The sequence below is a fragment of the Coptis chinensis genome, chromosome 7 (assembly GCF_015680905.1).
Source record: "Coptis chinensis isolate HL-2020 chromosome 7, ASM1568090v1, whole genome shotgun sequence".
Lineage (NCBI taxonomy): Eukaryota > Viridiplantae > Streptophyta > Magnoliopsida > Ranunculales > Ranunculaceae > Coptis > Coptis chinensis.
Window position 1 is genome coordinate 13,369,843 of NC_141462.1, and position 72,089 is coordinate 13,441,931.

General features: G+C 39.6%; 1 protein-coding gene and 1 pseudogene across 1 annotated transcript; both read left to right on the forward strand.

The window, feature by feature from the left end:
- Nucleotides 1–20,711: 20,711 nt before the first annotated feature.
- On the forward strand, nt 20,712–21,589 carry LOC147486125 (pyridoxal 5'-phosphate synthase-like subunit PDX1.2; annotated as a pseudogene).
- Nucleotides 21,590–67,549: 45,960 nt separating this feature from the next.
- On the forward strand, nt 67,550–68,104 carry LOC147486126 (uncharacterized). Its single transcript, XM_086573653.1, has one exon. It carries the CDS (start codon nt 67,550–67,552, stop codon nt 68,102–68,104), a length of 555 nt encoding a protein of 184 aa, XP_086429779.1.
- The last annotated feature ends 3,985 nt before the right edge of the window (nt 68,105–72,089 follow it).

A 72,089-nucleotide genomic window follows, 5' to 3' on the forward strand; every position in this document is an offset into this window, starting at 1 on the left:
AATTTAAATTAGTGAAAGGCGGTTTGAGAAGATGAAGTCGCGATTATGTTTTGGAGGATGGGCGCGGGCGCGCTGTAGGTGCGCGCGAGTTGGGCCCAAGCCCAATTCGATTTTTCGACTTTCGTCGATTTTTAGCGCAACTTCAAACTAAATTTCCCGCTTCGTTATCGGTCCGATTTTTGCGAATGAGATATGGAAATGATCAGGAGAGAATTTCCAATCCAATGATCTATAAACTACTCTATTCCGACCGTGGGTGACATATAAGATAGTGGACAACGCCTCGAAGTGCGTGCATGACGTAAGTTATGCGAACGAATGAACACTAAATTAGATGACGTCAACCCCAATGAACTATACTAATGGACCTAAGCAACACAAATAGAAAGTTCGAGCAATCCGGATGGAAAGACTGATTTCCCACCCCCAAACAAATTTTTAAACACAAAATTTGTTTTAACATGGGTCGTTTAGAGTCAGATTCCCAAGACTTGTTGGATTGCTAGTTTTATGGGTTTAGATATATATCTATATCTAAAAATGAAAACAACTATTTTTTTTTTTTTTTTTTTTTTGGAAAAACAATAAGCAAATAAAGACATAATTCACACCATAGAGAAACATGACTAAAAAATCCGAGAAAACATGCAAGAGTGGAAAACGTGAAATATGTGAACCGTTACCTTAATAGGATCCGGTACTTACAGCCACACACTCCATAGGGAGGGCCCGGTTACCTTAATGGTGCACTTACCATTAAATGGAAGTGAAAGGAAGTACACCAATGACAAGGGTCATTCCTCATATATAGGGTCTGTAAAAGGACTTCCTATATATCGGGGGACGTAAATTAAATGAAAATGTTTTAATCGTTGACCGTTAACTTGAAAGGTACTGTTGTCCTTGGGATTTACCAAGGTAATTGCCCCGTAAGGGGTGACTTGAACTTAAAAAGGACCGGACCAACGGGTTTTAGTTTCCACGGGAAAATATGTAGGCGGGGAGTTGTAAAGCAAAACCTTTTGTCCGACCACAAACTCTTTGCGCAAGATATGCTTATCATGAACAAGTTTCATGTTAGCTTTATAATCCTTCGCGAGATCGTAAGAATCGTTACGGATTTCTTCAAGCTCATTTAATTGTAACTTGTGTTTGACACCCGCTTACTCAATATTGAAGTTAAGGCTTTTATAGCCCACGAGCACGGTGCTCTAATTCAACGGGCAAATGACATGGTTTCCCAAATACAAGTCTAAAGGGAGACATACCTATAGGAGTTTTGAAAGCAGTTCTATATGCCCATAAGGCATCCGATAGACGCTTCGACCAGTTTTTCCTATCGGGGTTTCTTTATTGTTTCTAAAATCTTTTGATTTCTCTATTAGAAACTTCTACTTGGCCGCTAGTTTTGTGGATGATAAAAGAGTTGCTACTTTGTGTGTAACTCCATACTTTTTCACTAGGGATGCAACAACTCTGTTGCAAAATGTGTTCCACCATCACTAATGATGGCTTTAGGAATGCCAAACCGACAGAAAATATATTCTTTAATAAAAAATACAACGGTCTTATGGTCATTGCTTGCGGCAAGCTAGGGCCTCTATCCATTTTGACCGCGTAGTCCACGGCAACTAGAATATAAATATAACCGTGGGAAACAGGGAAAAAGGCCCATGAAATCAATACCCCAAACATCAAAAATTTATACTATCAAGATTGGATTTAATGGCATCATATTACGCCGTGATTCGCCCAAGTTGTTGGCAACGAATACACGCCTTGCAATGCACTTGGGCATCCTTAAAAGGGTAGGCCAATAAAATCCACATTGAAGAACTTTAGCGGCTGTTTTCATTCCACTAAAGTGGCCACCACACTCTTTGTCATGGCGGAATGATATAACTTTATTATATTCCCACCGGGGAATGCAACGAATAATAATCGATCCGCACAATACTTAAAAAGGTAGGGCTCATCCCAAGAGTATAACTTGACTCGCCAAGAACTTCTTACGTTCATTTCTTGACCAATTATAAGGCATAACATCAGCCGCTAAATAATTTCACGATGTCCGCGATACCATGGTGATGAAAAAATAGCATACGAGATGCTCATCGTGAAAAAAGAGTCCCAGATGGACTCGGAATCACTACTATCGTCATTTGTAAGTCTAGATAAGTGGTCGGCAACTACGTTTTCGACCCTCTTTTGTCCTTTATTTCTAATGTGAACTCTTGCGGAGAAGAATCCATCGGATTAATCTCGCTTAGCATCCTTCTTTGCAAGAAGGTACCTAAGGTCGCGATGGTCCGTGTAAACTAAAGTTTTAGAACCAACCAAATAAGGATCTAAACTTATCTAAAGCATAAATGACAGCTAAGAATTCTTTTCAAAAGTAGTTGTATAATTCCGTTGAGCGTCGTTTAATGTTTTACTAGCATAATAAATAACATGTGGACTTATTATCTAGTTTCGTCCCAAGACAAAGACCAACCGCATAGTCACTAGCATCACACATGAGTTCGAAGGTTTAGACCAATCAGAGGCTGTATAATAGGTGCAGGTTAGAGGGGCGGCTTTTAAGGTTTCAAAAGCCCGTTTACAGTTAAAATTAAAATCAAAGATTGCATCCTTCAAAAGCAAGGTTAGTTAAAGGCCTAGCTATTTTCGAAAAAATCTTTAATGAAACGCCTATAAAACCCTCGCGATGGCCTAGAAAGGCTCTAATCTCACGAACAGTCCGTGGGTTTAGGTAGGTTAAGCTATCTTATCTAGTTTGGCTTTATCTACTTCGATGCCATCACTAGATACAATATGACCTAGTACTATGCCCTTTTTGACCATGAAATGACACTTTTCCCAATTTAAAAGCGAGGCTCTTTTCTTCACACCGTGTCAAGACCTTAGACGGGTTAGACAAGCATTCTCAGAAAGGAGTCTCCATAGATAGAAAAATCATCCATGAACACTTCCATAAAGCTCTACCATGTCACTAAATATATGAAGCATACATCATTTGGAAAGGTACCAGGGGCATTACAAAGGCCAAAAGGCATTCGTTTATAGGCATATGTTCCGAAGGGGACATGTGAAGGTTGTCTTTTCTTGGTCATCAATATCAATAATAATCTGAAAATAGCCGGAGTAGCCATCCGTAAAAACAATAAAAGGCATGACCAGCCTACGCGTTCTAGCATCCGATCTATAAATGGTAAGGGAAAGTGATCCTTTTCGTGTCATAGCATTTAAACGCGTCAGAAATCAATACAGATTCTCCATTTCATAGGACCTTGAGTGACAACATAGTCACCCTTCCCGTTACGTACCATGGTAACTCCCGATTTCTTAGGAACTACATGAATGGGACTTACCCATTCGCTATCGGAGATTGGGTATATAATACCCGCATCGAGTAATCGCAAGACTTCTTCCCTAACCACCTCTTTCATGGCAGGGTTCAAGCGACGCTGAGGTTCGCGAGAAGTCTTCGCGTTATCCTCCAAATGGATACGATGAGTGCAAACATTAGGGTCAATTCCCTTAATGTCGGCTAGGGACCAACCAATCGCAGACCGATGTTCCCTAATCACCCTTATTAAACATGTCTCTTCATCCTTAGTTAACAGAGAAGATATAATTATCGGGTGACTACCATCCGGATCAAGTTGAATATATTTTAACTCCGGGGGAAGAGGTTTAAGTACTGGTGTGGACGGAATGTCCGTTGATGTTTCATAAGTGTCCTTATCTTGCGTAATGAAGACTTGCTTAGGTAGCAAGTCTTCGTTATCGATATGGAGCAACCGACGGGTCTACAATTGGTGTGGACTCGGGATGGTGTTGACTTCCTCTAAGTAGGAGTCATTTACAAAATCTGAAGTTCCAAAAGAAAGAAATTTGTACATATTGTTTTCGTGAAACGTGTTGTTAAAATAATCTTGAGCTAAACTCTCGATCATGCTAACCTCCCCATCTACGCATCGAATCGTAATCTGTTTCATCATTTTAAAACATTTACCTCGACAGAAAGATGGCCAAAAGATAAGGACATCTTTCCATCGCGACAATTTATAAAGCGCATTGGCGGTTGCCAAGAAGGGCCCTAAGATGATCGGTACAGAGTCATTAGCGACTTCAGTATCGAGGATAACAAAATCGGCCAGGATAGTAGAAATCCCGAACCTTAACAAGCACGTTTTCCACTACACCTTTAGGATACTTAATTGACTTTGTCCGCTAATTGCAACGCGTTATTTTTGTAGGTTGCATTTCTGTGAGACCTATTTGTTTATACAAGTAATACGGGGAGTAAGTTAACACTAAGCCCCCGTGTCTAATAAAGGCGTCGTCGTGTGGGAATCTCCTAAGGTGCATTTTACAAAGGGGCGACCCGGTCCTTGTACTTAACAATTCCATTATTTTCGGATAAAGTTGGGAACTGCTTCGGTTAAAAAGCGCCTTTAGGTATGTTGGTCTTACGCTTAGTAGTGCACAACTCTTTAAGAAACTTAAGCGTGGTTAGGTAGCTTTTAATAGCTTCGAGAAAAGGAAGGTTTATCGTTAGATTCTTGAAAACGCTCTTAATTTCCTCAAAGTTTGTATCCCCGGTTAGCATGGCTAATTTTTTGAGGAACGGTGGTTTAAGCTCTATATTTTGCATATGGCTTTACTTGCGTGTAACCTTGGCTTTCGGTTTCTTTGGTTGTGATTTAACCGGTACCTTCTACCGGGTAGGCTCCTCGGTTTCTATTGGCGGTATCTAGTTCGATATCCGGTGTAGTGTAGTGAGTACTGATGGGGTAACTATAGGCGTAGTTACTTTGTTATCAACCACTCTTCCAGAACGGAGAGTGGTGATGGCATTTAGGTCACCTACAATTGTAGTTTCCGTACTAGAATTACCGTTTACCTCAAAGGCTGTGTTTGCTGTTTTAGGGTTTGGTATCGCTTGTCCGAAACACTCCTTTTGGTTGGGCTTTCGCTTGGGCTAACTGTTGTATGCCCTGATTTATGGATTGTAAAATCTGTTGGTTTGATTGAGTCATTGTCTGGAAAAGTTGTTGGGTAACTTGTATAAAGGCGTCGATACGATCCGGTTGTGTAGGTGTAGTAGTCACGGTGGTGCGACCGAACTATCTCGTTGATTATTTATGGGTGGGTTGTGATAGTTATTATTATTAACCTAACGATACCTCTATTGGTATTATAATTATTATAATTATTCGACCTTGTGCTTGACCTTGTCGTGGTTTAAGCTTTTCGGTGTTATAATTATTATAATTCCCTTGACCTTGTCCTTGTCCTTGTCCTTGCCTAGGTGGAGCTTGGTTATAATTGTTTGCTTGCCTAACGTTTTGATTATTATACCACGGAGGTGTTACTTGTTGATTATTTCTCCAACCGGAAGTTGGGATGTTGTCTCAAAGGGCGTTAGGAATAGGATAGTTATTAATAGAGTAAACATTATCTTGTTCTCGGTGGTTGTTGTTCATAAGCTAGAGGACAATAATCGTCGGTGCTCTGGACTCAAACAGAAATTACATGGGTTGGAGTTTACATTCATGACGGGGGATAGGCTTTTGTTGGCGAGAAATAGCCTCTACTTTTTAGTTAGAGATTCGAGTAAATTTTTAAGTTCGGATCGGTTTTCTTCTCAAACATACCGGCGCCCTTGACCGAAGAAGAACTAATAGGCTGGGGGGGGATCATCACTACCCCCAATTATTATTCCGTTTAGTTTGGTCTTCTAAAATTTGTAAGCCTCCGGGGCTCCTTTACTTAGGAAACTACCCCATTCATTATGTCAAGGACTTCTTTATGGTGGTGTAGAAGACCTTTGAAAAGGCACGAACTAACGTGTCTTTAGCTAAGTTATGATGTGGACACTCTATAAGGAGATCGGTGAAACGATTCCATGCCTCGAGAAAATGATTCATGAGGATTCGTGCTTTTAAAAAATGAATCTTGGAAAGCATCTCATCCGTCTTTTAGGGGGGGTAAAAATGTTCCATAAACAAATTTGAACAAGTTTAGCCCACGAGTCCACGAAATTAGGCTTGGGCGTTAACCAAGGCGCCGCCTTTATCGGCTAATGTGAAAGGGAATACCCTCGGTTTAATTTGTTCCGCACCTACCGTAGGATGATGGAATGTTGTAAGGACTTGTTCAATCCCACGATAATGTGATAAGGTTTTTCATGGTCTAACCCATGAAAAGCGGGTAACAAATTAAATATGTTTGGGGATTCAAAATCCCCACCGGTCCGCTAGAACGATGCAAGATTTAGGGCTATCGCCAAGGCTTTGTAAAAGTCGGAGAGAGGAGTCTCTCTTTCTTCCTTACCATTATGTCAGGTATGGTGTGTGTGATAGTAGCTAGAGGTGTCATGGGTGGTGTACTAGATAGACTTGTTTGTTGCCGTGTAATTACGTTTGTTGTTTTTGTTCGACCAGACCTTAATCTCATGCAAGACTAAGTTGAGCTTAACTAAACATGCAACACTCCAAACAATTCTGATATACTAGTAGAAAACCTCTAACTGGAAATGCGAGGTATGGAAGAAAGGAATACCTGATAGCGTCCTTGCTTCGCTTATGAATAGCGTCTTGTGTACGCGTGTTCAGTGTATATAAGAGATTAGAACACTGAAAAACTTGACAACTCGAAGTTCGAATCAAACCTGTGGAAATCCGGAAATTTCAGCTAAAGGCTGAGCTGGCGCCCGTCAAGCCTCGGTCGCTCGATTAAAGTCGAAGTTCCAGTGTTTGGCGCTGGTCGCTTTTGTATGGCGTGGCGCCGCTAATCGGTAGATGAAATTCCAAGAACTTAGCGGGTCGCGCTCTCTCTCTGGCGGCGCCCGTTATATTTTCTCGAATTTGTCAAAGCTGAAATGAAAGCAACCACGGTATGAAACAAACAAGGGTGGGTGGGTTTAATGGGACTTAAAAATGACTACTTCTACAAAGAAAACAATGCTAAAGTGCAACTAAGATGGCAGCGGCGCCATTTGATAAATGTAAAATGAATAGTTTACCTACGAAATGAACGATGAATTCAATCCGTAAAGTAAACTAAAACTTATCTTTTAATCTTTATTATCAAAGCTTCTACTCGATGCGAATTGCACTAAGTGGAGTAGGAAGTTAAGTTCCACTCCTAGTTCCCTAGCATGGATTGTTTTCTAAGTCTAAGAAATCAGTCTTAAGTCTAATGAGAGCTTTACTTAAATGTTATGCTAACCGGACGCGTTAATTTAAATAACAAGATATAATAAATAACAAGATAAAATATAAACTAAAGTTAATCTACACGAAGCTACGGAAATACGATTGTTTGAATCTAGATAAAGAAATTAGAGGGGAATTGAATCCACCTCGAATCCAACTTAACAACCTAGCGTAGAATGTTGTATCTCAATTCTCACGTTCTTACGGCGAGAATTTCGAGTTCTAATCCCTAGTGTTCATGGCATTCCTACCGGATACTAACTAGCATGTGAGGTCGTCCACCCATTCTCATGGCGAAACACGACCTTCTAGAGTGGAATAGATTCTACAACGATTCTATACTAAACAACTAAGTTTTCATCAAGGCTTCATCAACCCTCTAATGGAGGTTTTAGCCTTGAGTCATCAAAACATCATTTCCCATATTATTATAACTAAACATAATATCAAGATTCGAAATTTACTTAATCTAACAATAATGAATCTAATTTAATGGCTGGAATGAAATAAGAACAAGAATTGAAATTAGATCTAGAATGGAAATAACCAAATTCGAAATTGACAAACTAACTATTTTATTTATCTAATCAATCAGGAACAATGATTCAAAGATTTAATCTAAAAACGAGAATTGAAATGGAACTAAAACTTAATTAATTAATAAAACTAGATCTAGAATTCTATATATTAATTTAGGTCTAACTAGCTACCATTAACAAGGAGTGAAGCTTTGGTTTTTATACATCCAGATCCAAAAATCGTGCATGGGCTTGGAGCCATATTTTGGGCCAGAGAATCAGGCCCAAAACCCAATTCTTTCAGTCCAAAAAGGCCTCTTCAGCTGCAGTTCGCTTCAACAGACTTTTCGTCCACTTCTGCTCCTCTGATTGGATCAAGGCTTGTACCATTGGAAAGCTCTTTCCGAGCCGGTCGTTTTGACATAAGATAGGCCCAATTCAGTGTCTGAGTCTAAAGATATGGTCTTCGGAAGTTCTGTTGACTTTGTGCAATTTGTTTCTGCGTGGACTTTGACTTTTAATCTTTTGAACAGGCTTTACAAAGGCTTTGTCTTCTTGAATCTTGGCCTTTAATCACCGAACTCCTTAGTAACCAACCATTGCTCCTTTATCTCATCAAAGTGACACATTCCTGCACATAATTGACTTTGAAGCCTGAAATATATAAAAACACGTAATCAGTATTAACTCTTACTTATTACTCACATAATTGGTCTAAAAGTATGACTGCCAAGGGGTTAAAACTACAGTTTTGGGTTCTTATCATATATGAACTAGGTTCCTGAGTTTGTTCAAGCGGTTCATTTTCAACATTTATGAAATGCATACGTATTTGCCTTATTTCTTTTCCTTATGTCTTGAATGCAATTGCCTGATGTTGTGATATCTGCATTTGATTTGAACTTAGAAGTGTATGTTTTGCAAATCAATAAGATTGTGGCTCTAGAGAGCTCTGGGCTCGAGTGATCAAGTTGTTGCGTAATTCTTAGAGCTGGAGTGGGTGTTTTACCCCAGTGAGCATTTTAGCCAATGTAAGCCTGTTGCTTTTAGTGAACATTCTACACGGAGTTGACCCTAGAAGTGTATGTTTCCAACAAGTGAGAAGTGTTTGGGCTATGTAGCTTGTGAGCTCGAGTGAGCGTTTTAGCTTGATTAAACATGTTGGTTGCTCTAAAGAGCGTTCTGCACTAAGTTGATTTTAAAATTGTAGGTCCTAAACTAGTGAGAAGTGTTGGAGCTAAGAATCCCTTGAGCTCGAATAAGCATTTTAACCTTGGGTAAGCGTGTTGCTCTTAGAGAGCATTCTGCACTGAGTTAATCCTAGAAGTGTAGGTCTCCAACTAATGAGAAATATTAAGGCTATGTAGCTATGTGTATAGTGTTAAGAGTAAGAACTCCTGCAAATGGAATCTTTTATTTATAAAATTTCTTTAACAAAAAAGTATTCTAAGGACGTTGTAGGGGATTTTCTGAGTATCCCCTGATTTTCTTCTGTGCCTTATGATTAGGAATCTCTTTCTTGACAGAGAAGGGATGAGATGATTTCAAGTTCAGGGTTGAACCGCCTGGCAGCTGCCTACGTACCTCCTTGTTTATTTAGAAGAATCAAATCCTATTTTGCGTAGTTCCTAAGAGCGAATTCCTATGGTTTATATAGGAAGAGCTTTGAGAGTCCTAGGGTTAGGGTTAATCTCACCGCTTGCGAGTTCCCTTTCATCTTGGACTCTGCCTTCCTATTAGGAATCCTCTCCTTATGGAAGTCTGAATCTAGACCATATCTTATTAGAGGTAGGTTTTCTTGTTGATTATAATATCCCATCGTATATGGGAAGATTATATCTAAAAGGTAACTCTTAAGATATGTCATTACGATTCCTTCCTTATCATCAAAGATCGCCTTCTTCAGTTTCTTTATGTTCAAGAATTGTCCATATCAGTTCCTAACGACTTGGAAAATTGTTATGCTTAGTGGTGGTTAGTCACGTGCCTGACACATGTTTACTAAATACTCATGATAAACACGAGATCACTTATTCATAGAACTGATCCGATGGCTCTCGTCTCATTCTGGACATCTATAATCTTGGTTCATTTCCTTCCCATGTGTCATTTAGTTAGTGACGGGAAATCCCCCTACAGATGCCCGGCCCCTCTCGTGCCATCTAGCATGTGGGCACTTGAAGCGACTCTACTTTTGGCGTGAGAATCTTTTTCTTAAACAGTTGTCGAAACTGCTTATGGGCTCAATTAATTACGGCTTCTAAAAAGACGGCTCGAACAGACACGCCGTTTCCCGAAAAAGGTAATGATGGCAATTCTATCCCAAAAAGACGCAATGCTTGGGCTAATCATAACCGTCCATCTTATCTATATATAAAGGATCTAGTGAGAGAGCCATCATTATCTCTTCCGCTATCTTTTCCCTGTATACTGAACCCCTTGATATCCTGTTAGGGTTTAACCAAAACTCCAAACTTTCTATCATTTCTGATCATGAATCCCAACTGGTCGCTTATAAACTTTGGGGATCTCTCTTCCCTGGAACTGATCTGAGAGAAATTTCACATCCCTGTTGATATTGGTCTTGAGTGGGAGAGATTGTCTGATGAGTTGGCCTACAAAGAAGTAGTGCTCATCCACTTAAGGCTGGACTCACTCTTTCCCTCCACCCATTGTTAAGAGAATGTCTGATCCACTTCAATCTTGCTCTTGGTCAAGTAGCACCCTTGTTTTACAGAACTGTCATGTACTCTGCCATACTGGCAAAGAAACATGGATTTGTTATGAATCATTGGGTGTTTGGGTATTTTTATAAGGTCCGCCGTATTCGGGACCAATCTTACTACTACCTCATGACCAGAGACAAGAATTCTCCTATCGTCTTTTTCAAGGGGAAGCAGAGTGACGAAGGTTGGGCTGATCACCACTTTCGAGTGTTGGGTGATGCGTGGGACGTTCGTCTTCCAGATGCTGATGGTGAGCCAGTAGGGATTCCTGTTCCCATAAAACACACTCATGCTCCAACCAGTAAGGTTATTTTCTCATGAATTTTACACTCATCATAAGAGTTTTTCGACTAAGTTCCTTTGCTATTATTCCTTAGATGACTCTTCCCCTGGAACCAATTTACTGCAACTGATGCTGCTACGGTGGACTTCATCAAGAAGATCCCCAAGGATCAGAGGATGCCTTGGGTGATAGTTCTTGACCCCACCCGTCTCTTTGAATATTTCAACATGTCTGCTGAAGAACTGCTAGCACTTGCCCCTGGCTATTGCCCCTTTTGGGATAAATACTGTGAATTTTGGGCACACAATACTTCCTCCTTCTGTGGATCAGGATGTTGGTCTTCTTCCTCCTCCAGTTCAGGATGAATCCTCTTTGAGTACTAGAAGGAGAGGAAGCCACAAAGAGAAGAGTTATGTGGCAACTTCTAGTGATGCTGCGACATCGGGTTCAGTTCAGGAGCCTGATGTCAGTGATGATTGTGTGATCACTAGCGGGAGGGGCCCTGAACTACTTCATGAACTTCTGGCTGCTAACAATTTTAAGAGAGAAGTACGTGCGTCCAATCATTCAAAGTTAAAAAGAGTTGATCCTGCTCTTGCTTCTGATGTTGCCCCACCAGGTAAGAGAACTAAATTTCGCCCTCTATCTGTGGATGAAGAAACACTTTTCAAGGTTCCTGTGACTATTTCCCATTTTGGTAAGTCTTTTGAGAAAGTAGTTGTACCCCTACCAGTTCCAGAACCTCCCATAGGTTTTAAATAGGCTGGTGACTATGTACTTTTGACTATTGATCCTTCCCTCCCTAATGACCGAAAGGAGAAGGGCGTCGCTGAGACAACTATTGAAACTGTTGCTCTCCCCCTTCCTCGATTTGGAGATAGGATGAGGGTGAGTAACGACATTCCCTTCTCTCCATAATCTCCAGATTCTCCTGAAAGGGAGATGATCGTGGAGATGAGGCGTTGGGGCCGAACTGATGAGCTTCCCATTACCAACAAACACTCAGTTAATGATGTTGATATATATCGCCAATAAAGTTCTAGAAGCTGCGTGACTTCCTTTTGATAAAGCTGAAGCCAATATGGCTAGTAGTCTGGATCTGTCATTTCACAGATCTGCCGTTTATCTTGCCAAGGTAAGATTTCCTTCTCTGTACAATGTTCTGTTTCTCTCATTGTGTTACTTACACATCCTGTATTCTTTTTCAGTTAGTGAATAACTTCCTGGCTATGAAAGAACCAATCTTTGTGACATCAGCCAGTACAGCTACCGATGACATGGCCACTGGTGAGCTGAATTGGGCAAAAGAGGCTACTGAGAAAAGTCCTGAGGAACTGCAAACCCAGGTAGACCAACTTTTGGCTAGAGAGAAAAAGTCAGACGTTGGTTTCTGGAACATGAGAGAGACGATTGCCAACCTCCGAAACTCTCTAGACAAAGCCCATAGGGGAGCTGCCGAGGCTGCTTCTTGGAAAGTGAAATTCTTGGAACTGTGTTCCCAATTCACCACTCTGCATGCAAAGCATGACCAAGTCTAGGGGGAGCTTCACCGTAGGAATACTGAGATGAGAACCCTTGGATAAGCCATTACTCATGCAAATGAAGTCATGACAGACTATGAGAAGGCTCTCAAGGAGAAGCGTCTAAGTTCTGAAAAGAAGGCTAGTGATCTCTTGGCAGAGACCTCTAAGTTCTATTCCAAGGTGGTCCAGGAGGTGAAGAAGAGGTCAGCTGAGAATGTTATTCGTTTTGCTCTGAGAGTACTTGATGTTTCTGAAAACTCCTTCCATGCAACCAGGCAAGTTAAGTTTGAGGAGGCAATTGAGGCTACTGAGTATGTTTCTCAAGTGGATGATCAGGGGCGGGTGACTAACCCTTTCATCTTATTTCCTGACTTGAATACCAGTATCTCAGCGATTCAGAATGAACTTATGCCTGATGCCTCCTTATCTTCTGAAGAAGACACCGATGATGACATGCCTCCCGTTTAGCTTCCTTTTTTGCCTGTGCTCATTTCAGGTGAATGTTCTATTTAGCTTTCAACTGTCCCAGCTAGTCTAACCACACAGTCAGTTCCTAAAAGTGGTCCAGGAGTTCTTGATGCTAGTGTAGCAGCAAGTACTGATGCTGAACCGAAGTTCGATTCTACCCCTGCTCAACAGGCTAAGTAAAGACTTAGCTATTCAGTTCATGATTTAGAAAATATTTATTTTGAAACAATTTTTCTATGGGTCTATAATATTGAGCTATGTTGCTCACATACTAATTACTTACTGAGCTCTACAACTCTTCTAGTTTATGCATGCATTTAAAACATTTTATGTTATATAGCATATAATGACATGAACTACTATGCATATTCTACTCCTGATGCCCCTAAAGTTTATTTGGAACAATAATAGGTGACCCTAATAGGCTAAACATGTTAAAATGAGGCATAACCAGAATCTGATTAGGATATCATGGGAGCTGTCCAAGTTTAACCGTAATTGAAAGTTCGATCATTATAGAGAAACAATGTCATAGAGGAGCCATGTGTCTATGCGAAGGTAACTGGGTGCCTTGGGCACAACACTGTGTTTAATAATGATAGTATAGGTCCTGTTTATTTAAACAACAGTGGGGGAGTCTTCCTCAGCGCAATCATGCTGATATAATTCCAGGCCAATGATTGCCTGCTAGGGTCTGGATCCAACCCAGAACTTCCCAGCAATTCCCATTTGTGATGTTATGAGAGCGCAAGGAACTGGCATACAGTTCGGGCTCTCAAGAACACTATCTCTGGTTCCAAGTCAAACTGGCATACATTTTACAAAACAGTTAGTGTGGTTAGATTCCCTAAAGGCTTAACCCATTGAGGATAATCTCAGTCTGAAAGAACTGGCGTACAGTTCCCACGAATCTCAGAGAAGGGTTAGGCACTAGCATAATTCTTGGGAGATTTCCCAATGACCTACACTGGGTACGACTCAACAATCCCCAGTTCAGATGATAGCATCTTACCTGAATCCCCAAATACCCATCCAGACCCTTGGAAGCTGCGTTTCGGATGGCGATTGTTTGTGAATGGATCTTCAAATTACAGAGGCGCAGGAGTTGGAGTTGTGTTAGTTACTCCTGACAATATGCAACTGGAAAAATCCATCTGGTTAGGTTGGAATGCCTCTAACAATGAAGCAGAGTATCATGCGACACTTGCTGGCCTCACAATGGCTCTCGACCTGGGCTTAACACACCTCACAGTTTTTAGTGACTCACAGCTAGTTGTGTTTCAAGTTGATAGAGGTTACAAGGCCAGGGATGAACAAATGGCTAAATACCTAGAACTGGTAAGGGGTCTTCAGAGCAAGTTCGAGAATATTTAGTTTTATCAGCTACCGCGATCAGAAAATTAACACACAGATGCTTTGGCATATGTTGCCTCAATGTTGGGCAACAACGAGTCTCGCTCCATCCCTATAGAGTTCCAGGACAAACCTAACATCCAAGCACCCACTATTACAACAGTTTGTGTTATTCCAGCCACCACACCAAACTTGATAGATCTATACCAGTCTTACATCAAGGACGGGACACTCCAGGAGGATAAGAACACAGCAAGGCGTCTGCTTGTAAAGGTACCAAGATTCACCCTCATTGGAGATGATTTTTACAAGAAGTCCTTCCTGGGACCTCATCTCCAATGTCTCTCCCCAAACCTCGTTGAACAGGTCATGCGAGAGGTTCACGAAGGAATTTGTGGCAACCATGCTGGGGGCAGAACACTCGTTCTCAAGATCTTAAGGTAAGGGTACTTTTGGCCTTACATGAAAAATGATGCACAAGTTTTTACCCACAAATGTGAAAAGTGTCAGCAACATGCTCCACTTATCCATGCTCCAGCGACAGAGCTGCACCCATTGGCTAGCCCATGGCCATTTGCATAGTGGGGAACTGACATTGTGGGACCTTTGCCAACTGCTCCCGTCAATGTCAGATTCTTACTAGTCGTGATGGACTACTTCACCAAGTGGATAGAAGCAGTTCCCCTAATCTTCATTCGAGAACAATATGTCAGAAAGTTTATTTGGAACAACACTGTCTGAAGGTTCGGCATACCCAAAGTCATCATCTCAGATAATGGGCAATAGTTCGCTGGCGGTCACTGAACTCTGTGAGAAGCTAAAAATCACCCATCTTTTCTCAACTCCAAGGTATCCACAAGGTAATGGCCAGGCTAAGGCCTCCAATAAGGTTATTTTGGATAACATGAAGTGCAAACTAGATGACGCAAAGGGTTTATGGGTTGAGGAACTTCCTAAGGTCCTATGGCATACCAAATTACACCCAGACGATCGACTGGTGAGTCCCCATTTTCACTTACCTACGGAATTGAAGCTGTCATACCTCCCGAATTGATAGCTCCCACTTAGAAGTCGGACATTGTGCACACCCTGGACAATGAGGAATTGTTATGCAGAGAAATGGATCTCTTGGATAAAAAGCGAGAAGGCGTCACATTGCGCTTGGCTGCCAACCAGTAGATTCAGAAAAGATCATACGACAAGAGGGTCTGAATTTGAGCTTTCAAATCTAGCAATCTGGTTCTGCGTGAGATCACAGAGCATAACGACAAGCTTGGGCCCAACTGGGAAAGACCATACATCATTAACAAGGTTGGCCAAACTGATTTTTACTATTTACGTACTATTGAAGGGGACGTTCTTATCAAACCATGGAACGCAGAGGACCTTCGCAAGTACTATCAGTAAATTGTTATTTCATGCTTCTTTATGCATTGTTTATTCTCTCCAGTTATCAATATAGTTCTTCACCTTGCAATTGAATTTATTATCCATAATAGACTAAGCCTTTAGGGAATTATTTTCTCACTATTTGTTCAAGAATATTGTATGCCAATTTGCTTTAGAACCAATGATACTAAATTTGGGGAAGCTGAATTGTATGCCAGTTCCTTTCTCATGACAGTTGCACGAACCATTTAGCTAACCTTTCTGAGCTGTTCGGCCTTTCCAGACCTGATCGTAACTGGTATTCTGTGATTACTTTGATAGTGTGGGACTGGAAATATAGTCGTAACTTTTCTGCAGCAAAAACAAGGGCTAAAGTGACTCTTTCGAGTTTAGGGTACCTTCTTTTTGCTGGTAGGAGCGTTCGAATCAAGAAATAGACAGGTTTTTCAACCTTCTTTTCATCCACATGTATCAGTACAGAACTGATACCGTAGTCAGATGAAAAGAGATAAAGACCCTAAACTTTTCCCTCAACTGGTTGGGAAAAGATTGGTGGTGCCCCCAGGTACGTTTTGAGTTGATCAAATGCTTTTTGGCATTCTCCCGTCCATGCAAATGAGGTATTTTTTGAAGTAATTGAAATAGAGGTTTGCACTTATCTGAACTCTTGGAGATGAACATGTTCAGAGCTGCTAACTTGCCTATAACTTTTTGAACCTCTTTCATGTTTTTAGGTGAAGGCATTTCTATGAGTGCCCGACTCTGATTTGGGTTTGCCTTGATTCCTCGCTTAGTAACCAGATGCTCTAAAAACTTCCTTGATGAGACAGCGAAAGCACATTTCGCCGGGTTGAGCTTCATGCGATACTCTCAGAGAATATTAAATGCACATTTCAGGTGGGAGAGATGATCTCCATGTCTTAGGCTTTTGATCAGGAGATCGTCTACATACACCTCTACAATGTCGCCTATCAATCCCTCAAATATCTTGTTTACCAAACGTTGGTACATGGCTCCTACATTTTTCAGTCCGAATGGCATGGCCTGATAATAGTACATGTCATCCTCAGTTGTGAAACTAGCATGCTTGTGGTATTCCTCATGCAATGAGATCTGGTTGTAGCCAGACGACCCATCTGTGAAAGATAACAATTCATGTCCAGCCGTCACATCCACCAATTTGTCAATCCGTGGGAAAGAGTAACTATCTTTTGGACATGCGCGGTTCAAATCTGTGAAGTCAATACAGATTCTCCATGACCCATTCTTATTACGTACTGGGACAATATTTGAAATCCAGGTGAGGAAATTAATCTCCCTGACAAAATTAGCTACCTTTAGCTTTTCAACTTCAGCTTTTACTGCTTTGGATCTGTCAGCACCTATTTTTCTCATTTTTTGTTTGACTACTATTACATCACTGTAGACATTGAGCCGGTGGCATGCCACATAGGGGTCGATTCCTGGCATTTCTTCAAATGACCAAGCAAACATGTCTTTGTGTTATCATGGGAAGTGTATTAGAGCCTGACGCTCTTCAGAACTCAATAAGGTGCCGATGAAAGTGGTTTTGGGTGAGCTCCCTCCCACAATTTCCACTTTCTCTAACAGTTTCAGTGATGGGGGGGTCCTTCTTTTCTCTTGGGACTAGGTCCGGAAGAGGGGGATCCAACTATAATTACTGTTTGGCGGGTTGCCCCACCTCCATTAGATCAAAATGGAGTGGGGACTGCTTTGTCGCCATAATGTAGCATGTTTTGGCAGCCACCTGATCTCCTCTGATTGTCTAAATTTTCCCATTATGTGGGAATTTTAGACATTGGTGATAAGTGCTGCTGGGAATAGCGCGAAGTCTGTGCACCTAGGTCCTACCTAAATTAATAAGATAGGGTGTGTTAGCTTTTACTACAACAAAATTTATGATGAGGGTTACCAGACTAGTAGCTACAGGTAACTGGACCTCCCCAACTGTTAGAGCTTTGTCTCCGTTGAATCCATACATGTTGGAGTTGGTGGCGACTATCTCAGAGTCAAGAATCTGTAGTTTTTTGAATGCGTCATAGTATAACACATCTGCTGAACTTCCTGGATCAACCAATATACGGTACAAATCCTAATCTCCAAAAGGAAGTGTAAGAATCAGTACTTCCTCATGTGGACTCTAGATACTGTGATAGTCGGCCTCAGTGAAAAGGATGAGTGGATCTTTGTGAGGTAATGTGTCGACTTGAGCACAATCCGTAGTCAATTCGCTGTTCATGATTCTCATTTGCTTTTTAATATGCATTTGGTATTGAGCACCCTTTTCTATGGTCTGCCCACTTCGCTTGCTTGCTTTTCCTGAAATCATGTTTATCTGGACCTAGCCATTGAGTGGCCCAGTACCTGGGGGATCCTAAACTGACGTGTTGATCTCCTCAGGTTGTACTGCATTCGCCTGCTCGTGTGCTACGAACTGCTTCAAATACCCTCTTTCAATCAGGTCCTGTAGTTCATTCTTCAGGGTCCTACAAGCTCTAGTACTGTGACCCTTACTCTTGTGGGACTTGCAGTAGGTCCTTTGGTCTCTGGTACCCAGGGAGCCTGGCTTGAGTGGAGCTGGCCATTTAAGATAGCTCTGGTTCTTGATCGAGTCCAGGACCTTGTATGACATTTTGTTCAGAGGGGTGAAGTTTCTGCCCAATCGAGGGAAGAGCTTCTTCAGCTCCTTCCATCCGTTGCTTCTTTTGTGGTTTTAATTTCCATCTCCATTGCTGGCTACATTTTGGTACTGCCCTTTGGGCATTTGTCCCTTTGATGGGGATTCAGCCCTTTGGCGACCACGATGACAGTCTTTCTTTCGCTTTTAATGTTAAGACTTCCTATTCCCCTCTTGTGGGACCACAGGGGTGTCCAATTAGTCTTCTTTGCTTCCTGACGTCCTCCTCCCACCCTGCATGAGTTTCAACCCTGTCTAGGAGTTCCTCCAAATCTTAGGGTGGTTTCTTGGAGAGGGACCCAAATAAGGCATTGTTTTCATCCAACCCTTGTTTGAAAGCTATTACAGCAGTCTGTTCGCCACAGGACTCTATCTGGATTGAAATTTCGATAAACCGTTGCATGTAGGACCTTAATGCCTCTTCGTCCTTTTTCTTGATGTTGAACAGTACATCGATCTGTTTTGGTTGGTGCTTGTTGCACAAGTACCTGTCTATGAAGGTCTTAAACAGTTCCTTTGAGGACCAAATCTGCCGCTTAGGTAACTTGTGATACTACTGGAGCGTGGACCCAGACAGGAAAGCTTTGAACTCTTGACACATGACATGGTCATACCTTTCATATTGTCCCATGGTGGCACGATATCTGAATATGTGATCCATCGGATCTGACTTGCCACTGAGGATACTGAACTTCGGTTGTCTGTAATTGCGGGGATAGGGCTTTCTCATTACTCGCAATGCGAAATGAGATCTGCCTGCCACCATTATAGCAGATTGAACAAGGGAGTCTTGTATTTTTCTTCTTTTACCTGTCATCCTATGCATCTGACGGATCAGGTCGTTTTTCTCAGTCTCCCATGCGCTTTCTTTGGTAGTAAGTCTCTTATTCTGGATTCTTTTTCAATGTCGGGGATTGACATCACGATCTTAATCAGTTGACTCTGATTCTGATGCCGTATCTGAGTTCTTATCCTAATTATTGTACTCTAATTCTGATGCTTCGCGCTAAACTGGATCCCCACGCCTTGCTCGACCATCTTATGGAAGGTCGTCTCTATCGAGATCGATGAGCGACTCCTTCCTTGTGTCAGATTGAAACAAATGCCTTAGCAGCTGTACCTATCCCTCAAGGTTACGTCTTTGCTATTCCAGAGCCTGTACCGCTTGGCTTGCGTGAACAAACTCTGGGTTAGTAAGTAAAACATTCTCATCATTTTGGCGCTCTCCTTGAGCGTCATTTCCAAGGCCTACACCGGGAGCAACTGACCCATCGGTGCTAGTGGTTGTCCTTGAAGGGGATTACTCACATCATGGTGATTGACATTCTCCCTACTTTCAGGCATCTCGTGCTCTTCTTCTCTGACAGTGATCTTGCGGGTGGTAGCGTCACCCTTTGTTTTCTTTGCTCCTACCATCACAACAGTAAGAGTTTTTAAACTAAATTAGTCATTTGAAATGAATGTTTATCTGCTATCGTCCCCACAGATGGCGCCAAAAGATATAGGGGATTTTCTGAGTATCTCCTGATCTTCCTCTGTGCCTTATGATTATGAACCTTTTTCTTGACAGAGAAGGGATAAGATGATTAAGGTCAAGGTTGAACTGCCTGGCGGTTGCCTACGTATCTCCTTGTTTATTTAGAAGAATCAAACCCTATTTTGCGTAGTTTCTAAGAGCGAATTCCTATGGTTTATATAGGAAGAACTTTGAGAGTCCTAGGGTTAGGGTTAATCTCACTGCTTGTGAGTTCCTTTCCATCTTTGGACTCTACCTTCCTATTAGGAATCCTCTCCTTATGGAAGTATAAATCTATACCATATCTTATTAGAGGTAGGTTTCCTTGTTAATCATAATATCCCATCGTATATGGGAATATTATATCTAAAAGGTAACTCTTAAGATATGTCATTATGATTCCTTCCTTATCATCAAATATCGCCCTCTTCAGTTTCCTTATGTTTAGGAACTGTCCATATCAGTTCCTAATAACTTGGAGAACTGTTATGCTTAGAGGCGGTTAGTCACGTGCCTGACACATGTTTACTAAACACTCGTGATAAACACGAGATCATTTATTCATAGAACTGATCCGATGGCTCTCGTCTTATTCTGGACATCTATAGTCCTGAGTCATTTCCCTCCCATGTGTCATTTAGTTAGTGACGGGCACTACACCATAATAGGATATTTACAACATGCACCTATTTTGCTTTGCAATGGTTATTTACCGTTAGCAAATTGTCAACGCTATATAAGCATTAGCAATGTTGTAAAGCGTTACTTTATTTCGGTGAATTTTAGGAATTAATTGCTAACGCTTAAAAATCATTTGAGAAGCGTTACAAATTGAAATATAAAACATAACTTTATCTCTCCCCTCTCTTACCGCCGCTACACTATCCAGTCTCCTCCCTCTCGCTCTCCCTCTCTTTAGACTCTATTTATTATTTTATCGCAAGAGCAGCAGCCGAAAAAGCCGATTGATTGAGAAAAAAACCCTCAATTAATCAATCAAAATAAAAAACCATGGATGAAGAGTACGATGTGATTGTTTTGGGGACAGATCTCAAAGAATGCATCCTCAGCGGTCTTCTCTCTGTTGACGGCCTCAAGGTGAATATTATTTATTACATCTCTGTTCTCGTTACCGATCTATAACTTTCAATCATTTATCTTTCGTCGAATCCCGGATCGGAAGTTTTATTTCTTCCGACTCTTATTAAGGAAATAAAGAGGGTAGTTTTAGTTCCTGTAATGGCGAAAGCCCAAGTTGGGCATTTCGTTGAAGCTCAGATTCTTGAAGTAATTGGTGTTGAGTATATTGATGAGAGTGAAGTTCTTCCATGTTAAGATGAAGAGAATTATATTAACAAGCATATGTTTAGAGTACCCTTTGTTAGTGGGTGTCGCGAGCTTGGAGAAACGTTAAGTAGAGTAAGAGAAGGGGTTGTTTTGATTAGAATTCAAGGGGAGGTTTCTAGGATGGGCAACATTGTCGAGATGGTTCGGAATGTGAGGTCAGTGATGGGGGACATAAATCTTAATTACATGGATGATGATGAACTTTTCGCATTTGCTAAGAGGATTTCTGCACCTTATGATCTAGTTGTGCAGACTAAGCAAATGGGGAGACACCTATTGTGCTATTTGCAGCTGGGGGGATAGCTACCCCTGCCGATGCGGCATTGATGATGCAATTGGGTTGTGATGGAGTGTTCTTAGGTTCTGAAGTATTTGAGTGGTTTGATCCTTGTAAGCGTGTTCGAGCTATAGTTCGTGCTGTGATGCATTACAATGATGCACATGTTTTGGCTGAGACTAGTTGTGGGCTGGTTGATTCAATGGAGAGGTTGAACTTGAATGAAGACAGAGGTGAACAATCTGGAAGTGAAGGTGTTGACTGATCAGAGCAATTGAGTGTGCTTGAATTTGTTGATTAAGAGAAGAGGTATTATGTCTACTTCATTGTTATGTCATTTGTGATAGTAAACTTGTTTTGTCATCTTCATTATGATTATTATATCAAATACAACTGTGCCTAGTATTCATATTTGTACCTAGCTGCTTTTCACAAATCCTATTAGTCTGATCCATCAAAAAATTCCTTTCTTTCTTTCTTTATGTAAATAAAACACTTTCATATTTACTTCCCTATACTTCTTCTTCTTATGTTGTAAAATATATTTCCATCTCTGTAATGCCTAATCTCTTGTATTTCATAATAAATCAAGTCCTGTACATGGATAGAAATGACTATTACGGCGGAGAGTCAACTTCGCTTAATCTCATTCAGGTTCCCATTTCTTTTTACTCACAATTCTGCCCTTATTACTTTCTTTCTCACTATGTTTTAATTCACAACTGTGGAAAAGATTTAGAGGAGATGACAAGCCTCCATCACATTTAGGCTGTTTTATAGCTTGCCCTGATATATATTTTATTTAATGCTAGATTGGAGATGAGACATTTATAATTGCGGCACTGATGGCAATGCGCCATCCCAAGTCAATCGTACTATATGGTGCCCTTTCCACATTAGTTGTGATGATGGTAAGATTTTTGTGGTCTAGGATTCCTTCCACTGATTTGAGAGAATTTCACGTTTAAACTTTTTGTTCTTGTGAAAAAGGTACTATCCACTGGACTTGGTAGAATTGTGCCAAATTTGATATCAAGGAAACACACAAATAGTGCTGCTACAGGTAACAATTTATCTTTATACTAAAAATAAATTTTCTCTATAGGCTTACTCTGATTAAAATTCCATGTCATTTTAAGCTTCTTGTTGTTGGAGTTTCTTTTACTCATTGGTTCACAAATTTCTCATTCAGTAGACGTGTTTTAGTACTTGTACTGGGTAATGCTTCTACTGTATATTATGTAAACTAATTTAGATTATCATCTTGTAAACTTATGTTAGTCGATTAATGCTGTAAATCAACCAAGATATGTGTTTACTCTGTACCATGCATACATCGTTCTCTTACTACATAATTGTGTATGGGATGTAAATGTATGCAATATGTTTCTATAAAACACCACGTGAAACTCCAGTCTAGTATGTAATGACACTTTGGACAAGTTTAGTTCAAATTACGGTGCGTGGTGTGTAATACCCATCAGTTTTAAGGAAATGGTATGCCTGATCATCCACACCCCACTCTTGTTTTACGGGAAACCTTCCCAAGTTGAGTACTTTAGATTTACATGTTTCTAATAGTGCAAGTACATCAATGTAACTATAATGCTCAAATAATTGCCTTAGTCTTTCTTGACACAGGATAGGTAGCCTATGGCTGTTGGCATGTGTACCCATCTTCACTGAATATATTATCTGTTATTTACTTATTTATCTTACCTTGGTTTACACTACAGTTCTTTATGCATTTTTTGGGTTGAGGCTGCTTTATATTGCATGGAGATCAGATTCAAAGGCATCACAGAAAAAGGAAATGGAAGAAGTAAGTTCTCTTCTATTTTTCTTTCTTTTGCACTGTCATGTATTCGGATTTACTTGTACTTCTGCTTCTGACAAGCTTAAACAAGTATCTCTCTCTTCTTGTCTGCGTTTTTTACTCGTTACTTTAATAGTAAGATGGTAGGAACTTCTTAATATTTAGCTGAGGAAGTTAAGATTCTTGATAGTCTTATCCCCTAAGGTTGCAACTGGTAACTGTTAAGGTTTTGAAGGACAAAATTCACCTCTTAGCCCTTGGATGTCAAATTATACTGGATAGTCTGCTACTCTAATCAAGTAACATATTATACTGATACGCTAGGTTATAATACCTTTTATCTACCTATATTACTCAATAATTATATTAGCTACATTAATTGAAGCTACATAATACTTAAGGTTCACTAGAGATGATCTAGTGCTTATGAACTGCCTTATTATTTATTGCAAGTGGAAGAGAAACTAGAGACACAGCAAGGGAAAACAACATCTCGTCCTATATAGGTTAAATATGACAACCACCTTTCTCTTGAGCCACCATTATTATACTAGAACAATTAGATATATTACCAGATAAATTGCTTTATTAAAATGCAAAAGGCTGTTGCTGGTAATTGTACTTGTGAAACATTTCATAGGGATCAGCATGTGTTTATTACTATATCTATATGGAGATTCAGTTGGATGATGTGAACCCTTTTGCAATAAAACTAGTGGAATGAGGATTAGTGGCCCTCAGCCTTTTTGGTTTCTTTTGATTCAGGTCCCATAGTTTTTTTATACTCGTATTTAAGGAAGTTGAATTCTTTGTTTTGGTTTTGTTCATAATAACTTACAACTTCTATTAAAAAAGCCAACTAAATGACTATGCTTGTTGTTTATTAAAAAGCTCATAAACTTGATATGTATGGTTTTGTTCTTGCTTATACGTGCTATTCTTACTTGCTCGCTCATCTGATTAATTGATCATGTGATTATGAAGGCCTTACCTATCACTTTCGGGGATCGTCCAGTTTACATAGAGGAAAAGAGAACTTCAACTAGAGGTAAGTGGAATTCTTATACATATAAAGGCATGGGTGCCTTTTCTTTAATCCTATAATCTGATATAGTTCATCTATTTGTTGCAACACCAAGTCCATGAGAGATGAATGACTGTATGAAGTTATCAAGAAAATTTTGGAAATCCTAGGTTTGTAAAAGTGGTGTTTTTGTTTCTAAAGTATTTTAAAGTCTTCTAGAATATAGCTCGATTAATTAATCTTTTCACGTTTGGCATGTTTTTTTTTCAGCTTGATAGATCATTTTGTTGTCGTTCGGTGTATTGTGTAGGGTATCAATTTTATGAAGAGAAAAACAAGAAGGCCAAAAGAATTGCTTCCCAATTTGATGAGTCATGCTCACCTCAAGCTCCTCGTCAAGGTAAAAACTTAAACCCCACTCTCCATTTTCTCAATTTTCAACTCGTACTACAAGGTTTTCTTTTTATGCACTGATTTTATGTAATCATTGTTTATGTCGTCGAGATATGGGAGTAGACAACAAATGCTCTATCTTTAAAGAGGGGGGGGGGTCAAGTATTTAATTAATTGCATGAATTTAATTAGTATGATTGTTTTTCTAAGTCCATTATTTGTTTTGTGAATTTTTTGGAATTAGACGGGTTTTGTGGAGCGGCACTAGGATTTATATTGAGTGAAGCCATCGTCACTAATGCTTGTTATTGCATTTTGAAGATTCGGGATTGCTTGGAAAATCATATAGAAATTTGTAAGCCTTAGTAAATCTGAATTTGTAACCCTCAAAACTCTTCTGAAGTTATATATATGGTTCAATAAATATAATATTTTTTTCAGGTGTTTGTTTGTGTTTATTTTACTTGTCAAATGGTATGAATAAGCATTGGTAATTTTATTTGCTTCTATATGAAACTAGGAAGTGCAGGTTTAGGACAGGAAAAAACTTAAAATAATTTTTTTTTTACCATATCAACACATTAGTAACGGTTGTAAACCGTTGCAAAACAAAAAATAAGTATTAAAGCATCATCAATAATTGTTACAAATCAAACTACGCAACGATTTTTAACCATTAGTAATTGTCACTCTGTAACGGTTAATAACCGTTGGAAAATTTGGTTTGCAACGCTTTTTAACCGTTAGTAATTGTCACTCTGCAACGGTTAATAACCGTTGGAAATTTCTGTTTGCAACGCTTATTAACCGTTGCAAAAATTTCCAACACTTTACCTACGCCATATTTGCAACGCTTAAAAAACGTTGCGAAAATTATTTGCAACGGTTTTTTGCCATTGCAAATAGCCTATTATGGTGTAGTGGGGAAATCCCCCTACGGACGTGGTAATGTCTGCCCGTCTTGGAATTTGATCCAATATGCATGCTCCATTGCCAACGACTCGTTCCACTATGTAAGGGCCTTCCCAAGTTGGTGCCAGTTTTGAGTCATCCTTAGTCTTTTTCAAGACTAGGTCGCCAAGTTGGAAACTTTGAGGTTTTACTTGCTTGTTGTATGACTTCCTTAGAGTTTAGTGGTAGGATGTAACTCGAATGGCTGCTAGGTCACGACGTTTTTCAAGTAAGTTGATCTCTCGAGCAAGAATGGAATCGTTTTGACCAGATTCGATGATCTCAGAGCGAGTCGTTTTAATTGTCAGCTTGGAAGTAATGATGGCCTCATTACTGTAGCATAGTGAGAATGGTGACTCGTCTGTACTAGAACGATCTATTGTTCTGTAAGCCCATAAAATGTTTTCTAGCTGCATTGACTAATGACTCTTGTTCTTATAACACCCCGTGTTTTTATTATTTTATTTTCCTAATAATAATAATAATAAAGATAATAATAATGAAAATAGATAAAATGGATAGATGATAACTATCAGATACGGATAAAAGCCCGTAGGTAAATGGATAAGTGTTGTCCTTGTTTTTCGGGGAGTTTTCTCACGTAGAGTTTTTGGAAAAAGAACACAGCGAGGGTTTTAGAAAAAAAAAAATGGGAGTTTTACTGAAGGAAGGAAAGGAAGGTTTTTCCTGGTAGCTGGTTGATAATCGGAGAGCGCTACAGGTGAGTAGAGTTAACTCTCACCACTACTAGAACTATGATTTTCGCCTATTTAGAATTTATGAATTTACTGTCCATATAAACTGTTATTGTGAGTATTTTAGTTTTCTTTTTCTCGCATATCGCCTATACAGTTTATTCATAGATAACAGCTTTTACGGAGTATAACAGTTTTGGCGAGAGTACGATGTTTTCTCGTGATTTTTCCCTTGCTCGCTCTCGGCCCATGATTTGTTATGTTTTTTGTATTAGTAAAGTCGGTTATAATTTAGGCTGTTGGGAGCTTCGACAGAAGCGTCAATGGCGCACGCCCATCCTCCTCAAAAATTTTAGTTTGAACCGTTAGTATTAGATTTTGTGTTATTATGATGTTGGTCGAACTCGTGATGTTTTATATTTAATGTGTCGGCTTGAATGGATGGTTTGGTGGTGGTTGTGGGCTGGACATGGGTGGTGTTGACTTGAAGGTCCAAGAATGGCGCCAAAACGCCGCTTTTTAAGAGTGATGACATTGAGTTGGGTGGTATTGGCGTGTTGGGTTTTGGGGAGGATTCAAATCACTGGAATGGAAGAAAGGATGTGGATGGGGCTGTTGAAAGGATGGGGAAGCCATTAATGGCGGTCCAAAATTGAACTAGATCTAGTTTTGGGTAAATCTAGATTTAAGCATTTGAGGTTTTCGGTGTTAATTAAAGTAGTGGGGTTTGTGTATAGGAGTCGAACCGACTTGATGAAATGGGAGATGGTGGTGGCCGGAAATTTGGGCTGCTAGTGGTGGAGGAGAACCTGTTGAGAAGATGACGATTTGGGCTTGGGCCCTCGGTTTTCTTTGGGCCAAACCCTTATTGTTAGTCGGGCGAAATGTTTAAGTTCTTTGGGCCAAGTTCTATTTCTTGTTGGGCCCGATTTTATGTTATTTGTGGACTAGTTTAAATTAAAGTTTTTGGGCCGGTTTCAGTTAAATTTTTGGACCGAACCACTTCACTGTTTTGGGCCAGTTTCTAATATTGTTTGGGGCCAGTCCATAGGACTTAAAATAGATCTAATTGGATCTTTAAATGTTTAGACTTTCGGGTTCTAAGGCTTGGGGTTTGGGCTCGGCCAGTTGGGTCCGAATCATTACCTTAGTAATGAGCCTATGAGCCATGCACTTTGACTTTAGCTATGAACCACGGCTATGACCCTGAACCTGTTGAACTTGGAAACGACAGTTTGACTTCGACTATGATGGTTGACTTTGACTTTGACCAGGGTTGACTTTGACCGTGAGTTGATCGTGACCGAGGGTTGACTTTGACCAGTTGACAAATTTGTCCTTTTAACTCGGATTATGATTTGTGTTATTAAGATAGGTCTAGGGCTATTAGCATACTTGACTTTAGGCTAAGACCTCTATATATACGTGTGTATGTGTATTAACTACTATGTGATTTTGCAGTATTTTATGATATGCAACGTTATGACACTTAGAGATCCATGAAATTAATAATGCGTAAATCAAAAATACATTTATCAAGATACTCCTTTGTTCTCTGAAATGATATATACAATAAAGTTCAATAATGCGTAAACAAATTTACCACCTCTTTTAGAACTCTCCACGTCTAAAGTTTTAGAATTGAGTTTTATGACTGTTGATGTCATATGTTAGGTGTGCATTTATTGAATGTGTCATAAATGGCCCGTTAGCGTTATATATGGGTATTCATTGAATGTACCATGAATGACCCGGGTATTCATTGGATGTGCCATGAATGACCAGATTGTTTGGACTACCCTAGAGAGGAACTAAGGTATTCGCCTTACGGGTTAGTTGTATTCCTTGAGTGTACGGGAATGTAGGGTTGGGTATTCCTTGAATGTGGCGGGAATGACCTAAGGTACATAGGTTGTGTAATATGTGTATAAGAAAAGTAATTGATTAATTAATAAGAGAAATTTCTTTGATTGTGCGAGTGTGCTTGGGTTTACTTTTGAATACCTATAGGATATCGACAAATGTTAGAAGTTCTAACTTTCTTTTGCAGGAGGGTAGGACTTAATAACATTTTGTGCAGGGATGCGGTTCTACCCTTATACAGCAGTGGATATCGATAAGTTTTAATTAAATGACTTAGTTATTAAAACAAGTTATTAGAATGAGTAAATAAGATGGAAGTCTTGCTTGGGAAGAATCTATGCCGGTTGAAATGACGGAACTACCTGTCTTCCAAGCTGTGAATGATTAAGTTATGGGAAAAATATAAAGTGATTGTTTGGATAATTAAAGTATGATAATGTTTATCCGGGTTAGTCTACTCATACCGCGCAAATTCCATTTTGTTGACCCATGTTTGCTTTGTTTTGTAACGTGGGTGTGTTCTTAGGAACATAGGTGGAAGGCAGGGAACCACGGCGTGATTTGGATTCTCACCGAGCAAATTGGGAGTTTAGTTTATTAGGTCCGATCTTTTGGAAGGATGTAATAACGTAGGTTACATTTTCATATGACATGAAATACAATGTTGAAGACCGTTATTCTTAAAGTTTGTTTATGTTTGTATTGGGATGGAAGAAAGTTTTTAATAAAGTGATAGTTGAGGAATTTGGGGACTATTGTTGTTAAGTTGATTCTTTATTATGTGGGTTTTCGGGTTTTGACATGTGTAGTATCCACCCCGTCATAGCCTGGGTTTCTAGACAATTGAACTAAGTGATGTTTGAGATATTTATATTTCAAATATTCATTTTTTTTTAATTGTTTAGAAATTCGGGCTGTGACAGTTCTTTTCAATATTTTTCTTCAAGTTCTCCAGAATTGCCTTGTTACTGGCTTCTGCTTGACCATTGCTTTGAGCGTACTAGGGGTGGAGAACTCGTGAACGATCTTTCACTTGGCCAAGAACTCCTTAACTATTTTTTCCTTGAACTGGGAGCCATTGGTCATCACCAATGTGTGGGGGAAGGCAAATCTGGTAATGATGTTGGTCTAGATAAAGCTTCTGACATTAGATTCTTTGACATGAACCAAGGGGGTTTCTTCCACCCATTTGGTGAAGTAATCTGTTATAGCTAGGACAACACAGAAGCCAGTGCTTTTCTGTGGGATGAACGGACCCATGATGTCCAAGCCCCACATGTGAAATGGCTAAGGGCTAGCAATGTTGATGAGTTCTCGATCGAGCTGGCTGGATGATATTGTGGCCAAATGTTTGGCACTTAATACATTTTAGTACATACTTCTTGGCATCGATCTGCATTCTTGGCTAAAAGTATCCTTGTGAGATCGCTTTGTTAGTCAAAGAGCGACCTCTTGCGTGATTTCCGCATTCTCTCTCATGGATCTCTGCGAAAATCATTTGACCCTGTTCTGGGCTTATGCACCTCAGATGTGGCCCTCCGACAAACTTTCTGAAATTTTTTCCATTGACTAGATAGTAACAACCTGACTGGTATTGAACCTATCTGGCCTTGGCGCAATTTGCTGGTGTTTTGCCTAGCTGGATGTAATCTATGATAGGTTGCATCCATGTTTGATTCGTCTGAGTGTCAGAGAGCGGGCATAGGTCGCTGATTTCTAGGACATGCTCATTTTGGTAAGCATGTCTATCAATTACTTCAATGAGTAGTTTCCTAGGATCGCAGTTCGGTGTTTGGGTCACGAGGTATGCCAAGCTGTCAGTATGGCAATTCTCTTCCTGTAGGAAATGGTGTATGGTGACTTTCTGGAAAGAAGGCAATATTTGATTAACAATTTGAAGGTATTTAAAAAGGTTACCTTAATTGGTGGTGTACTCGTTAGCGACCTGGCGAACGACCAGTTCTGAATCGTTAAAGACCTTGAGCTCCTAAACTTTGAATTCTAACGCTATACGGAGCCCCATGATCAGGGCTTCGTATTCAGCTTCATTGTTGGAGGTCACAAAATCAATGCGAACTGATTTTTCAATCATAGTGTCATCTAGTGACACTAGGACTACTCCGATTCCGCTACCACCTAGATTGCTAGCTCCATCCACGAAGAGTGTCTAGACTGATGCGTCTTGTTGTTTTGTGGTCGAGATGTCAACCTCTAGCTCCCTGTTCAGGTCATCAACTAGGAAGTCTGCTAAGAAATCTACACCGACTTGACCCTTCTGAGATGTTCTTAGGGTGAACTCAATGTGGTGTTCACCTAGTTCTTCTGCCCAAATTGCCATGCGAGTTGTCTTGTTGGCTTTAAGAAGGATCTTCTTTAATGGGAGGTCGGTGAGCACTTTGATTGGATGTGCTTGGAAGTATGGCCTGAACTTTCTTTCTGAATAAAGTAATGTCAATACTACCTTTTCAATGTGGGAGTAGTTCTTCTCAGCTGGCAATAATGTCTTGCTTCTGAAGTAGATCGGTTTTTCTACATTATGTTCCTCTTTGAAGAGAATTGAACTGATAGCGAAGTCAGATAAGGTTAAGTATAGCCCCAGTGTTTCACCATCGACTGGTTTTGCCAACACAGGTGGTGTTGACAGGTAGTCCTTGAGAGTAGTGAACGCTTGGTGGCATTGCTCATTCCTTAATAACTGTTCACCCTTCTTGAGAATCTGTAGGAAAAGTCGGCATTTTTCTGACGCTCTCGAAGATGAATCGGTTTAGAGCTGCCACCATTCCTGACAGTTTCTATATCTACTTCTTTGTTTTTAGGTCGGTTGTAAGGGGGATTTCCTGTCATTGAACAGATGACACGTGTATGGGAAATAACCTAATACTATAGATGTCCAGAATGAGACGAGGACCATCGGATCAGTTATGTGAATAAGTGATCTCGTGCGTAGCACGAGTATTTAGTGGGATGTGCTAGGCATGTGGCTGACCGCCTCTTAGTATGACAGTTCTCCAAGTCGTTAGGAATTGATATAGACAGTTCCTGAACAAAAGGAAACTGAAAAGGACGATCTCTGATGATAAGGAAGGAATCGTGATGACATATCTTAGGAGTTACCTTTTAGATATAATCTTCCCATATACAATGGGACATTATGATCAACAAGGAAACTTACCTCTCATAAGATATGGTCTAGATTCAGACTTCCATAAGGAGAGGGATCCTAATAGGAAGGTAGAGTCCAAGGATGGAAGGGAACTCACAAGCGGTGAGGACAGCCCTAAACCTAGGACTCTCGTAACTCTTCCTATAATAACCAAAGGGATTCACTCTTAGGAACTATGCAAAATAGGGTTTTATTCTCCTAAACAAACAAAGAGATACTTAGGCAGCCGCCAGGTGGTTCAACCCTGAACTTATAATCATCTCATCCCTTCTCTACTCAGTCAAAGCTTTTGGATCACAAGGCACAGAGAAAGATCAGGGGATACACAAAAACTCCCCTACATCTTGTGGCGCCGTCTGTGGGGACGAAAGCAGGTAAACATTCGTTCAAACGACTAATTTAGTTTAAAAACTTTTACCATTGTGATGGCAGGAGCAAATAAAATAAAGGGTGGTGCTACCACGCGCAACGTCGCTGTGAGAGAAGAAGAGCACGAGATACCTAAAGGGGGGAAAACGTGGGTCACAATGACGCGAATAACCCCCTCCAAAGACCTATGACCAGCACCGACGGACCAGCTGCTCCCGGTGCAGGCCCCAGGAATAACGCTCAAGAAGAGCGTTAAGATGGTGAGAATGTTGTCCTCACCAACCCCAAGTCTGTTCAGGCAAGCCAGACAGTACAGGCTCTGGAAACGTAAAGAAGAAATCTTGAACGAGAAGTACAGCTACTGAGGCATTTGTATCAATCTGACACAGGGAAGGAGCCACTCATCGATCTTGATAATGACGACCTCCCAGAAGGTGGTCATGCAAAGAACCCAAGGCATGGGGGCCCAGCTCGACGCGAGACATCTGAGTCGAATATAGAAACTCAGACGAAGACTCGGATATGGCATCCGAACCAGTGTCTACTGACTAGGATCATGTCGTCGACCTTAGACACAGGAAAAGAGCTCAGACCAAGAAGCATTCCACCAAAAAAGCTGCATAGGAAACTGAGAAGAATGACCTGATACGTCAGCTGTATTGAATGATAGGCAATCCGCCATAATGGGGGCAGGCAGATCTCTTTTCGCATCTCGAATAATGAGAAAGCCTTACCCCTGTGGCTACCGGCAACCGAAGTTTAGTGTCTTCAATGGCAAGTCAGATCTGGTGGATCATGTATTCAGATATCGAGCAACTATGGGACAATATGAAAGGTATGACCACATCATGTGTTAAGAGTTCAAAGCTTCCCTGTCTAGATTTACGCTCCAGTGGTACCGCAGGTTACTGGAGCGACTGATCATGTCCTCAGAAGAAATGTTTAGGACCTTCATAGACAGGTACTCATGCAACAAGCACCAACCAAAGTGGATTGATGCATTGTTCAACATCAAGAAAAAGGACGGAGAAGCATTGAGGTCTTACATGCAACAATTCATGTAAATTTCAATCCAAATAGAGTCTTGCGACGAACAGAGTACCATAATAGCTTTCAAACAACGGTTGGATGAAAACAACGCCTTATTCGGATCCCTTTCTAGGAAACCACCCCGTGATTTAGAGGAACTCCTAGATAGGGTTGAAACTCATGCGGGGTGGGAGGAGGATGTCCTTAACAGACGTCAGGAAGCAAAAAAGGCTAGTCAGACAGCTCCTGTGGCCCCTCAAGAAGGGAACTCTTCCCCTCAAAAGTCGAAAAGAGACCTTAATCGTGGCTGCCAAAGGGATAAATCCCCATCAAAGGGACGGATGCCCAGAGGTCAGTACTAGAATGTAACTAGTCGCGTAGATGGAAAACCACAGAAAAAGCCACGAGTGGAAGGAGATGAAGAAGCTCTTCCCTCAATGGACAAAAACTTCGCCCCTTTGAACAAAATGCCAGATGAGGTTCTGGACTCCATCAAGAATCAGGGCTACCTCAAATGGCCAGCTCCGCTTAAGCTAGGTTCCTTGGGTACCAGAGACCAAATGACTTACTGCAAGTTCCATAAGAGTAAGGGTCACAGCACTAGAGCCTACAGGACCGTGAAAAATGAACTATAGGATCTGATTGAAAGGGAGTATTTGATAAGCACCCAAAAGTGTATTATGAAACCCCATTGAGACATATAAATTTGGTTCATTATGTGTTTAATAATCATGAAATAAATATGTTTTCATACTTTTGCGTATATTTGCGATGAAACATGGAAATATTGGTTAAACCCGCAATAAAAGCATGATTCCGCGGCGTTATATGAATTCTCCCAAATCCACGAAGCATCAAACTTCGAAAAGCTCCTACCTCTCGAACCAAGACTCGAATCGACAAGAGAGCTGCGCTCGCATAATCGTATGCGATAAACTCTATAGGCGGGGAAGTTGTAAAAGCGCCCAAAATACCCGATGCCAATCGGATCGCATTATGGACCCACTATGGGGCCACAAGATTGGATGAGTCAATCAATCATGGAGCATGTCAAGACAAAGATAACAAATTATTGGTGCAAAGTTGACACCTTGCATGTAATAAATTAGATTAGGTGTTAATAGTGAGAAAAGGCAAGGTGTCACTTTGTTTTAATGTGGTAGATAAAAATGAATCAATGTGGTTTGATAATTCACGGGAGGAAATGAGATCTCTCTCAAATGGAGAAGAAATTAGACAAAGGTGGGGGATACTCCATTTACTCCCTTGACTTATTTTCCTCACATGGCATTATTTTAGTTCCTTAGTGAAAATGAGAAGTTAAGTTTTATTTTATTTTTGCAAAAAAGCTTGTAATAGTTTTAATGGAGGAACACTTGTTCTTCTAGTTCTTCTAGAAATATATAAGTGAGTTTGGTTGTGGATTTTCTCTCTCTCTCTCTCTTTTTTTCTCTTTTGAGTTTTAAGTAGTTCATAAGTCCTTGTCCCAAGGATCATGAGCTAACTTCCCCTTTGGGGAGTTAATCCAACTCATGTGAGGGAAAAACATTGGTTGTGAGTTTGGTAGGTTTTTAGGATAAACAACTAACACTACATCCTATCCCAAAATGATAGTTGGTGTAGTGTCTGGTTAGAAATCAAACAATGAGCTTAGAGATAAGTCATTGTTTGGTTTCACTAACTAGCATGTATGAGCTCTTAAGTGAGCCATGCATGCTAGGGATAAATTATATTTTTCCGTTAGGGACTTGTCTATGAGTTTAGGAAGAATAAAACCTATTTCAAATCAACACTAATGGTAGCTCACATGAGGAGGATTAACTCTCCAACTTCTCTTCCAAATTTCTATTTTTAGTATCAAGTGCATGTTTTCAACTTAATGTTTTCTTAATGTTTAAGTAGGAATGATAAAAATCTAGCATTTATAATAGACCCTTACTCCTTAGTTCCCTTATTGTAACATCAATTTGTAGTTGTTCTATACTTTAGGTAGTTCAATCCTTATTCTAACTCTACTCAACAAATATCGTGGAGTAAGGAACCTTGATTTCTTTTGCTTCAATTTAGAGTTCAAAACTCTAAAGTGGTCGTAAAAGCTAATATCAAATGGCTGCTTCTGTTCTAAAAACAATAGAACTTGGGCTACAAAGCGAAAGTTGCATCAAGGGGAACCCCATTCTCTTTCTTTCTTTCCTTCTAGTTAGGTATTCGTTTTCTTCATTTTTTTTTTTTTTTTTTGCCTCACGATTGACCTTGTAATCCAAAAAATTTCGCTCCACTTTCAGTACCAAAAGTTAGGGTGGGAAACATCATTTCAACAAATTCTAAGACTTCTGTGAAAATTCGAAGTCATTCTGAAAATAAAGACCAGCGTCTTTTATTGTGGAGTCGTCTTGTGAGTGGTACCAGCGTCCATGAGTCAATTTTCTTGTTTATGCTTCATCTTCGCCACCAAGATCTCCCCGATCCACCTTGATCCATTTCCAGGCCTAAATATTTGTCCCTGTACCTGAAACATTCAATATTCCTTTGGGATTAATCGCATTGACGGATCGAAACGTTCGTTTTCAATTCTTTGGCGAAAACGCGGGAAGCTACAGGTTCCAATTTTCAGTATTATTGTAATTTATTTATATTATTATTAGTATGTTTTTCTGCATGAATGCCATGTATATAGTATTAGGAAAAATTTATGGATTATTATTTAAGCTTTAGCCTCGAATTATGCATGAATCAAATTAGATATACGGTAAATATTTATATATCGATTACGGGACATGAATTGCATATGAATGTATATTTACATATTAATGGTATTGTATTGCATGGGTATATGTCTTTCTCATTATAAATGTTGCTTGTTAAATGTTTGATTTTTCTCTCGATTATCATATTACCCGGTATTGTATATTAAGTCGATTTTGTCAAGAACACTACAAAGAAAAGCTCAATTACAACGCCATCCGGTGTCGCTACAAGTCTAAAAGCGCCAATGATCAATGGCAACGCGCGTAATATAAAATCTAAAGTACTGCAAAAATTGGGTCACAAAAGCTAAATGAAGGCAAGGACAATTGGCGTCATAAAAGCTTGAAGGTTATTGCAACGCTTGTCCCATTGCTATTACTTTATTAAGCGTTGCTTAAAGTATTTTTTTGCAAACTAAAATGATTTTAAAATATTCAAACTATTTTTGGCGATTGGCGTTGCAAAATGTTCTTTTAAATTTTTTGCTAAAGCGTTGCAAAAAGGTTACTTTTAGTTGCACCCTCAAGGCCAAAAAAGAAGCAAAGCATTAGCTCTGGTCTTTGTCACAAAAGGTTTAAACCATTAGCTCTGGCCAAAGGCGTTGCCAAAAGTGTGTTTTTTAGCTGCCCCTAGGTCTTTGTCGCAAAAGGTTTAAACCATTAGTCTGTAAAGGCGTTGCCAAAAGTGTGTTTTTAGCTACCCCCGCTAGTGGTTTTAGCCGCACCAAATGTATGTGTTGGTAATTGTTTAAACACATTTGCAGCACCCTAATTCTTTTACAACGAGCTTTCGGCATTGCAAATGGGTTTACTCATATATATAATAGGTATTACGCATTATTTTGAATCATTTCAATTTATATAAACACACCCAATACAATTTATGATTAAACTAAAAACACCGATCGGATGTATTCATTCACAATAAATTATAGCAAAATATATTTTATTAATTAAGATCATCCAAAATCATTATTTGAGCATCCATACAATTAGTCTCTTGAATATACTGAATTACAAAATCTTCAAAGCCATCAACTAAATAATATTAGTTCTTCAAAAAATAAGATTTTGGCCAAATTCCATAATTTGCGATTCGAACAACATCCACCCGAAGTTTCTTTATCAATATACCACCAACCAATGCGCTTAACGATACAAACAACAAATTGGAAAAGAAAAGAGACATTAGTAAGTATAATTATCCAAATTAAAATAAAATTGAAGCAAAATGCAAGTAATCAATGCATGAGATTTAATTAAAGAGCATGAGTAATCAATGCAAGAGTAATCAATGCAAGTAATCAATGCATGAGTTGAATATAATATGGTCCACAAAACAATGCATTACATTTAATTAAAGAGCAATGCTTGATACCCCGGTAAATTATGGTAAGTGATGATGACAAAATGCAAAGGCTGACGGGCCAATGGATCGCCCTAATAATTAAACCGGTGCACTTTACTGACGGGCGTCGGTTCGTTAAACTAGTGCACCGCCTCGGGCGTCTGTATTTCATTTAAACGGTGCATCACTGCCGGGCCTCGGTAAACCGTTAAACTAGTGCACCGCCTGACGCCTGCGGTTGCGTTAAACGGTGCAATGCCACGCCTCTGGGCGATCACCGATCATTCTTTAAAAATATCATTCGTTAGGGATGCATGACATAGCTCTGAAACTAGGATCTAATAGTTAAACTGGTGCCTTTACTGCCTCTAGGCTTTACTCTCTTCACGGTTGCTAGACTAAACTAGCTTAGTATATATAGAAGTACATGACTCGGGTAGCTTCCGAGGATACTTTCGGGGAACTTCGGCCGTTTGGTTGTATTCGGTCTTCCGCGACTCGACGGAATTTCATCCAAAAAACTCTCGAGCATTTTCTTATGTTCCTCGAAAGAGTGGTCAAAAAAGTACCGCTCCATTTCAAGATACCAATACACATGCGGTACCATGGAAATATGATTCTCATATAGTAACGCATGGAACATCCGTGCTACTCCCAAAGCCGAGCAATTGCACATGCAGTCATTCCGGCAAGCTACTATCAATGAGCCATCCCTTAGTCCAATAGCTAACTTGGTGGACCAGATCGCCAGGGAGCCGGAAGATGCTACATTTCGAGGAAGTAGAAAGATACTAGAGGGTTTGATGAAGGGAAACTTATCGGGTCGGGTAGCTTTGGGGATCATCCGAGGGCCGGTGTGGCTAGGAATGGGGATAGAAGGGTTTTAAAGCTAGGCTCCATCTCGGGCGATGGGCGATATCTCAAGGAAGGAAGCCACCGATTAGAAATTGCCGCGAGTCTAGTTATAAAGGGATTCTGCAGAAGGAGGAGTGGGTCAGATGGGGAAGGTAAAGAGAGAGTCTATTGAGCCACTTGGCGCGGGATTAGTTACGTGGCGAGAATCAGTCGGTTCCATGGAGTGATCGGTAAGTCCTCACCGGAAGTCGATGGCGAACCATGAGAGTCGGTCATTTTCTAGGGAATGTATTTCTCTGAAGGAAGTCAAGTATCTATCTAAATTAAATGATCTTCCCTTCTATGCGATGTGTGCCGATCTCGACCGCTAGTTCCACCATATTTTCATTGATCATCAGCCGGGGAGGAGAAAGCATTCAATGCGGCGGAAAATCTTGTATAGAAGTCAAAGGCAAAGACGGATGGAAAGCAAGTTCCACGAACTACTCCGATCTTAATTACCGATGGTGCCGGGATCCAAGCCTTCGGGGGTAAGAAGTCACAAAAAATAGAAGCCTCTTGGATGCTAAATGAATCGGGGCCAATCCCTTACACAGAATGGTCATCAAAGAAAGTCCCGATCTCATATCTTTACTTGAATCGCCTTTCGAAAGCAAGAAGCTATTATCTAAAATATGCCTTGCTATGGTTCTAGATCTTTGTAGACAAGGGAATGATATCGATCACTGTTTAGTTAGGAAAGGAAAAACAACTAAGAAGGATTCTTCCACCGTCCCGAAGAAGTAAGATAGGACTCCCTTTGCTTGGGCTCTTCCTCTATTGCTTCTTGATTGAATGCCGGAGAATCACCACTTTCGGAATATCCGCGCGCCAGCCAAGACCACGGGCGGCAAGCCCTCCATCTTTCTTTCCACCCGAGTAGAGTATCCTACTCCCGCCCATAATGGTCCCCAATGTCATGATCCGCCCGGTCGACCCAATCATGATAGTCCGTTTCTCGTGTGGTAAGTATCGAACGAAGACTTGCTCCGGCTCGAGGGGCAAGGTCGGGTATAGATTAGCCCAAAGAGGTAAGCCACGAACATGAGCGTCACTCCACATTCTTTCCGGTCCCCTTTCCAGTAGAATTCCCATCCCGTCGACATACTTGACATGGGCCGGGAATAAATGTCAAGTATGTCGATTACCCTACTCCTATAAACAGCTAGCCATGGAGCTTGGATCACGGGCTCCCTAGGTATTCAAGGTACATCACAAGCAAGAGCTAAGTCTAGTCCGTGTCTAGCCAAGCTCTAGGCGGGATAGACATTCACGAGTGCGAGAAGGAACTACCACTCATTAGTACAAGCCTAACAAGAAAAGGGGCGGTTGAAGGACTGGCGGATCCGTAAACGCCTTGATTTGCTCCTTTGAGGGACTCTAGAAAGTCTCTCCTATAAAAAAAATAAAATAGTAAGCCGAGGAGCCAAGACCCGAAAAGAAAAGCGTCTGCCGCAGACATATGTCTTCCTCCTAGAAGAATTGGTTTAAAAAAATAAAATAGTGTAGTACCTTTTTTAGGTCCGGTGACTAAGGGTTTGGTATTAAAACTCTCCCCCAAGAGACAATCCATCTGAATTCGCTAACCGGTCTAGCCCCCTATGCTCTAAGCTTTAAAGCATCTCAGTAGTTGGCCGATACGCCATCAACAGTTCCAACATGGACAAGGACTGCGGTTCCCACCAAGGATAAACTTCAACTAAGCCCACATAGATCAAGGCCGAAAGCTACTAGTCTCCTTCTTGCGGACCACTAAACGTTCCCGAGCAATAAAGATAGTGAACTTGACCTTCCTCATTAGACGAATTAGTTAACTATTGAGCTATCAAAATAGAAATGTATAGATCATACTCTTAGGCGTTACGCTCCTCCCTTTTCGGGGAGGAACTTACTTCACTGGTAGTTATGCCCGTCTATAGAGTGCATAAGCATCCTTAATAGGACTAAGAGGATAGTTAAGTAAGCACTAAAAAATAAGCCTCTCTTTCTCTACTAAGCTCTGCCCCTAGGTACCCAATCTAATACATTCATACCGGTATAATCTATTCTTACCTTACAGGGACCAACAGCAAGATATAATGAAATCTATCTTGTTATAAGAATACTGATAGATAGTATAGGACTTCCTTGAAATGCTTAACACGGGCAAGTCCCCTCGGCAAGATAGAAAGAGGGCTGACTTCTAAAGGCGATCTAATTGGCTCTAGCTTGTTAAAAAAGAAGAGGTTTAAATAAATCTCCTTCTTTTGACGGACAATCGTAGATATTGAGATAGCAATATTTTCTTCATTAAGCATAGCAACACAAAGGGACCTATCTGAACTAATTAGAATACTAAAAAACAAGACAATCTTAGACATACAAACCATATACTATACTAGATCATGTCTTCTACTGCTCCTATAGAGGAAAATAGGAATTAGCGTGAGAGTGATGACTCACCGATGAGTAGAGTGATCTAATCGACCCGAGTGAGCCAACATCCGTAGCTAACCGACAACACATCAACTATAGGGCTGAGAGGACACTTGCTTAGAGAAATAACAGGTAATTAAGCAAGTGAAGATAACATACTCAAAGAAGGAAGTGATATATAGAAGTAATAGGTTCTAATTCCATATTTAGGGATAGAACCCTACAGTAGCAAACTTCTTATCCTCAAGATAAAAATCTCTTGCATCGCTATCCCACTTCCAACCAATGAGCGATATGCCCCTGTCCTTACTAGCTACAAAGAAATCTATTTTCTCTAATCCCCTCAACCTCCCATTCCTCAAACTTAAATGAACACGTAAAACACATTGCTCTTTCCATCTTTTGTTTCTTAGATAGGTTCATTTCGTGGCGATGACACTTGGAAACCTTAGCTAGTAGCCCCTAGTATAATTCCATCTTTTGTTTGCTGGATAATTAGATCTTCCTTATTACTTGACACAAGATCAAATGATAGAAGGAACCCTAGTACAATTCTTCAGATGCTAGTTTTCATCTAATTGATCTTCAGCATATCGACAGAAGAAGTATCGACATATCGGTAGCTCACGATATCGTTTTCATATCAATTAGCTCATAATTGATCTTCAGCATGACATATCGATACTGCCTAGTAACAAAAATTGTACTAGGGTTCCTTCTGTCAATTAGATCTTCCTTATCGTACATATGTACCTAAACTAGAACAAGAAGAGGTATCTCACTCTTACTATTCCCTAACGTTACATATGTACATTCCTCCTTTGTCCACCCTTCAACTCTGAGAGTCAAATAGTATGATTCATATAATCAAGTCTTTGCCAAAGGAGATCTTGGGAGTAGCAAAGATGGGATCGAATCTAATCTAATCATAAAGTAAAAACTGCTTTGGAAGCCGAAGTTCTACCTCAAGTCACTAAAAGTTTCATCAAAATTAGGCATTGTGAACTACCTTATGGGCCTTTACGTTGGGTAGGCCTATGAATTCTGAAAACTAGCTAATATTTGTTATTAGTTGAGAACTCTACTTTCGAGCCATGCATGTCGACTTTTAGCGGTGCATATTTTGTAGGGAGTAAAATAGTCTCATAACCATCATCACTATCATCGAAACTAGGCTTTACTGCAAGCTCTCTTTAGAAGCGACTAGACCTATAAGCACTTCAAAAAGAGTCATCATCCTCCGGTCCGGAAATACTCATAAATCTATAAAGGACCAACAAATCTATAAATCTATAAACAAAGAAATACTCATAAAACATTATTTGGGTGCGGAAATACTCATAGAAACAAAGCAATCATGTAACCAAAGAATCCAACAATATAACCCGGGCACTTGAAACTGTAATAACTTACCAAAGTTGTGACAACTAACACAAAACATCTCAAAAGGAGTTACTCTATCGGGCATGCAACCAATCAATTTAATACAAACAGTTCATACGTGCCATGAAGAACCAAAGATTGACTTGCAACATCCAAGCCTCAAACCTAGCTTCTTGACGAACCCATCTCCTCTATTTTACTTCTTTGAGATATCATTTCAGCAGTTGAGCTCCTCGTTAAGCTTTTCAACTTCCCTCGCCCTCCTCCTTTGCACTTCCTCCCTCGTCCCTCCTCCTTTGCACTTCCTCCTCTAAATGAAGGGATGCCCTTCTCTAGATGACTTTGGCAGGACCCCATGCCCAAGGCCATGGGAGTATCCGACCTTACACCCAATACTATAATAAAAATTTCATCCTCAGGTCTTTGGCTCGGCTTTCTACTTGAATCGGCTTTAAGTTGTCGCATTCGGTCCTATAAGTTTAAATTGGCCATAAATATATCGAACTATAAGTACACCATGGTAAAGCTAGGTACAAATAAATTTACTTACATAGTTTTGTTCAGCAATGAGACTAGTCCATCCCTTACTACTGCTAAAGTGGGTTCGACGATAGAATTCGATCTTTCCAATAGGTTCCTGAGTCTCAGAGTCACGCTGTAAAGATTTGAAAACATATCCCTTTATAATTTACTTCAAATAATATCAAACTGCGAAAAAGCAACCCAATGTATGTAAATAAAGAAAGTTACAGATTCCTCCAAGTATCCTAGGAATGACTTTGAACCACCACAATGGTTTGTTTCGAGCTTTTGCCGATTATTTGAATTTTGCTCGCTAATTTTCTGCAATAAAATGAATACAATATCAAAAACAATGCCAACAAAAACATTAAATTGAACTCATTCAAAATCCAATAAATTAAGTACTCTCTACATCATCCAAATAGAAAAACAGACCAAGCTAAAACATAAAATTACAACGAGTATGTAGTTTTTCTTTAAGAAGTCAACACAACCCTTAAGTATAATTCAATACATAGCAGTTTCCTATAATTAGCACAATAAAGTATATTACCTTTGAAATCTTCTCTTCTAAACCAATCACAACATGCATTCCATTTTTCTTGTGCCAAGCCACTATAAGGGTGTGATCGTGCGACTCCATCATTTCTGAAACTCCTATAATGCTTGTGAAGATTACACCTAAATCCTCTTAAACGTGCCCCTAATATTGCGTCCACAGCGTACTTCACATGTGGAAGGTGCATATCCACATCCAATTTTTCCTAACAAGAAATGTAGTTTAAAGTTACATAAAATAATTATGGTATATCATATAGCTAAAACATAAAACTCCATTACCAGAATACGGTCACGTAATGGTTTTCTCACTTCCTCTCCCACTTTACTCCAATCATGGCGATAAGAAGGAGGACCGTGCACGACTACTAGGCCAATCTCCCCGACAAATTGAGCACTCCACTTCCCCACGTGTCTAGTATTACCCTGGTTGAATTTCTATCCTCGGTTTTCGACCCGATAACGTCTTTGTAGTCTATGACTTTCTGATTCACAGCCTTGCCTCTTTTCTTCTTAAATGGAGTGTTAAATAAAAAGTATGAGCTTCCAACGACATTTTATTTGAACTAACCAACTAATTACACAAAACCATTAATTATAATCTTACCGACACTCCGAACCATTCACCTCGTTAACCACGACTGAGGTTGTGAAATAGATTGTGCCCTCGAGGGTCGATTTAGACCAAAAAACCATAACTATAGAAACAGATATAGCATGAATATGAAAGAAAGAATTCATGAATGATAAAAATCAGGTTTAATATAGTATGCAACATATCCAAAATGAAACACATGCTAGAAAAATCAGGTTTGATATAGTAATTCTACTCAATGGAAAAACAAGATAAAATCTAAGATAAAAGCTCTCCATTCAATAACAAAATGGATAATGAAGTTACTAAAAAATATTCAATCCCTACGTCCGTGTCATCATCACTTGTAGTCATTGTATGTTAATAACTTAATATATTAATATTTTTTCGATAAAATCAATTATCTATGCTAAATATTTTAAAAGATCTCATTGTTAAAATTTTGTTATTGGTATAATTAAGTATGATGTTGCATTAGTAAAATGAGATATTTTGTGGTTAGAAATAACAACACTTTTGTCAATGTTATGCAGAGAAAGTGACATCACAGAAAAACCTATAGACGCATTTGTTACCTTTAATTAGCTACCAACAACTAATAAACTTTCAAGGTTGTATTACATTGTCTTTACTAGTTGTACTCCCGTTCTACTAGACAAGTTACGACTTATGACCCTAAGATTTGGTATGCTTAATTAGTAGGTTTATGTTTTTGGTCTTATTGAATGTCTTTTATTTACTAAATTTGGTTTATTGAACTGTTCAACTAATGCTCAATGGACAGAGATGCTCGAGAATGACATTGATATTGAATACTTTTACATAGTCCCTCATTGCTTTTACACCCTATAATCGGTGTGTGATCAGCTAGTGTGCATTTTTCCAAAAAAGAAAAATAATAGCAATGCAAAATCATGAGGAGCGAAGTCTGTTATGAATAAGCAAGACCTATATATTCTTGTAGTGAGACAAAAACTATACGGTCCAAGCACTAGTTCATTTTTAACCCATACAATGAAACCTAAAACAACATACTAATCCAAGTATAAAACCATATCTAGGCAAGGTAAAACAAACTCCTCTAAACAAAAGAAACAAACATTCAATCCATATAATGTTATATAATATCATAAAGGCTTGTATATAGTGCTCATTAAGCCTCAAAAACAAATAAAAAACCAAATTCTACCAATCCAAATAAGTCTCAAGAGACAAAACATCATGCAACTAATTATAAGTTTTTTCTCTTAAGTTTAGAAACTTAGTTTTGTAATATCGCTAAAGAAAGGCTACCACAAGCCTCCACTGATTTCTCGAATGTTCAAAAAGCTTTAATGGCCATGAAAATTTTCATTGTTTGAACCTTGAGTAGAATTCTTCAATTTGGATTCTGGCTTTCCCTTTGTAAAGACCAACAATTTCACCGTGAATATTATACTTTTTGTGCTTCAAAATTTGCTAAAGTTTCAATGCATTTACAGTCCACTTTATGAAATTAAGTTCTTAGGATGTGATAGTTATTTCTTAAATTTATTTATTAGGGTTAAACTTGGTTAGTAAAGATTAATAATAATAATGAGGAGAGAAATAATGATATTAGTGATACGGCCCACCACCGCACAGATCAAATGATGAAGATTTAATAATAATAGCATTAGAAGAATTAGTGAGTCAATCAATCTCAATGCAATTTACAAGACTCGACAAGATTACTAAATTAGGAACAAGCGAAACCTAAGATACATTCGAATCGTTACAAATATCTAAACTATGGTCGATTAGCAAAAATTATGTTTTATTTTTGAGAATGTGATTCAATGGTGTTATGTGATGTCTTTTTGTTTAGGACGGTGATTAACGATCATGTGATTATTAAGCCTTTTTTCCAATCATAGCTAACTTCCAGAAGTTTATGTAACAACTCAACAGCTAGTGCTCTTAAAGAGTTAATAGACCTGTGAGATGGAATAGATATTGTCTTGAGAAAACTTTGTAAGCTTGCCAAATTCACGTTTGTCCTTTTCGGACTTCTCGCGATTATCAATCAAGTACATGGAATACGTGTTGACGAACCGATATAGTATGTATACATTTTCATAAGTTTAGATTGGCTCGTTTGATTCATTCCTTTTAATTTTGTTGGGGTTATCGAGTTATATTCTTCATGACGATGTTGATTATAAGTGGTTTGTCGACTATTTTCTAACAAGTATATGCTACCATTCCTTAGGATGTTGAGTTTCTTTCTTGCTTTACGTTGGATGGATGTTGTTGGCAGTATTTAGAAGCGATCATTTTTTTTTCCTCGATTATTCAATTTGAGTTTATAAGACTTGATTCTAGTGATCAAGATAGATGTTGGTTTTGTACTCCCCAGAATTTGATTTCTTTTGACGAAGTCTCTTTTGGCCTTTCTGTGCTGGGAAAGTCACTTCCTATCTAATTTCACCCTTTACACCAATAAAATATACCCAACCATTTTTTCTTTATAGGTCTATGGTATTAGTTTGATTTAAATTGTTTTATTGTTAACTTGTAAGTGGCATGTAAATTGACATCAGATTGTAGACCAATTAGAGATGAATTCCATTGCATTAGAAATTAGAAAGGAGCTAGACATGAAAAACCTCTTAACTGTGGTGAATAAATAGGAATATTGATTTTGATGATGGAAGCCTCTAATATGTAACTGTTCTCACTTAATTGAATGTTTGGGCTCAAGGGTAAACCTTTCATCAATATCAACATTTCATTTTGAAGATATAAGAGGTTTCCAACGACTTTAACTTAACTTATGGGATTACAGGGGTCTTCGGATGTGTAGATGAGTATCATATAAAACCATTTTTAGAGAGACCAAAGATAAGCTTCCTTAAAAGGTCTATGTGATGTAATGTTTTCTTCTTCAAATTTTAGAAGCTAAAGCTACCGAATGTTTAAAGTAGATGGTGTATCTAACATAGCAGGTAAGAGTCCGCCCAATCTCATCTTACTTGGTTAAGAAAAAGGAAAAGAACCATGAAGTTTCATAATATCGAAACGAAGTGAGCTTCTACTTGCATTGCAAATTAAGTAGGCTCAACCCATCCATGACCGGTGCTAGTCATATAATATCACCTGCAGCATCCGAGTTTTTATTTGTTGTGGTTTCATTTATATAGGTGTGCATTAAGTTGAACAATTCATATCAGAAATTACATTTATTTGGCCTGCATAAAGACACCTATCTTTGAAGACACATTTTGGAATATAACTTGGGTTTTGTTTTCCTTAGGCTTGCTTTCAATATTTTGACCCCCTTCAATTTTTATCAAACATATTATTGAAGCCTCACTTGTTTTATTGGCTTGTGAATTAGATGATGGGGCAAGTTAATCGAGAGAGGCTAGCGAATACCACCTTGGCGAAAGCCGGAGGAAAGAGGACACAAATGATAAATATGTAGCTGCTTTCAAAAAGGGAAACACCGACTAGAAAGCCTTATGATAGAATTCAACCAATCCTAAAGAGGATGTCAAAGAAAACCAATTCCTAAAGAGGATGTCAAAGAAGCTAATTCCTAAAGAGGATGTCAAAGAAGTCAGAAAAGAAACAGAAAAACCAATTCTTTCTATGGATGCAATATCCTCAACTTTTTTAGGAACTTAGTACCATTTAATGACTAAATGTTTTTGTTGATTTTATAGCGTTTTATTCACAAATGCTATTATACAAAGGATAGCATGTTGATTCATAGCGTTTGCATAAATGCTATTGAATTGATTTCATAAGCGTTTTTTGAGTGCTATCTATTGACTTTTTCTAGTAGTGTACTAGAGAAATATATCGCACCTTTGCCTTTAGTTAATCTACAACTACAAAAAAACTTCGAGACCTTTCTTAAATATAGCTATCAATTGTTCAAAAAGCTCAATTCTAAAATATAGCTATCAATTGTTCAAAACTACTAAAGTTGCATTACAAAGAAACAAAAATTCAATTTTAATCTAAAAAAATATACAAGCTAGAGAACATGAAAAGGCTACCCCAAATAAGTTTACTACCTTCAACCTATTTTCCTTGTTGCAAGTGCTTAAGTTGAGGACCTGAACCAAGTTTTCAAACACACTCTATTACATTACCGTCCACTCTATTACATTAAGATGCAAAGATCGAGGAATCAAGAAAATTTAGCCAAAATAAAAAAAGACAAAAACTACCATGTTTTAGGAGTATAAACACTTGTATGCACACCGCAAACTCATATTGCATAGTCCCAAAAGTTCATAAGATAAGATTTTAGTTATGTGCTACTATTCCCGCGGATCTTTATATACTTGATTTCCTTTATTTAACCAAGGCATGACTAATTTCAAATTCGACCAACCCTTGTTATAGGTTAAATGCTTTCCGTGTCATCGTGAATCTCTCGAAGATTGATCTTCTATTCTTAACTGTTAACTGAAACTCAGATCAAGTAAATTCCTAAGTTTAGAAAATTTTTAAAGATTAAATTGATTTCATACAAAAGGTTTCCAATGCTCTGTCAAAAGTTAGTGGTCAGATTCCATTCCTACTTAGGTGGTAATGCAGAGATATATCACTCTAAACCTTTTTGACAAAGAATTAAAGATTCGACCCATCTAGAACTTCAAGAGGTGAAATGCTTTTGTTTAGTTGATAGGAGATAAGGTTGTGTGTATTTTTTATTGTACATGAAAGGTCAGTTCAAGATCCCACTGTAAGAAGAATTGTCTTACATGTTACATTCTTTAGTCTTGCATGTTACATTTTACCTTCATAGATTGGTATTTGGTAATACTATAGTTCTTTGGAAGTTACAGACATCAAGTTTTTTTATGGATCGGAAAGGGATCAAAGGTACAAGGAATCGGGGTTCGTGGATCAAGACTTTGAGGGAGAAAACTGAAGTTAAATGAAATGGTCATGATCATCTCATCATGTCAATTTCAAAGCAGAATCCCATTCTAATGGTGAAGTCACTTTCCGATGAAAGAGTGTATAAATTGCTTAACCAAAAAGTAGTGAAAGCTCTTTTTCCTAAAAAGTGGAGTAAAGGCTTATGCTTTGAAACTAAAAGATTTTAGCATGGAGGCCTACTCCGCGAAGCATGGGTGGCGTGATCGGCCCTTTTTCACCGGGTGAGGGCACCCTTCCCCGAAAGCATTTCCTAAATGCGAGACGATGACCAGCAGAATTGCATTCATTCATAGGTATCCTATCTCTCGGGTTATAAAGAAAAATTATGATACATGAAGTATCCACTCATCCGAGCCAATGATTCGATTCCATTGCGGTCTTGGCAGGTGCTAAGCACGCTTTAGATCTAGCGATGTGAAATCTTTGGTCTGCCTTATCATTGTCCATTAAGTCGTCGACTCGGCTAAGCAAGAGGATTATTCAACTACTAACTGATGACCCGGGGACTACTCTGCTTTTATCCACTCTTGAACGAACCTTTTTCGATAGAAAGCTTGACGACCAGCGTTCTTTAACCCGACCCGAATGGCATCACTTTGTTATAGAAGTTCCTTTGGGAGTTCAGGGCCAAGAGGATTTGTTTTGGCATTGTGAGTCAGTCTTTTTCTTTTAGAGGTTTTACCACACTACTTATAGGGATGAGACCTTTTTGTTTCATTGGCGGATAAAGCGCTTGGCGAAACTCGAACACACTAAGCTACAGCTCTAACTCGAGGGCGATCACATCCATTAGTCGTCCCACTAAGAACAAAATTTCTTAACGGAGCTACTTACAACACCGGTAACAACAGCTACTAACACACCGTAATCTTCGCCAAGAGGAGTTTACTCGAGACTAACACCCGAAAGCAACGCCGAGAGGAACTTGACCCCGAAGCAAGCGGGAAACGACTTTCACTCATCTGATTCAAGGCTTGAAGACGGGGCTGAACACTCAAAGGCGCATAGAAGCTAACTCACCACAGCCCCGATCGAATACCAGCTAGGCGAAGCGTAGCTAACCCGGACGGAACTCAACCACTAACTAACAAAGCCGGCAGCCCCATGCATAAGCGCTTTGTACTAAAGTCGTTTCGCCGCCCTCTCACCCGAGAGCTCCTTCACTCCACTTCCATCGGATGCAGGCGCGTAAACACCGGCAGAGCACAAAGACGATAGAAGCTAACCCGATAGGAATGCTAGGCGTAGCGGAGCTAGCCGACAGTGGTAAGGTAAAAAGAACTATCGTGATAGCTAACACGAACGAATTCATTAATATTTAGCGATGCACCGCTTTTTGGCCTAGTCGCCAAGCCGTGCCACGATCGCCACTTTTTGTACCTTCTATTCCGGTGCCCTTAGGGGCAAGCCCTTTGAACAACAACCGCAAACAACATCACTTTTGGAAAGCTCAGCTAATTCTTTTTTCTAACTATATATCCAATTGAGTTACCTCCCCACCTCCTTGTTGAAAGCCTCACTCAGCCGCTGGCGAAGGGCGTTGGCTAGTGAGGCTTTAAAGATCATCCATAACCAGATTGATATTTGCATATATACGATAAATCACAATAGAGAATATGCCTTAAGAGAAGAGAAAGGAACTTACCGATTAAATCATTTCGAGTTCAATCACCCGACTCAAACTCAATTCAATAGGAAGAGTCGGCTAGTTTTGCTATTGTTAACGTAGTGCTAAGAAGGAAAGAGAAGTCAGTGAAGCGTGGTTGGCAGCCGGACCTTTCCAACTATTTTAGACTCGAAGTTCCGCCAAATTGATAGCTATATCTTTCCTCGCAACACCGGTAGCGTTTGCTTTCCTTGCTTGGTAATTGATCTTTGCGATCCCTTTTCCCATTTCCTCCTCGGCCCTGAATAGAAGCCCGATGGCCTCTCGATAATCAATCTCTACAACGGAATGAAGGAAGGGTTGATCCGCTTTTGCCTTTGGGACAATAGAAAGACGAATCGATTCCCCGGTTCTTTCTTGATCCACGGAAACTGCCTATAAAAGAAGGTCTTAGATGGACAAGGACAAATTTTGACTGTCCATTCATTGGCATACCGTGAATCGAAGTCCGAGCAAAAAGAACTCAAGTCAAAAGCAGCTCAGCCCTTTGCTTCTTTGGCGGCTTCTTTCAATGGGAGTAGCCTATCGTATTGACAACTCTAGTCTATCCCCCTCATAGAGTAGTCAATTCTTTCATATGGTAGCATGGGCCCCTGACTTCTATAAGGCTGTTGAACTTGAACGGGAAGCCAAAGTCGACTAAAAGGGATCGAAAGCAAGCGTTAAGCCTTCCGATAGCATAAGAGGCTAATCCATTATTCCGACACTAGCATGAGATTATCCCACCGTACTAAACCGACTCTCAAAACAGAAAAAGTAGAAGGTTTTCCCAAAAGAGGTTATCCTAATAGAAATACTGCAAAAAGGGTAGAACTTGCAATCCAAAGATGTTTAAAATCATCCTATTTAGCATTAATTTGGGTTGTAACCCGATTCTACAAAAAGTTTCTCAACCCCAAAACAATATTATAGTAGCTATCAAACCCAACACTTACATCCCAAATGAATATACAATAAATCCAATATGATCTAACTATACTAACACCCATAACACATTACACCTAGACGCTTGACATGCAAATCAAACACAAGATGCTTGCCAAAAAATCGACCGAGAAACAACAAAACCAACTAAAACTACCCCGCAAAGATTAATACACGCCAAACTATTGAAAGATTGATATTGAAATAGAATACGCCAAAATTCCTTCAAATTGAAATATAAAGATTTGTTCTTTATATCACAAATCAAAACAAAACAAAATACCCAAAATCAAAAGCAAAGCAATATATCTTACCGACCGTAGAAAACCCCAATTCGAAAGCAGCTTCTACCCGCTCCCACAAATCACTGCAAAGAACACCAAAAACCCCACTTTAAAGTTAAAACAATCAATCAAGACAAGAAAAAAAAACGATTTCAACTAGGGCAGGGAACAAAAAAAACAAATCTTTTGATTTTGTTGTAGTTTATTTCAATGACTTTTCAATTCTTCTCACCTTGAGGTTGAGGGTGGAGGAGAGATAAGCTTTGAAGATGTGGAGAGGATGAGTTTTAGAGATCGATAGAGGAAAGAAGTTTAGATTTAGTTGGAGAGAGACGGCAATCTAGGGTTTTAACATGTTTTTTTTTTAGTATTCCTAATTTTGTTATGACTTCCAAATGAACAACAAAAAACCGAAAACTCGAGCTGAAAAATTTGCAAAAAAAAGGATTATTTTCGCCAAAACCAAAGCCCATTTGCAACACCAAAACGCCGCAACAAGGGCATACACAGTCTATCCCAGAATTACCCAGTGACGCAAGGGGTTGCAATAGCTATTTAATCTATAGCAAAGCACCACACTTTCGTTGCCAACAATAAACATTTTCAATTTAATTATTTTTCTTATTTTTCAGAATTTTAAGCGGTAACAGCTTTTGCAACGCCAAGGCCGCTCTAGGTATTTCCCAAAATCAAAATTTTATTAAGACGGATGACCTTTAGCAACGCCACACGGTGTTGTAAAAAGATGACTTGTTGCAACAAATTTTAGGCGTGGCGAAAAGAGTCGCTTCGTAAAGACCCTTTGTTGTAGTGTGGAAAGAGGAGAACATTCCAACGAGGGTTAAAATCTTAGTTGGGTAAGTTGTTTCTAAACCCTACGGGTAAAAGTCGCTTCTATAGGACATTCGCAATCTCAATGAGTATTGTCGAAATCGATTTATTATGCAATACAAGAGTCGTATTTTAGTTTGGGTATAATACTTTGCATGTTTAGTTTTGTCATCTATTTTGTCCGATGTATACCGTGATTCAGATGCTAAGGTATTTAGATAATGCATGAGTGATTCAAATTCACCGCTCTTCGTTGATATACATTTACGTAATATCGATTTACAAATTAGCGCATATATATCGTGATTCTTGATGTATATTTGCCTGTACGTATGGAAATATTTATCGATGACACAAGCTTGCCTATTCGTATAGCTATACGTATGAGTAGAGTATCTTCACATGCTACTGCACCTAGTATTGTATGAGTAGATCGTATTTGTATGTTTGTATTTTAAACCTTGCATAAATCTTTAAAAAAAAATAATAATAATAAAAAAAAATAAAAAAAATAAAATAAATAAAATAAAAAAAATAAATAAATAAATAAATAAATTAAATTAAAATTAATTTAATACCACCTTTGCATAAATTTTAATTCCATAAATCTTAATCATATTCCAATGGTGTCTAGGAAACTTGAAAGATTGAGGTTACTTAATTAGAACCGCGTTTTGCACGGAAATCCTCCCTCATATCTATCTTGTGACTGGGTCGTTGGTTTATGCACACGCGATTCCTAGCTTCATCGCTATGTTAGCGGCAGCTTAGGCATATGTTGTTCAACCCTAATGCTTAAGATAATAATAAAATTCGAGTCCTCATAATTCCTTCGTAAGTTAGATCTAATTTTATGCTTGCATGAGATTAAGGTCCGGTTCCACTAAAAGAAATTGAACAAACCTATCGTCGAAAAAAATCACGATAAGCAATTCGCGTAAGTTCTCATATAAAAATTGTTCTTCTTCTTCGCTAATTACCTTGATCACAATCCTTCGCCGCCATCAACTTCATTATGGCCGACGATCCTCCACTGCCAGAGAAGCCTCTCGGACTTCTATCTTTGCATTCTGGGAAGGACCTTCTTCCCTCGTTTAAACTTGAGGACATTGTCGGTGATTTTCGTTATCCCACCAAACGCCTTCAGTTTGTTACCAATATATCATGGGTTGGAGCACGAAAAACTGTACAATCATCTTCGTGAGACTTCAACAAGTGGCAACAACATTTCATCATCCAGCCAGCTCTAAGGAACAACTCTTGCTTCGGGTTGTTTCCATTCACTTTAGCGGAAAAAGCATCAATCCGCTAGCAGGACAACAACAATCACAATCCATAGACACATGGAATAAACTAGTTCAAGCTTTTATGCTTCAGTTTTACACTCGAGAAAAACAACCGAAATGCTTCGGAAAATTCAATTCTTCCGTCAAAATCCGATGAATCCTTTTACGAAGCATGGAGTCGCTTTTATCGATCTTTCGTTAGAATGTCCTCACCACCAACTAGAAAAGTCGTCGCCCTTGTTCGTTCATTCTTTAATGGTCTGTCGATCATCAAAAAGAAACTCTTGATATAATGAACGGAGGTTGCTTCATGGACAAAGGAGCTAATGAAGCTTATACTTTTCTTGAAAAACAAGCGAAAAAAGGTACACACTGGGGTAACACTGAGCCGTCTAGATCATCAAAGGATACGGTTACAAAAGCCACATCTATTTTTGAGGTAAAACCCGATCCTGAAATAAAAAATTTGATAGAATCCCTAACTAAAAAAGTAGATGCCCTTGCAGTTCAAGTAAACGATCAACTACCAAAACCAGTCATGAACGTTGACACCACTCCTTGTGTCCTTTGTCTTAGTCCTGATCATCCTGATGCATATTGTCCTTTGTTATATGCTTCCCCTACTCAACAAGTGGAGGAGGCATGTGCATTCAACATTCCCAATGCACCGTGGAGACAACATCCGAATTTCGCTTGGCGTCAAAATAACCAACAAATGGGGGCTCCTCCTGGTTTTGCTAATCCACCTGTTCGACCTACCAATAATTTTATTCCATACCGCCAAGGAAATAATCAACAATACCAACAAGGTCAATTTCAAAATAATTCTAATGCTAATTATCAGACCAACCGCAGCCTTGTTCCAGCTAATCCAAATCCCAACTATAATCAACAACTTCTAAGCAATAATCGAGAACTACTACCTTTGCACAACCTCAAGCCCACCATTACGGATAGGACAAATGAGACTTTCCCCGGCTTACATGAACCAACAAATCTCAAATTTTAACGCCTATCCAACAATCACTTCAGCAATTGGCGCAAGAAAAGAGTCAGAAAGGCGTGTTTCCTGCACAAGCAGTTCCAAACCCTAAACCAGCAAACACAGCCTTTGAACTGACCAATGCCCCTAGTACAAGCACCCCAACCCAAGGTGAGGTCCATGCAATCACGACTCTACGATCTGGAAAAACTGTCGACAATCAGATACGTATGCCAGATGATCACCCAAAAGAACAGGAGGGTTCCAAGGATTCTAGTTCTAATAATGAACTTATGGAAGATTCCCCTGATACAACAAATTCAACACCTCCGAATGTAGGAAACAAGCAAGTAGACCCCTTCGCTAAATTTCGACCTAAGGCACCGTTTCCTGCACGCTTGGCAAAGAATAAACCTGATGACAATTTTGCTGAAATTCGAGAGACTTTTCAAAATTTAACAATCAACTTACCTTTTCTCGATGCCTTAAAATTACTACCAAAACATGCAAAATTTCTAAAAGATATGTGCACCACAAAAAGGAGAACTAATGTTCCTCAACAAGCGTTCCTCACTGAACAGTTTCCCTCCATCACACAATGGTATTTGTAAAATACAAGGACCCGGGTCGATTAATCCATTCCATGCACCTTAGGTGACAAATACACGCCTCATTATTATTAGACCTAGGAGCTAGCGTGAACTTACTTCCATATTATTTATTTAAACAATTAGGTCTTCATGAACTCAAACCTACCACCATGACTCTACAGTTAGCAGATCGTTCCATAAAGTATCCAAAAGGAATTGTGGAAAACGCCCTTGTAAAAGTCCAAGATTTCTTCTATCCCGTAGACTTTGTTATTTTGGATACGTATTGCTTGTGATTCCATTCCTATCATTTTAGGACGTCCGCTCCTTGCCACCGCTAATGCTCTTATTAACCTGTCGAGATGGTTCCATGACCATGTCCTTCGAAATCTTTCGGTCGAGGTGAATGTGTTCAAGTTAATGAAACAAATTCCGAGCGACATTGATGGTGAAGTCAACAGATTGACAAAGATTCCGCAAGAGTATTTCTCAAACTCTTTTCCCCGAGGATGAAGTGTACCAATTTCTTTCCTTTAGCGACTCGAAGTTTGAGGATCTATGATTATACAAACGAAGTAAATGAGTTATTAGAGTCAGTATTAATTAATTGACCCTACAACGGTGATGTCTAGTAACTTGATGATCATCCCTCTCTTTTACTACATGGATGATGACCTTCCTCAAGAACACCAGAAGGAAAAATGGCTAAATGATAAAGATGAATGCATACAGCCAGCGAAATGATAAAGATGAATGCATTTCCGCCAGATCCCAAGAAATGGCTTAATATGCATTGACTATCGCAAACTTAATGCCGCCACTTCGTAGGATCACTTTCCACTTCCATTCATCGATCGATGCTTCGAACGTTTAAATTCGGGTCATGCCTATTACCGCTTTCTTGATGGTTATTCAGTGTTATTTTCAGATAGTCATAGATCCCGGCCGATCAAGAAAAACAACGCTCACCGTCCCATTTGGAACATTTGCATATAGACGAATGCCTTTTCGGCCTTTGCAATGCACCCGTACTTTCCAACGCCGCATGCTTCATATTTTCGATATGGTTGAACGGTTTATGGAGGTATTCATGGATCTACTTCTCAATTTATGGAGATTCTTTCGATAGTCGCTTATCAAATCTTGAAAAGGTCTTTACACGCGTTGTGAAGAGAAAACCTTGTTCTTAATTGGGAAAAAATGCAATTTCATGGTTACTAAAGGAATAGTTTTAGGACATATCGCTTCAAAGGACGGAATCGAAGTAGACAAAGCTAAGATAGAAAAAATTGCTTCACTTCCTATACCAAAAACTGCTTCGAGACATTCACAAGATTCTTAGGACATGCGGGTTTCTATAGGAGATTTATTCAAGATTTCTCTAAAGGTTGCTAGACCTTTAACCAATCTCCCCGCTTAAAGATGCCGCTTTTGATTTCAATTTCAGTTGCAAAACAAGCCTTTGAGGTATTAAAACCGCATTAACTACCGCCCCTATAATTCAACCACCGATTGGTCTAAACCTTTTGAATTAATGTGTGACGCAGTTTACTATGCTATTGAGCTGTACTAGGGCAACGCCGAGAAGATAAGCCAGTTGTCATTTACTATAATGAAGTAAAACCCTTAATGAAGCTCAACGTAACTATACCACCACCGAGAAAGAGTTTCGCCAGTATACGCGTTAGATAAGTTTTCGCCTTTACCCTAGTGGGTTCTCCAACTATTGTCTACACTCGACCATGCGGCACTTCGCTATCTATTAGCGAAAAAGATGCAAAACAAAGGTTGATCCGATGGATTCTCCTTTTGCAAGAGTTTACTCTCGAAATTAGAGATAAAAAGGTAGCTAAAATGTGGTTGCGCACCATTTATCAAGACTTGTCGCTGATGTTGATAATCGATATCGAACCTATCCGTGATTCCTTTCCATATGAACACTTGTACTCTATTTTTTCGTCCCTTGGTACGTGACATAGTAAATTACTTAGTTACCGAGGAAGTTCCTTTATCTTGGTCTCAGAATGACCGGAAAAGTTTTATCCACTGCGGAAATTCTATTTCCGGATGATCCCTACCTCTTCAAGTATTGTTCGCACTATCTAATCTAATCCGTTGCATTCCCGACCGAACACAACGATGTGTTATCCTTCCGCCATGAACAATCTTGTGGTGGTCATTTTAGTGGTAAGAAAACTGCGCCAAGGTTCTACAATGTGGTTTTTATTGGCCAACACCGCTTAGAGATGCACATGAGCATTGCAAAGCATGCAATCGCTGCCGCCAGCTTAGGTCGCATTACTCAACGCAATATGATGCCCTTAAATCCCATTCTAATTGTGGAAATCTTTGATGTATGGGGCATAGACTTCATGGGTCCATTTCCAAATTCTCATGGCTTCCTATACATACTTGTAGCAGTTGACTATGTGTCAAAATGGATTGAGGCATTGGCATGTCGCGGCTAACGATCATAAAACGGTAGTTTTGTTTGTAAAAGAAAATATTTTCTCTCGATTTGGTGTTCCAAAAGCTATAATTAGTGATGGGGAAAACATTTCGCAATAAAATTTTTGAATCATTAGTAAAGAAATATGGAGTCACGCACAAAGTGGCAACTCCAGATCATCCTCAAACCAAAGGGTCAAGTAGAAGTCTCTAATCGAGAAATAAAATCCATTTTGGAAAAAAAAACTGCCAATCCATCTAGGAAAGATCGGTCTCTACGATTATCCGATGCCTTGTGGGCATACGTAACAGCTTTTAAGACACCTATAGGGATGTCTCCGTGATCGCTTCGCTTTTGGAAAACCTTGTCATCCGGCCGTTGAACTTGAGCACCGTGGCCCTATGGGCCATCAAAAGCCTCAATTATAACACTAACGCGGGCTTAAAAGAGAAAATTGCAGTTAAATGAGCTTGAGGAAATTCGAGTGATGCCTATGATCTCAAATCCTATAAAGCCAACATGAAAAGAGTGCATGACAAGCACATATTGGCGAAAAAGAGTTCAAAATCGGTCAAAAGTTTTGATGTACAACTCAAGATTACACATTTTTCCAGAAAAATTAAAAACTCGATGGTCCGGTCCTTTCATCGTTCTCTCTGTCACCCCTTATGGGCTATCTCCGTGGAAAAACGTAAATGATGGTAGCGAATTCCAAGTAAATGGCCACCGCTTTAAACATTATCATGAAGTTGCGCTTTCTCCGTGATGTCGAAGAGACTCTTCTCAATGATCCAAATACACATTCAATAGATTCGCTGGTGTACTTCTTTCCATGTATTTAAACAAGGAAAAGTATGCCATTAGGGTAGCCGGCCCTCTTCTATTTTCTTTTCTAAAATTCCCCTAGAGTGTGTGGTTGCAAGTCACGGAACCTTAGTCCACAAAAACTCTAATTCGAACCGAGTATAAATGTCTTCGATAATCGAAAGCAAACGTGCCTCCAGAAAAACAATGGGTACCAAAAATTTCAACTCCTTCTTTCTCTTCCCTTTTCTATTCTCTTCCTCGCTAACTCCAACTCATCATTTGGTCCAAATCTCACCCATCTCGAATTGGTAATGGTCGAGTACTTTTGCTCGAAAAGCCGACGAAATTTGCTTAAAAAGGATGGGGTGGTGTATGAACCGGCCAAACTCCTTTCTCGTCTGTGTCTTGATCTTTTATCCGAGATGAGCCGGTATAAGGTATATTATTGTTCCGACACCAGCCAACAGATAAACTTCGCCGTCAGTCCCCGCCGTCTTACGTGTTGGGATTCGCCTTGAGAATCGGACGTTAAAAGACTCACATTCGCCTTGAGGATCCGACGCTTAAAAGACTCACATTCGCCTTGAGAATCGGACGTTAAAAGACTCACACATTCGCCTTGAGGATCCGGACGCTAAAAGACTCACATTCGCCTTGAGGATCCGACGTTAAAAGACTCACATTCGCCTTGAGAATCGACGTTAAAAGACTCACATTCGAGAGAATCGACGTTAAAAGATCACATTCGCCTTGAGGATCCGACGTTAAAAGACTCACATTCGCCTTGAGGATCCGACGCTAAAAGACTCACATTCGCCTTGAGGATCTGATGTTAAAAGACTCAACATGTATATACACGCTTTTGTTTTATTAGCACCCAAAGATGGTGCCCAAAGAGAGTCGTGATATGCACCATCGGATATTTCATAGTTCAGACGGGCAATGGATTCCCCGTGCCAACCCCATTCAGTTTTCTATGGATCAAGCTTCGGGCGGTTTGAGGCTATACCATATGTACTAAGGGTAATATTATTATTAGACCATTGCACATTGGTCAAGGATGGTACCGCCCTAAACCCTAGGCCCCCAAAACATAAAGGATAAGCCACACCGGGCTGATTGGGTTCACCCAGAAATCGGCACATGAAAGTTGCCCCGAAAGTTAAGCGCTTGTGATGTGTTGTTTTATTTGGATTTCCGGTGTTGTTGACACGCTCTTCTCGACTTGTACATTTGTATATAAAGGATAAATAAATAAAACCAAAGATTGTTAAAAAAAAAAAAAAAAAAAAAAAAAAAAAAATTGATGTTTGAATGTGATTTTTCATATTCTAGTGGATGGCATTTTAATACTGATCGCTTTTGATATCTCATCCGCTAAATTCGAGTTGAAACGAATCAAATTTCCACGTTTGAAATTTCGAACTTTTCGACATAAGAGGAATTTCTGTAATTCATTTGTACTTGGGCCAAAATTTTGACCCGACCCAAAACCCAAGATCCGGTATTAAAGCCCACGCCACAAGGCACCCACGCTGCCCCCTATTTTCTTTTCTCCCACAAAACCGGATCTTGGTCCCCAACATACACCCCACCCAATTCTCCACCATCGAATCGACCAGCGCCGGTCAACCTCCACCAAACTCCACCCCTTCCTCCAAAGAGCACCCCTCCTCCACCTCCTCTTACTATTTGCACTATCAAAATTCAATTTAAACCGCTATGGCAGCACGAAGACGAAATTACAGAGAGAAATTTCAAAATCTATATAATTCCTGGATGTTTCACCCATTTTTGACGAGGAAATTGAAAGTAGAGAGTGGGAATATCTTTTGCATCGAATCCCAGCTCAATATTCAAGATTTGGTGTTGAAATTTTATAACAATGGAGGTTTCCGGTGACGAATTTTGATTACGGCGATGGGATGGAACGTGAACTCACGCCGGAGTTGATTTCAATACCGCAAGCAGATACCGATTAACTCGATAGCCCGACCCCGTTATTGTCGAGTATCCCACCACGAAGGATTTGATGTTTGACACGCTCGAGGGGAGTACAACACCGCTCGAATCAAGCGGTACCAAAGATTCGCCGACGTAACCAATTAGCCGCCACTCAATGGTTGGCGACAACGCCATTGAACTTCAAAGACGCCCCGACGTGAACAAGACTTTCTTGCACCTCGCCGGGATCCTACAGAGAGGAAGCACACTTTCTGATGGTCCATTTCCTGGGCCATATTCTTACGAATCGCCAAACAACAGTCAGGCTCTCCTTTGTCAGACTTGTTACTCAAATTATGCTTAATTTAGGGTTCCAAATTACTTTCTTTCATTGAAACAAGGGCTTTCGAGAATTTTGGAATTTTTGAGACTTGTGTTTTGGACCATTGGGACCCAAGAGCTAGAGATGACATTGAGCATGATAACGCATCTCCTCCTCCTCCTTCACCACCAGATCGTTTTAACGAAGATACCATGCGCCAATAAATACTCCTATGGATGCCTTGAGGAACATGAATTCTAGTATGCGCAGGATGTTTCTTCGCCAGAAGAGATGATTACTTCCCGCAATGAATTCCAAAGAAGAAATGAGAAATCGCCAAGGCCAATTCCAGAGAATGATGATGGCTAATCAGCAAGAATTCCAAGATCGGGCTGTTACAGCCTATAGGCCACATTCCCCCCACCAACTCTCACCAAGTTCGTCGTGGGTCAAGACGAAAACCGGTTCATCTTCTCGCTAACCCGAGGATTCCCAAGAGTCGCTTATTTTCTTTGGTTTAAAAATGACTATGTCATTTATTTCCCTAATGCATCGCATTTTTATTTTTTAGTGCTAAATTATTATATATCGGTTGATTTCTCATAATTTTGTATCTCCAGACGGTTTAAATGAGAAATTATTTATGTTATGCTTAATATAGTACTTTCAAAAATATGAGTTTGCTCCTTGATTCATTGGGCCTACTCTCACAAGCCCAACGGTCAGAACCCAACGGACTGATCCAAACGGTCACATGCCCAACGGTCAGAAACCAAGTTATAAATACAACTCTCCTTTCCTCTTTCACTCATTCCCTTCTCTCAATCTTCACAACTTCTTCTTCACAAATTTTCAATTTCTTGACAATAATGAATAAACTAGAGCGATGGGAAAAGGAGCAACGCTGAATGGGCTATCACATTAATTGTGATGACAAGTTGTTTATCATCATTCTCTTGTCACTCATGCATAACACGATGCAAAGATAACTAGATCTATGTAACCGTTTTTTCTTTTTTTCTGATTTTCATTTTGTATATTAGTATGGTGTGTTAAATAATTCTCACACATTTGTATGCGGGTTACGATAAAATGGAGAAGTTCCGTGATTAATTAGGAGTCTATTAGTTGTCTTTTTTCTCTAATTATATATATATATATATATATAGTTGTCTTTTAAATAAAAAAAAAAAAAAAAAAATAAAATATATATATATATATATATATATATATATATATATAATAATAATAAGTAAATAAATAAATAAGCAAACCATAACAAAGAAAGGCCATCCAAAAATCAACAAAATAATTAATGGATACACATAGTGTTAAGAGAAAATCACGACGCTTACAAGGTACACATAACACTTGTCACACATGCAAACTCGATTATTCTATCCATATTCTATTACCGAAGTTATGATCATCATTTCTGAAATTACGTAAGTCTAACTACCCCGCGTGAAACTTTCCTCCGTATTTTCTAAACATTAAACCATCTCATTAATTGTATTTGGATATCCGACATGACAAAAGACTTACTGCGGATCCCCTATGATGTCGCTTCATAATCACATGGGTCATTAAATACACTTGGACTCCGTGATTGGTATAGCCTCATAGATTGCCTATAAATCTCTTCTTTTTAAAGCCATTCTTATTCATACAATTTTCACTATCCTTCCTCAAAGAATGGCTCAACCAAGAAAAATAACGGCAGAGAAAGACTACCTAAAAAACTTTTCAAGAAGGCCGGTTTTCTCCTTATTTTGACACTCAAATCATATACGAGGATGGACGCTTTCTATATCATTCAAAGAGCTAGTTATTCCCTAGAATTGGTTTTGATGTTCTACCAATTTAGCGGTTATGAAGATGGAAAATTCTACTTCAATGCCTATGGACAACGATTGAATTGAATAAGGAAATGATCTCCCACATACTTCAAATCCCACTAAAACCCAAGAGTCCCTTTGTTCAAGAGTCATCATTCGATTCCGCAAAAAACTTTATCATGAGCTACCAGATCTCATGGCGACGCCGAACATACACATCACATGGTTCTTCAACGCTTTTTGAAACAGAATCAACGTGGTTGTCCTCCACTAGTTAGGACATAATGTGGTAGGTACATCACACCAAACTGAAGTCACAAAGCCTCAACTTCACCTACTTTGATTTTGCAAACTCAAAGAGATGACTTTTGTCCGATCCAACACCTCGAACGTAATCACCAAGAAAACAAGAACGGTCGCCAGCTCTACCCACTTTGGTTACGCAGATTATGATTCGCTGGGGTTATCCAATAATATCTCCGTGAGACACCCCTTCAAAGAGCATATATAAAGGTACTTCAAACAGACTACTCCGCTGGTTTTGGACCCCCGATGTTCGATAGATGAGCGTAACACCTCAAGCTCAAATTCGACATTTATTTGATGAAAATGCCATGTCAATATTATTAATCCCATGGAAGGCATTAAACTTCTTCATCGGGTTTGAGGGAACTACACGCCGCCGTAATATCATCATCACAACTCTTCAGATTTCCAAGATCGCCAAGCAACGCATGATGTTGAACAGAGGAGATCTTGGAAAATCATTCTCAATTCTTGCAAAATCATGCTCTCCTAATGGAAAATCAAACTGTGCTCTCTCTCAGCCCAAGGGGGACATTCAGATGCACCGGCCAACAAATAGATGACCTAAACAAATTGCAAAAATATGCATCTTCTAGATCAATATCGAATCCATGATATTACTTAGTCAATAAGTATATAATCATATATGTTATTATGTTTTTCCGGCCGCACTATGTATTTTATCTTATCCTTTTGTTTTATTTTGTATGAAATGCTTAGTAGGATTGTCATCATTTCCATTGTGACTAATATAATTTTAACATGTGCTACAGAGGGTCTATTTTCTTACATACTCATTTTTCCATCCAGTTGCCGCATCTAGTTTATTACTTCATCCACCATGGCATCTTCATCAAACACAAAGATCTTCATCATCCATGGTCCCTCCCAAAATCATTCCCCGAAAGCAATCCTTTCAGTCTATGATGGATTCCAATGCCTATGGCCATCTCTTCCATGATTACATCACAAACATCAGGTGGTCTTCCCTAATTCTTCAACCCGACCAAACTTATTCTCCTAGTTTGGCTGCATACTTTTATGCTAATATGGATGACACACCAAAGATTCAACCATGCGATGGTTTCTACTTAGACGGATTCACAATCCGAAGTTGGTGACACACCTCATATCTTTCTCAACAACAACTTGCTCTAACTTTGACCTTCCATATCACTTAACCCGCCGTGATCTTGGCAAGACATCTTTCATAATTCTTACCGCTCTTTCAAAGGCAAGCATTTCGCTTACTCTTATGGTGATGGTCTTGAGATCAAACGAGAAGGAGATGGCCATGTGCCATGGCTAAACATCACCATTCCATTAGCAAGCATGACCATGAACATGGGGACTGGCCATGTTATTTGTACTCTAAACATTATGGGAGATTGGCATTTTTCTATCGCCAATGAGGTCGCTTATGCTTGTATTCAAGCACTAGCTCGGGTCATGCATTATTTAACATTTTAGGTTGGAAAGTTGTTCCAAACAAACGAAGCTCGCGACTTTTCGTGATAAGTATATACTTTTACCACCACCGCTTGTCAATCATGAAGACACATTTCCCACAGTTTGCAGCTACTTTTCATGATCGGGTCAAGGTGGATTCCATGTGCCCAAAGAAACGTAATCATTCGCCATTGAGGTTTCATTAATGGAAGCGCCCCGCCGATACCGAGGCATGTTCGATGTTACCCAAAGGACGAAAAGATGAAGACCAATTTGAGAGAATCCGAGACAAAGAATGGGCAGAAATTTGGCAGACTATTATCTATCTAGGCGCGATGCTAAGGAAATGCATTTCCTTAAAGAGGACGCCGCACTTCACTTCACGCCCCGGATGGTAAACTTGAGTTTGCCATTGTAGACATATATCTAGCTAAACCTTTTGTTTGGTGTGCTATTGTTTTTCATGTTTCATATGTCTTTGTGGTTTATTATATCGCGGTGCTATGTTTAGTGTTCTATTGAACATTTTCTTGTTCTTTTCTCAATAATATATTATGATCTCCAACCTCTCGGTTCCAAAGAATCTAGCCCTAATTTTGCTCACGGTTCTCGTGTACTTTCTCTTTAATTATTGATCCTTCGAGGACTAAGCATCATTCCGCTTTGGGGGTGCTTTAAACCTATAGCAAGAATTAGGCATCTTGTAGCCTATATATAGTTTTTATTTTCATATTAATAATTGTACTTAGTGACAAAGTCTTGTTTCCTTTTCAATGATGAAAATTGTCTAGAAATCTCACATTAGTATCCTAATTAGGATTTGTTTTAAGAAATTTTAGATAATACGACGCAATAGTTTTATACATCTTTTCATGAATATTCATGTACCGAAAGTATCATTGATTGTACATAGCAAGAAGTTTCGAAACAACGGTTAGTTACTTAAACTATAAATCCCGTGAGAATCTAACCAAAAGCCTTGATATGAGTGATTTGTGTGTGATGACACGAGGAGTAGTTTTTCCGACAGAGGAAATTACGATCTACTTACTTGATCACCACCCAACCCTAGGCGAATTTAGGCCTTCTTTGGATCGACATAGCTAAAAATTCTTACCTGTTACAAATATTACCGCTAGTCACTCCACTGAACCTTTCATCAAACCTTTCACTTTCACCACAAAAATTCCTTACCCATCTATTAAACCAAATAAAAGAACCTACCTAAGTGATGAGTATGAGAAATAGGATGAAATGTGGAAAGAATAAAGAGAAAGACTTGTCCCAAATATAAGTCAGTTACTTGCTTCAGAAAAGGAAAATAGAATCATGTTCTTAAGCCTTAAAAAAAAAAAAAAAAAAAAAAAAAAAAAAAAAAAAAAAAAAAAAATCCTTAGTATCAAGAGGCTTAAGAACAAGGTTGGAAAAACTCAGTTAGAAGAAGGAAAGGAAAAAAGGATTTCTCTAGTATAAATATATGAAGACCCTATTCTCTCATACTCGTAAATTTTGATTATCCATTTCCATTTTCTTGTACACTATCACCTAAGCCCCACAATACCTAATAAAGACCTCTAGCTCAATTAGGAGTAGGTTGGTGTGATAATAAGTAGTAGACGGATTGATTGATCGACATCGCTCCTCCGACCGTCATTGAGATAAGGAAACGCAGCCCACCGCACAATCGGAGTTAACAAAACCCGAAAGGAAAATTTTTGAGTGAATATGTGTTTCAACACATACCGCGGAGAACCCATTTAGGTATGCTCTCCAAGGATCCGTAAAACAACCCCGCTAGTATATTTCAATGAAAAGTTCACTGCATGAATAATCATATGTAGATGTTTTAATTATTGAATACATATTAACTTGAGTTTCAAAGAAATAAATCCTCGCTCCCCGCTAAGGAGATGTATGGATATCCGAGATTAATTTAGGAAATAAGTTTCTCACACCGAAGTCGTCAGAGTATAAATAAAGTTTGTGAGTATCTTTTTCGAAAACTCTCACGAGGTTATAACTCGTCCACTAGGGAATTCCTAGTGGTTTAAGGCCTTGTTGCATATGGTCAATGCAATCGCACTCGCTAAACGAGAATTAGTTTAGGACTACACATTTTTGGCCACTTATCTATTTTAGTGTCTCTTCTTTGCTTCGGACAAGCAAAGTGTCTGTTTTTGGGTAGTGTGATAAGCACCCAAAAGTGTATTATGAAACCCCATTGAGACATATAAATTTGGTTCATTATGTGTTTAATAATCATGAAATAAATATGTTTTCATACTTTTGCGTATTTGCAAGAACATGGAAATATTGGTTAAACCTCGCAATAAAAAGCATGATTCACGCTATATGAATTCTCCCAAATCCACGCTGAAGCATCAAACTTCCAAAGCTCCTACCTCTCGAACCAAGACTCGAATGCGACAAGAGAGCTGCTTTCGCATAATCGTATGCGATGAACTCTACGATAGGCGGAAGTTGTAAACCGCCCAAAATACCGATCACCATCGATCGCACATTATGACCCACTATCTATGGGCCACAAGATTGATGAGTCATCAATCATGGAGCATGTCAAGACAAAGATAACAAATTATTGGTGCAAAGTTGACACCTTGCATGTAATAAATTAGATTAGGTGTTAATAGTGAGAAAAAGGCAAGGTGTCACTTTGTTTTAATGTGGTAGATAAAAATGAATCAATGTGGTTTGATAATTCACGGGAGGAAATGAGATTTCTCTCTCAAATGGAGAAGAAATTAGACAAAGGTGGGGGATACTCCATTTACTCCCTTGACTTATTTTCCTCACATGGCATTATTTTAGTTCCTTAGTGAAAATGAGAAGTTAGTTTTATTTTATTTTGCAAAAAAAAGCTTGTAATAGTTTTAATGGAGGAACACTTGTTCTTCTAGTTCTTCTAGAAATATATAAGTGAGTTTGGTTGTGGATTCTCTCTCTCTCTCTCTCTCTCTTTCTCTTTTGAGTTTTTAGTAGTTCATAAGTCCTTGTCCCAAGGATCATGAGCTAACTTCCCTTTTGGGGAGTTAATCCAACTCATGTGAGGGAAAACATTGGTTGTGAGTTTGGTAGGTTTTAGGATAAACAACTAACACTACATCCTATCCCAAAATGATAGTTGGTGTAGTGTCTAGTTAGAAATCAAACAATGAGCTTAGAGATAAGTCATTGTTTGGTTTCACTTGCTAGCATGTATGAGCTCTTAAGTGAGCCATGCATGCTAGGGATAAATTATATTTTTCCGTTAGGGACTTGTCTATGAGTTTAGGAAGAATAAAACCTATTTCAAATCAACACTAATGGTAGCTCACATGAGGAGGATTAACTCTCCAACTTCTCTTCCAAATTTCTATTTTTAGTATCAAGTGCATGTTTTCAACTTAATGTTTTCTTAATGTTTAAGTAGGAATGATAAAAATCTAGCATTTATAATAGACCCTTACTCCTTAGTTCCCTTATTGTAACATCCAATTTGTAGTTGTTCTATACTTTAGGTAGTTCGAATCCTTATTCTAACTCTACTCAACAAATATCGTGAGTAAGGAACCTTGATTTCTTTTGCTTCAATTTAGAGAGTTCAAAACTCTAAGTGGTCGTAAAAAGCTAATATCAGTATTTAAAGTAGTTTGTAGCACACGAACAGGCTAACGCAGTACAACCTGAGGAGATCAGTACGTCAGTTTAGGATCCCCCAGGAACTGAACCGCTCAATAGGCGTCTCCAGCTAAATATGATTTCTGGAAAGGCAAGCAAACGAAGTGGGCAGGTCATTGAAAAAGGCGCGCGACATCAAATGCGCATCGCCAAGGAAATGAGGATCGTGAACAATGAACTAACTATGGGTGCACAGGTCAACACAGTACCCTACAAAGATCTGTTTATCCTCTTCACTGAGGCCGACTATTGTAGCATCCAAAGTCCACATGAGGATGCACTTGTTCTGACACTCCCTTTTGGAGATTATGATTTGCATTGCATATTGGTTGATCCAGGCAGCTCAGCAGATGTGATATACTACGACGCATTCAAGAAGCTGCAGATTCCTAATTCTAAGATGGTCGCCACCAACTCCAACCTATATGGATTAAGTGGGGACAAAGCTTTGACGGTTGGGGAAATCCAACTACTTGTAGCTACTGGTCTGGTAACTCTCAACATAAACTTTGTTGTTGTAAAAGTTAATACACCCTATCACATGATCTTGGGTAGGACCTGGCTGCACAGACTACGAGCTGTCCAAAGCACCAATCACCAATGTCTGAAGTTCCCGCACAACGGGAAAATTAAGACAATCAGAGGGGATCCGGTGGTTGCCAAAGTATGCTATGCTATGGCAATGAAGCAGTCCCCACTCCCTTTTGAATCAATAGAGGTGGGGCAACCTGCCAAATAGCAATTATAGTTGGATCCCCCCTCCCGGACCTGGTCCCAAGAGAGAGGGAGGGTCCCCCCTCACTGGAGCCGTTAAAGGAAGTGGAAATTGTGGGAGACAGCTCGCCAAAAACCACTTTCATTGGCACCTTGTTGAGTTCTGAAGAGCATCAGGCTCTGATACAGTTCCTCCGAGAACACACAAACGTGTTTGCTTGGTCATTCGAAGAAATGCCAGGAATTGACCCCCATGTGGCATGCCACCAGCTCAATGTCCGTAGTGATGCAGTAGTAGTCAAACAGAAACCGAGAAGGATAAGTGCTGACAGGTCCAAAGCGGTAAAAGCCGAGGTTGAAAAACTAAAGGCAACTAACTTTGTCAGGGATATCAATTTTCCCACCTAGATCTCTAATATTGTCCCAATACATAAGAAGAATGGGTCATGGAGAATATGTATTGACTTCACGGATCTAAATCGCACATGTCCAAAAGACAGTTACCCTCTGCCGCGGATTGACAAATTGGTAGATGCGACAGCTGGACATAAACTGTTATCTTTCATAGATAGGTCATCTGGCTACAACCAGATCACATTGCATGAGGAAGACCACAAGCATGCAAGTTTCACAACCGAGGATGGCCTATACTGTTATCAGGTCATGCCATTCAGACTAAAAAATACGGGGGCCACGTACCAGCGCTTGGTGAACAAAATGTTTGAAAAATTAATGGGAGACATTGTGGAGGTGTATGTAGATGATCTCCTGATCAAGGGTCTAAAACGAGGAGATCACCTTTCTCACTTGAAGGGTGCATTTGATGTTCTCCGAGAGTATCACATGAAACTCAACCCTGCGAAATGTGCTTTCGCCATATCATCAAGGAAGTTTTTAGGATATCTGGTTACAAAGCGAGGAATAGAGGCAAACCCAGATCAGATCCGGGTGCTCATAGAAATGTCTTCACCTAAGAATATGAAAGAGGTTCAAAAGGTTACAGGCAGGTTAGCAGCTCTGAACAGGTTCATCTCCAAGAGTTCAGATAAGTGTAAACTTCTATTTCAATTACTCAGAAAAAAATACCTCCTTTGCATGGACGGAAGAATGCCAAAAATCATTCAATCAGCTCAAAACATACATAGGGGCACCACCAATCCTTTCCAAGCCAATTGAGGGAGAAGTTTTAGGCCTTTATCTCTGTTCATCTGACTATGATATTAGTTCTGTACTGATACGCGTGGATGAAAAGAAGGTTGAAAAACCTATCTATTTCTTGAGCCGAACGCTCCTACCAGTAGAAAAAGATATCCTAAACACGAAAGAGCTGCTTTAGCCCTTGTTTTTGCAGCAGAGAAGTTACGACTGTACTTCCAGTCCCACACTATCAGGGTAATCACCGAACACTAGTTATGATCAGTTCTAGAAAGGCCGAACAGATCAGGGAGGTTGGCTAAGGTGTCCGTGCAACTATTAGAATATGATATTATATATGTTCCACGAATCTTAGAGAAGGGTCAAGCACTAGCAGAATTCTTGGGAGATTTCCCAATAACTTACACTAGGTACGACTCAACAACCCCCAGTTCAGATAAAGGCATCCTGACTGAACCTCCAAATGCCCGTCCAGACCCATGGGAGTCGAGCTCCGGATGGTGGCTGTTTGTGGATGTGTCTTCAAATGACAGAGGTGCATGAGTGGGAGCTATATTAGTTACTCCTGACAACATGCGACTGGAGAAATTCATCTCGTTGGGTTGGAACGCCTCCAACAATGAGGCAGAATATGAGACGACACTTGCTAGGCTCATAATGGCCCTCGACCTGGGCCTGACACACCTTACTGTGTTTAGTGACTCACAACTGGTTGTGTTCCAAGTTGATGGAGGATATGAGGCCAGAGAAGAGCGAATGGCCAAATACCTAGAACTGGTAAGGGGTCTAGAAGGCAAGTTTGAGAACATTCAGTTCTATCAGCTGCCTCGATCAGAAAATCGACACGCAGATGCTTTGGCATATGTTGCCTCGATGTTGGGCAACAGCGAGTCTCGTTCTATCCCGATAGAGTTCCAAGAGAAATCCAGCATCCAAGCACTCACAGTTATAACAGTTTGTATTACTCTAGTCATCACTCCAAATTGGATGGATCCATACAAATCCTACCTCAAAGAGGGGGCACTGCCTGAGGATAAGAATGTAGCAAGGCGCCTGCTTGCAAAGATTCAAAGATTCACCCTCATTGAAGATGATATGTACAAGAAGTCCTTTTGGGACCTCATCTCAGATGTCTCTCCCCAGACCTCGCTGAACAGGTTATGCGAGAGGTTCATGAAGGAATTTGTAGCAACCACGTTGGGGGCAGAACACTAGCTCTCAAGATCCTAAGGCAAGGATACGTTTGGCCTTACATACAAAAGGATGCACAGGTTTTTGCCTGCAAATGTGAAAAGTGTCAACAATATACTCCGCTTATCCATGCTCCAACAACGGAACTGCACCCATTGGCCAGCCTATGGCCATTTGCACAGTGGGGAACTGACGTTGTAGGACCTCTACCACTGGCTCCCGGTAATGTCAGATTCTTACTGGTCGTAATAGATTACTTCACCAAGTGGATAGAAGCAGTTCCCCTGGTCTTCATTCGAGAATAGGATGTCAAAAAGTTCATTTGGAACAACATTGTCTGTAGGTTTGGCATACCCAAAGTTATCATCTCAGATAATGGGCAACAGTTTACTGGGGGATTGGTTGCTGAACTCTGTGAGGAGTTTCACATTACCCATCTGTTTTCAACTCCAAGGTATCCGCAAGGCAATGGCCAGGCTAAAGCCTCTAACAGGGTTATTTTGGATAACATAAAATGTAAACTAGATGACGCCAAAGGTTTATGGATCGAGGAACTACCTAAGGTCTTATGGGCATACCGAACTACACCCAAACGGTCAACTGGTGAATCCCCATTTTCACTGACCTACGAAACTGAAGCTGTCATACCTCCTGAACTAGTAGCTCCCATTCAAAAATTTGATGTTGTGCACACCCTAGACAATGAGGAATTATTATGCAGAGAAATGGATCTCTTAGATGAAAAACGAGAAAGTGCCGCACTACACTTATCTGCCAATCAGCAGATTCTGAAAAGATCATATGACAAGAGAGTCTGGATTTAGTCTTTCAAATATGGAGATTTGGTTCTGCGCGAGATCCCAGAGACTAACGGCAAACTTGGGCCCAACTGGGAAGGACCATACATCATCGACAAGGTTGGTCAAACTGATTTTTACTATATACGCACTGTTGAAGGAGACGTTCTTGTCAAACCATGGAACGCACAACACCTTCGCAAGTACTATCAATAAATTGTTATTATTACTTCTTTATGTATTGTTTACTCCTCTCCATGTCATCAATAAAGTTCTCCAAATTGCCATCAAATTTCTTCCTTGCATCAGTTCTTTATTTATGATCCACACTAGACTAAGCCTTTAGAGAATTATCTTCTCACTGTCTGTTCAAGAATATTGCATGCCAATTTGCTTTCGAACTAGTGATACTGAGTATGGGAAAGTTGAATTGTATGCCAGTTCCTTTCACATCCCCACGCAGTTGGAACTGTACACTAGTTCTTTTAAACTGCGATTATCCTCGATGGGTTAAGCCTTTAGGAAATCGGACCACACAAACTATTTAGTAAACTGTATGCCAGTTTGACTTGGAACAAGAGATAGTGTTCTTGAGAGCCTGAACTGTATGCCAGTTCTTAAAAGCTCTCAATACATCAAACATAGGGGTTGCTGGGAAGATATGGGTTGGATCCAGATCCTAGCACGCCATCATTGGCCTGGAACTATATCGACATGATGGTGCTGAGAATCCCCCACTATTGTTCGAACGACAACCTATTCATTTTTTAAATAAATAGGACCTGTCGTTATGAAACACCGTGTCTTGCTCATGGCACCAAGTTACTTTCTCAAGGCATATGCCTCTATTGCGATTGAACTCTTAAT

Bases quoted from the DNA above. Each gene is read 5' to 3' on its own strand.
- LOC147486126 (XM_086573653.1), top strand. From the start codon at position 67,550: ATGGGTGCACAGGTCAACACAGTACCCTACAAAGATCTGTTTATCCTC.